Raw genomic sequence first — 72,089 nt, forward strand, 5'->3', positions numbered from 1 at the left:
AATAAGGACTCTTCATTGTGTTCTACCCCAAGCTGGGCCCGGCACGTACACCAGGCCATTTAATATCCTCAGCATCTCTACAAAGTAGGTGCCACTACTCACTCCATTTTACACGTGAGCTCCCTGAGGTGTGGACAGAAATGACTTGCCCACGGTCCCCTGGCCTACCAAGGAAATGCCAGTGCTGGGATTCAAAACTAGGTCCCGCGTCCACACCACTTCCTGCCCCTCTCTGGCTTTTTCTGCCTACGTAGGTAGCTAACCTGCCCTTGGAGAGCTCCACACAGGGTGTTTCTTCCAGGAACGCTGTTGCATCTTTTGTATCCAAAGCGACATCACCTCTGAGAACTTCACCTGCCAGAGGACGGGTTCTGCTGCACGTTTGTGAGGACTTTTTGTCTTTAGTGCTTGCCCTGGGCTCTGGGATGTTACATCTGTAGGGTGAGAGAAATACAGGATTTGGACTGCACTATCCTCACTCCACAGGTGAGGAATCTGAAGCTCGTGCAATGGCGGGAAATCCCCTTGACTAAGCATCAGGAGACTCACATTTAAGTGCTAGACGTTATTATCTGTGTGACTTCAGGCAGGTCACTCTACTTCTCTGGGTCTCTGGTTTCTCATACATAAAATGGGAACCAACTGGGAAACAAAGGTCACCATGCACTTGAGCTCTATGGACACCTACAATGTACTGCACACACATCCGATGACTCCTGTTTATCCACTCCACCAGGATTAAGGATTAAGCTCTGGATTCAGATCCAAGCTCCACCAGTTCACAGTTGTATCCTTGGGCACTTGATCTAGGTTTTGTCCCTTCTTTATTTCCTTTTAAAGGATTAATAGTAGCAGCCACCTCTCAGGAGCATGGTGAAGATTAAGTGAGATACCGGGGATGTCAACAATGACCATCAATCACTTCTCAGCCTTTTGAACAAAATCCCAGTGTAAAAACGTCCATCCCAGGGCCCATCCCAGAGTCCATCCCAGGGCACCAAGTGGCCACAGATAGCTGCCCTGTTTCTTTTTGTTGCAATTACTAGGATCATTTTTTCATTTGGTTTTGGAGGGATTTTTTGTTTGTGTTTTTTTTATTCTTGAAGGCCCTGCATTGGACCATATGAAAAAACACATTTCCTGGAGAGGTTTCCCATGCTGGGTAAGAGTGAGAAGTGGCTGAATTGGCAGCAGAGGGAAGGGAGCGAGTGTTTTTGGAGTATCTATTCTGGGACATTGCTGGGCTGGTTGCTTTGAACTCAGAATAACTGGGCAGGGAGATCTTACACGGCTTGCAGAGTTCTCAAAGTTAATGTTTCCTTTTGCCACAAAGGACATTTCTGAGCTATCTATGAAAGTCCTGTGTGGGGTGTTGAGCGTCTTGCTCAGCGGGCTCAGATCTGGGTGAGCCATGTTAGTTAAACTTTGAAGACGTGACTGGATTTGACCCACATCACACAACACCCAGGAGACAAGCCTGATAAAGTCCTCTAAGCCTGATAAAACCCGTGTCCCCAGCGTCCACCTCCCCTAAGGATAATGAGCACCTGTTTCCTTTTACCAAGTCCTCTACTTTTTTGTTTTGCTCTGTTTTTTCTTTCATGTGAAAACGAGGGACTTTACTCACCACTGAGGATATAAGAGGGAAGCAGTGAGGATCAGGATCTAGAGGAACAGATTTCCATGTGCTGTAAACGGCCATTTGTTTACTACATCACAGATGTGTCATCACTAAAGAAGAACCTTTCAGACAAATTTTAAAATACATTTAAGACGCTCCCCGTTTTTGAGATAAGAGGATGTGAAACAAATGAACTTCTTGAATTTGAAGAACTAAGAGTTTGTAAGTAAGAGTTTGACTTACTTTGGCATTTTTGATTTTCTAGAATGTTCTTATACCCAAACCCATCTACTGTTTTCACCCGCTCGGCAATGCACGTCCTCTCCTGTGCTGGGTTTTCACTCACTTGCTTTCACTTTAAAACATGATCAGTCTTCATTAAAGAAATGGCAGGAAATACAGGGCAGCAGGAAAACCGACCAATTGGCTTCCATGTCAGCTCCAATATCCGTCAGGATTTGCAGCAGACCCAGCGAGTGGCTCCCAGGTTATGCGCCTTTAATGACTGGTTTGAGCCCAGGTCAATGCCTATAATGACTCAGAAAATGGGAAAGCTTGGTTCCTTGATCAAGTTCAAACTTGGCCTTGCTTCTCCTGACTTTCTTGAAAATCAGGTGACACCCGTGTTATAACACAGAAACATGATTTTCTGCAAATGGGATTGACATCAATAGTCTATCTTATAAATATCCCCCATGTGACCATAAATACATTAAAAACCTCAAAAATGCATTACAGTCTTGCAACCAGCATAATCAAATGTCAGGCCTTGGATTGGGTAATATCTTGAACAACCATGGCCTAGAATTTTCTTTCATTAAACAGGGAAAAGGAATCCTTGGGTTACAAATATCTGAGGGTTAGAAGGTTCCATCTCACTGAATGGCAGACATTGCAGTCCCAGAAGTGAGCCCTGTCCTGATGCCAGAAAGCACTGATGAAAGTAAACCTAACCCTGAGCTCTCCAGCACTCTGAGTTCCAGGTACTCTTTTCATGTGGGATCTTTACAGCATTCCTGGGGGAGAGAAGTCACTTCTTCTTCTATTTTATACACAATGAAACAAACTCTGAGAAAAGAAGCGACTTGCTCAAATTCTCACAACCAGTTAATAACAACGTTATATCTCCTACTCCAAGTGGAGACAACCAATTGTTCCACTGGCCTAGGACTGAGAGGGATCCCAAATGTGGGACATTGTGCTAAGTTGGGACAATCCTGGGCAAACTGTGACAAATTGACCACACTGTGTTCAACCCAGTGCCCTTTCTATAAACAATGTTATTGAAGAGGTTGCATGGCCTGCTGTGAAATGGTCTGATCATTGGATCACTGTGTAGAACATGGGAATTTTAAGTGGCCACTTATAAACTAGCTAGTTCCATCACACTTTATGCCAATCTCATCATGGTGGCCTACAGTCCTGTGTCACAACTAGTGATGTTGAACTGGGCTTTGACCCAGATTTCTTTTTTATTTCCAGTCATTACAATAAAGGTTTAGAAAAGGTACTTATCCCTCATGAACTAATGGACAGGACCAATGACTTGCCACTGAAATTCTGTGAAAATAATGGGAGGCAATCACACCTCAGTTCTCTGCACACTCAGGTGTCTACATGTCCCCTACTGATTTGCTGGATTGGAGCAAAGCACTAACGCATTCATTCCATGACTGCAGATCGCATCAGACAAAAGAGCTACTGCGATGACCACTCAGTTGGGAACATAAATGTACTTCATAGAGATGATCTTACAACTTTAACTGGAAAGACTGTCTTGATTACAAAAGATGTAACTGACACTGGCAAAACAGTGAAAACCTGACTTCCTTTGGTCAAGCAGTATGATCCAAAATGGCGGACACTGCCAGTGGGAATAGACCTATTCTGCTGATTTAGACCATACTCGATGCAAAACTCCAGACCAATTTGTTGTAGAATATATCCTTGACTCTAATTAATACTTCAAGGATTTGAGTCATCACTTGTGTCATTAACAAAAATGGAAAAATTGTCCTAGAATGAGTCAAGTTGAGGAGTTTGGGAACACATGAAGTCCCATTGACATCAACAAAAAAATGGTCAGAATTATATTTCTGTGGTGGTCACCTGCATAATAGAGCTTTTTGCATGGGAATTCAGTGGTTTTTTTTTGTTTTTTTTTTTTTTCTGTTTCTTGTTTTAGAAATGATGCTTCGGCCATCCTGAACTCGCCATTTACATTATGAGTGGATAGACCACCAGTTCCTTTAGGATGGGTTGTTTTTACTTTTGAATAAAAGAAACATCTTTAAAAAATTAAACAATGAAAATTTTCTTAGATTCAAAGAGAAGATATACTAGTTTATTAATTGGATGTTAATATTTAAACAGTCATGAATTCATGAAAAGCAGTAATCGAAGATTGTTAAAAAACATAAGAAGCAGTCAATTTTCTTGTGGCAGCTAAAAGGTTTCATTGTATTATGTAAACCATGTTTTTTGGAAACATGTTAGTTATGTTTCCATTGTATTAACTAAATTTTCCTATTTGTTGAGATTATTTCTGGTGAGTCTCCTTTATAGATTTCTTTAAATATAAATCAACATATTCCAAAAGCTTTTACACATTTTTAATTCTTCAATACAAAAGTCTTTAAAGAGTGTCTCAAAAAATAACCTTTGATAAGCTATATGTTGACTGTCAAGAACTGGACTGTTTTTATCTCATGGACACTGGGAATTGTGTAACAGACATGGTCTCCTTTTCATTTTGGCTGTAGGAAAGCATAGAGACAAATCAGTGACCCACCCACAGGAGGTGATTAGGCCATTTCAGGGTGCATGTTGGTCTTATTCCCATTTCTACTCTATCTTCCCTCTTGCTCTTTCTTTTCTTAGCTTTCCTTCTTATTTTACTATACAAAATTGAGAGAAAAAAAAAAAAAAAAAAAAGAACTGGACTGAAATGCTCAACCATTCTGAATCTTGAGAGAGATGTCTCCTTAGATGATTTGCCCTAGGCCTCTCCCACTTACCCTTGTCCAAGCTTTGCTGTGTCGAATGGACTTGGGAATATTCTTTACCTGATTCTGAAGTTTCCTATTTGCTCTGAAGTTTCTGATTCATAGCACGCAAGCACACCCCCAGTGTGGTGACATAATGAACTTAATGTCTCAGTTGTCTTAAAGTAACTCGAGGGGCAAGCCCTGTGTTAACACCTACATCTTCAAACACTCTATCCTTCACACAACTTTTCACATAATTCTACCAACATAATTTATTCTGATACAACCTTTCTGTCAGGTGTCCTTTAGCCTGCGCATTGAACTACTTATTCCATTGGAAGATCAGACTCTTTTTAAACCATGAAGACCACAGACATTTTCATTCCAAAATATCATTCCAAAGAGTGCATGTTCCATGTAGCAATAATGCAATTTTATTGATCTCCTCCACATAAATTTACAACACCTGGTGAGGCGCTTGGGCGGGATGCCTTGATGAACGCACCATGACTCACGAGCCTGGGAACTGGGACCCAGAACAGTGAAAACCAGGAAGCTCAGCGCTGAGAGAACTTCTGGGAATCCACGCTGGTCTTTACCTGAGCGAAGTGTAGGCAGATGGAGGATGAAGGAGATGATGATGATGGGCCCTTGTCTCGCACTTACCACGCAGCCAGGATTCAATGGCAGACAGGGGCCCCAGCCAACCAGCTGTTACCTATTCTCACCTCCACCTTAAGGCATAGCATATTTAGTCAGTTCATGACTGGCCAGAATAAAACCTTAATTTTCTAGCCTCCTCTCTGGCTGGGTGCAGTTATGTGAGTAAGTTTTATCAATGGGTGTCAGCAGAAGAGTCATTCTTTCCTCCCTCTAGCCATTTGGAACGTGGGTACGAAGACTGGAGAGTCATCTTAGACCATGGAAACCAAAGGATGACCTTCTAGTGATGAGGAAGGAGGCTAGGTCTCTGCAGACCTTGAAGAACAGAGCAGTCCTGCCTGCACAGACCACTGACCTCAGAACGTCTCCAGGACAGAGAGAAATAAGCACCTCTCAGACTTAGCCCGCCGCGATAACGAATGTTCTGACACTTAAAGATCAACTTCGTCTTTACTAAACCTCACAGCCACCCAACAAGGTGAGTTATTGTTATTGTCTCATTTGGCAGAGGAGGAAAGTGAGGCACGAAAGAACTCAGACCAATGGGTGAGTTAGAATTCTCACAGTCTGACCCTTCCACCCCTAAGGCCTTCTGCTCTCACGCTCTTTCTCCCTCAAATTGGGCCTCGGCAAGGCCGAAGGAGGCCTAGAAAATAATAAGAACAGCAAAACTTCCCTTTGTTGATCGTCGCAGAAAGCTGGGCACTGGTAGCCAAGGACCAGGGAAGTTAAGTACTTGGCCAAGGTCACACAACTCACAGCAGGTGCGGCGGAACGGTGCCCAGGGAGCTGGCCCCAAGCCTGACTCAAGCACCAAGTTTTACTGCCAGACAAGAGGATGCCGGCCAGAAAACAGCCTGTACTGAGCAGCGATGGCACGAGCCAGCACCGAGGAAGCGGGAAGACAGGGTGGAGGGGGCCGGAGGAGGTGGCCTGAGAGTGGCCACAGGGGCACAGGGGCTACAGGTGTCTCCCAGTTGCCACCACAGGTCTTTGTCACCCTTCTTCTTTTTACTCAAGATAGAGGGTGGGGGTTTCTCATTCCATCAAGGGGAGCTGCTCCGCTGTTTTGCAGAACAGGGGGCCCTGGCTGGGACAGTAGGGGCCTGGACTGGCAAGGCCAGGAGAGACTGCTGAACTCTTGGTCTGCTTAACAGATGTTAAGTTCTTAGACAGGGACGGGGAAGGTTCTCTTGCCACATTTGTCACAGGTAGAGGGGATTCGATGGGAGCCAGCTCTTCATGAACGGTCCTAGGACACCATTCCTTCGGGTGGGAAACTGCTCACCTTCTAGGGTGATTCAAAGCTTGTGAGAGATTGTGGCTGATCCTGTGGGTTGGCAAGAGGACCATTCCCTGCCCTCTTCTCCACTGCCCCCGGGTCTCAGGGTCTCAGCTTCTAAATCAAGTTGGCTTGTCCAGGAATTTTCTCCAGAAAAAAAAAAAAAAAAAAAAATCAGGCTCAACAACTTCCCCAAAACTAACATTGATAGAACTCTTCAAACATGCTTAGCACTCTTGAAGAATTTTCCATGTATCATCTTGTTTAATGCCCAAAGCAATGCATACAGCTGGGTAATAGTAGGGCTTCCCTTTTACAAACAGAGAAACTGAGTTTGGTTCTGAGCACTTTACCTGTGTCAGGTCTTGCACATCAGCCAGATCTGTGCAAGTGTGAATTTGAGGCTGGCGCAGCAAGAAAACAGTCACCAGGATCCCTCCATCATCTGCCAACCATGTTGGTGACTTCTATGCCCAGCAAGAGCCATGGGTGTGTTCCAGCACTGCCAGAGTCACAGCCAAGGGTCCACAGGGCCAGCGGAGACTCCTCTACCTGACCAGTCAGTGTAGTCGCTGGGCATGTTGTTCTTGGCTAGTTTCTAAACAGTTTTCTTGCCCTCTTGGAGAGCCTGCAGGCTCCTGACAGTCTTCAGTAAATTTGCTTTCAATAAAAGTTGGATTCCACGGTTGCTGTGAGATCGCTGGGTGGTCTGACATTTTAAGGTACCTGATACCACAAACGTGAGTTTCCTCTTCTCTACAGGTCTGCATTTTGCATCAAGCTTCTAAATATCTTGACCTACTTGTATACTGAATTACTATGTCATTTACTAATAATCACACATTTTGCAAGGTCATTACATCACACCCACAGAAAGATGAGGTGAATTTTCTTAACAGAGAACACAGAGGGGTCATTGTGTAATTTTCAACCTGAGACTCTCACTAGAAAACCAAAACAATACTCTTCCTTCTTTGATGTCTCAAAGGAAAAAGGAGTGAATGTCCAACAGGGTGCAAGTCTGGACTTCTCTGGTAGCCACTCCTACCTCCTCCACCCATGAAGCCCACCCAGGAGGACAGTCCACCCTCTCTCAGCTTCCCAACTCACTCATCTTTGGGCAGGGGTGGGTAGGAGGTCCTCTTGTCTTTGGCACTATATTAACAGTTTAATATGTCCACTGGTTCTTCCTCCAAGCCCAGAAGCAACTGTTTTTAAAAGGATAATTGCATGAAATCGTATTATTCTTTTATTGTTGTATAATTCTTTTTGTGTGTTATCAATATATTCAAGGCTAGAGAGTCACAGGTGTTAATGACCTTGTCTAATGGGTCATCTGCCTCTTGACTGTGTGGTTTCCTCCCCTTGCACTACTTGCATTCTGAGCAGAAGATGAGAAGGAGTGTACCTATTAAATCAAGTTCAAGGGCGAAGGCCTTCTGTTTTGTGTGGGGGCTGAGAGTCAACCACTGTCTCTCAGGTCAGTCCCTGCTACTGAGTTCTTGATGGACTGTTAAAAAAATATATATTAAAATGATGAGTCAGTAGTAAATTAATTGCTTTGGTATACTTCTAAAAACTGTAGAAAATATTTCATTTAAAATCCCTTTTATAGAATGCCTTTTAAAGTTATATAGTCCTTTAGGTGTACTTCAACATTTTACTTTAAATGATTTTTATTTGTCCTACATAAAAATTATCCAGGGCATGTAACTACCTGCCATTTAAAAACCAACCAAAACAGAGTCCTGTGCCGTTCGGAGTCTTCCTGAGACACTCAAGCTACAGACTTAGGAATTGTTGTAAGGAGGAATGGGCCCCAAGAAGTCAGTCGACGCTGCAGTACTAGGTACTGTCCTTGGCAACAGAGAGTGTGTAGTCTGGGGTTGAGCTTGTTTCAAACAACACTAAGAGGCACAGGGAGCTGCCAAGACAAAGCCACGTTTGCCAACATGCTTTGCCAAAATATTTGATAGCTCTGTTAGTCAGCTATGTAAGAATGCTGAGTGCCATAATTACTGGGCACTGAGAGACCCTGTGCTTGTAACAGGCAGCACACATACTCTCCTGCACTTACTTATTCTTGTGTACACCCTTTCAAGTATTCAGCCTAAAAGTTCAGAATGGCATTTGAAAGTGTGCCTTAAACATGGTAAGGTCAGGAACCATCACAGCAGAAAAACGGTGAGCCCAAGGACATTGGAAGAGCAGGATTCTGGGATAGGTCATTTCTACAGCCTCAGGGTAATTAAGAGGTGGGTACAAGCAGGAATGGTAAGAAAATGTCCTAGGTCAAACAAGAATGGAGCGTGGAGACGGGGATAGCAGGTTCATGAGTGAAATGGGAGCTTATGAGCAATGGCGATCCAGTTGTCATTTAGAAGAGGAATGTGAGGCATCTATTTACAGCAGCAGGTCCTCAGATCTGGAGATGGCTGCTTGGTCAACCGCAAAGATACTCAAAGTCAGAATTACAGAGAGAGAGAGAAAGGCGGCAGGGATGGGGCACCTAGGTAATGAAAATACACAGACATAAAGATGGTGAGAGGAATGACACCCCAGGCCTTGAGCCACCTCAGTGGCTCCCTGGTGCCCCCGGCAACCCTGTGTGAAAACCTTGCTGGTCAGCTTCCGCTGAGGTCTCCATTGGCTCAGAACTTGACCACTCAAATGGACCTTTGTAAGGGACAGCTCATAAGTTGTTTTCTACTGCATTCGAGTCATCTTTGGAAAGGAATATGCAGAAGCAAAGCTTTCTGACACAGGTGGTCACTTCAAGGGTATGCCGGTGAACAATGACTCTGACATCAGTCACCAAACTTGACAATAGTATAGTAAGAGTCCTGAGAGCAAACATCCCAGATGTCTGGTGAATTGAAAAGGACCTGCTTCTGAAGACCTTCTGCAGGTGGGACTCATTGAAATTTGGAGCAAGTCTGAGTCTCAGTCAGAACTACTTCCAAGCACCCACATTCCTGTCTGGTCAAGACCACGTTCCTGCGAGGACATGCCTAAGTGGAGAAAGGGGCTCTTGGAGACCATCTGCAATGGCTGCAGCTGCAAGGGTTCATGAAGTAAACAGTATTGTCCACTAGGGGGAGGCAGAGAGGTGTCCACCTTGTGGAGTGCTCGCGTATATACAAGGCTCTGGGCTTGTGGATTTTGTGCTAAGCTACCAAGTTTTGTCATGGTCTTTAGTACTCACCATATTTTAATGGGGTAAGTTAATAATCTTTAGCAAGAAAGTTGAAGTTAAGAGAGGTTGGGTATCTTGCTCAAGATCACAACATTGTGTCAAAATATAAACCCAGAAATGCCTGACCCCAAAATGTATGCTATTTTCAACAAACCAAGCAAATTGACAGCCTCAATTTTTTTCAAGTTGTCTCAATTTAGTTTATTAATTCTGATTCATTATATAAATATATTTTTTAAAACTCGAAAATCTCCAGATGTTGAAAATTAAGCAACATATTTCTAAATAACTGTGAAGTTAGAAAGGAGACATCAAAATTTAAGAGCTACAGCTCAGAGGAAAATTTATAGTACTAAAATATATGTATAAGAAAGCAAGCTAAAAATCAGTGATCTAAGGTTTTGTTTGAAGAAAATGAATAGAGAAATTAGAAGGAATTTCTATATTTCTAAAAATAAAAAAGATCAATCCCCAGCACCGCAAAAAAAAAAAAAAAAAAAAAGAGCAAAAACATTTAAACAAAAACAAATCAACAAAGCTGAAGATTGGTACTTTGAAAAAGTAATAAAACTGATAAATCCTAAGCAAGACAGATCTAAGAAAACATATAAATTGCCATGATCAGAAACTAATATACTTTACCTTCTACATGTATAAGACACTGAGCATGAGCAAGAAGGAAAAAATGTTGACCTGTTCTGAAGCCATTCAGAGAAATCACATTCCAGATTCTATTACATTCAACTTAATCCAACACACATTTGTTGGAAAAGAACATAAATCACCGACAGTTTGATCTTTCTTTAAAATATTTTTTTAGTTGTAAATGGACACAATGCATTTATTTTATTCATTTATTTTTACATGATGCCGAGGATGAACCCAGTGCCTCACACATGCTGGGCAAGTGCTCAACCACTGAGCTACAACCCCAGCCTGCCAGTTTGATCTTAACAGGCCTAGAGCGAAGGAGAACATATACTTTGGAGTTAGACAGCCCTGAGTTCAAATCTAGCTCCTACATTGATATAAAACATTTGACTTTGAACAAATTGTACAACCTCTCTGAGCTCCTATCTTCTCATCTAAATAAGGGAAGATAATAAAATCAACTTATGGGTGTTAGGGCTGTGGGAGGGGTTAGAGATGAAGCACTAAGTGCACCAGTAGCTTAAATCCCACTGAGCACTTCCCTTGCTATGACCCAGGACCACCAGTCCTATAGCTGACCTATCAAAGGGAAGCATACAAAAATGAATCATAAGACAACCATCTGGAAATGTAGAGTCTCTGAGAAGCTTGTCCATTTACTTGTCTTTATTTGCCTTTTCCCAGAGGAGAGGTTTTGTGTGGCCACTATTCAGTAGCAAGGAGGGGCTGAGGTGTAGCTCAGGGCTAGAGCGCTAGTTCAGCATATGCTGAGGTCTTCGGTCCAACCCCTGCAACAACCACCCCAAGAAAAAAGAAAGGATGTTACAATATAAAAGGGTCACATAAAATTAAAAGGAAATAACTTAATATAAAATTTTCATTCTGATTTTATACAACAGTTTTTTCCTGATTATTAGTAGAACACAATAAAAACTATGCTGATGATATACATTATTTTAATAATGTATATTTGGGGGGAAAGGTACCCATCCCCCATGTCGATAGAATGATGGAGGATCCTCCCCAAATCTTCAGCTCTCCACCAGTGTGCCTTCTGAGTCGTGCACATGAATATCTACTGCAAGGGGTCAAAGATCTAAAGCAGCTGTGGCTCAGATCTGAGACCTGCAAGACAGGTGTTCAGGATTTTTCACACACTGGACGAACCTGGCGGGCCTAGGATAGGAAAGCAAAAAGGGAGATTAAGAAGAGGAATGGAGGAACTTTGGATTGGGCAGAGGGGAGTGAGGGGAGGGAAGGAGGTAGGGGGTGGGAAAGATGGTGGAATGAGATTGACATCATTAACCTAAGTACTTGATGATCACACCAATGGTAGGGACTCTACATCATGAACAACCAGAGAAATGAATAGATGTGCTTCATTCGTGTACAACGAATGGAAATGCATTCTGCTGTCATGTTGAACTAATTAGAACAAATAAAAATTAATACAAAGAAAAGAAGTGGAGAAGTATGGAACATTTATCCACATTTAAATGACAAGAACATTGGTTCCTCATTTACCACCACTCACACTGTGCTGATTAATAAACAAATACTTCAGATAACCCCCCAAAAAGAATTCAGTATGATGGAAAACATTTCAGTCTTCTTTTTTTCCCTCATCTCTCTGTTTTTGGTAGTTCTGAATGTTAGATATTCTCCTTGGGGTTAAAAGGCACCTGAGTATATGATCGTGAGTGGAAGAATAGGGTACAGAAATCAGGTTTTTGAAAAATTTTAATCTGTGTGAGTTTATACCAGGAATTTAAAGCACTAATGCAAGTCAAAATGTTTCAGTGAACAAATTTCAGCAGTTCAATTTATAACATTTATAAATAAATCTGTTAAATTTTTCTAGACAATGCCAGGACTTGGACTTTTCTTTTTTAAATAAGTAAATTTCTTATTGACAATGGCTACATGGTGTTTTTAGCATTTTTATCATAGAATACATCCATTCACTATACTCTTCTGAGTTGCTCTGTGAACAAGTACATATTTTTAATGTTCTGTATTCTGGGCTGTTCCTGTAAGTTTGCTATTTTAATGCATTAAACAATTAAAAAAAAAAAAAAAAAAAAAGAGGCAGTGGGACTCATCTGCAGTTTGATTCATCAGTGAAAGAAGCCCTGTTCCTAGCAGCGGAAGTAGACAAGGACCACCACCCATCCACACACCTCCTCTTCTGCATGACAACATGGAGAAAGCCCCGTCCAGGAGCGAATGACTGGAGAGTGTGTTCAATCTAGTTTTTTTTAACTTGTAAAGTCATAGACTAAATACCAAGAGGGGGTGTTTTATGGTTATATGTGGAAGCAAAATCAAACGCCTGGCTCTAGGGTGTCCTCAACTATTTAAAAATGAATGGGGAGGGGTGCAGATTTGAAAAAAGAATTTACAGGTAACCTTAAAAACACATACCTACCTGCCATTTTAAACTTTTCTCCAATAAACATGGATCACATAAACTTTCTTTTAAGACTTTTACATTTCTTAATTTTAAAAGGACACATCTTGGTAGACTGTCATGTGGAAACTAACCAAGGGCCAGACGGGCACACCCAGACCCAGCTAAGGAACTCTCACACGTAAGTGTGTGCCAGGTGACGGGGACTCTACGGCCTGGGAGAACGGTCTTGGCAAAAACATGCTTCTGCTCCCCAGCAGGTTGCCAGCCCTGGAAACCAGAAAATATGCCCTCAAAGGCTGGGTCAGCTTCCAGAGCAAGTCACTGCTGGGGGATGATAGTGAGGAAAGAGGAGGATGGGGGAAGTGGCCAGGTGAAGGCCACGACTAGGAAATCCTCTGAGCTAGGCTAGGAGGACGAGGAGAGGTGGCCACAGTCACTAGCTGAGAGCCCCATCAAGGCCTGGCACCGGCCTGCCTCCCAGGTCAGAAGAGACCAGGGAAAGGCGAAGTGGCTGCAGGTGAAAGCACACCTTTCTTCAGGAAGAAAGTCAGTTACCTGTAGTTATCCTGGCAGATAAACGCCATTTTCCTCTCTCTCACAATCAATTTCAGCTCATTCAGAGAGTACCCTGAGCATGAATCACTGAGGAAGAAAGAAGAAATAAATGTAACGAGAAAGAAGAAATAAAACGGCAGGATCTCTCAAACATTTCCTGAGTCTCTTAGTTTCTTTTTCAAAGCCCTGGATAAAGAGGGGAAGCAAAGTTCACCTCTCGGAGCCCCAGGTGACAGGGGAGTTGAAGGTGGGAAACTGTTGGATACCATTTATGGAGATAAAATTGAAAGGTCGGGATGACCTAAGAGTAGAGGAAGGCCCCATTTGTTTACCGAGCCGGTCTGTTCCTAGTATATTCTCACGACTGGATTCTTCTATTGGCTGACTTGTAAAATATCCCTTGGGTACAAAGTAATAAGATGTACCTGGAAACTTCTCCAATATTGTGCATCACCCAGGCCTGTACCGTATGAACCTTCTCTGGATTCAAATTAAAGACTTCCACACTTCCAAAAGTGCTAAAATGGAAGAAACAAAGAACATCGTCAACCCTAAACTAAAGTTCATACCTCCTGTCAGAAACCAACAAGCTGGACACAATTGGTGGGACACTACCCTTGGAATTGCCTTAGGAAGAGTCACCTTTTCTTATTCAACATGACTCTCAGTTAACAAAGATTTTCAAGATTAGACATTCAGCCTGTAGATTGATGTTAATTTTTTAAATTACTTGCTACTCAAGAGTGACTCTTGGGCAACATTGGGAGCATCACTTAGTTGCTGGTTAGAGCTGCAGTTTCAGCCCACCTCCTGACCGATTAGTCTGCAGTCCAACCAACGCCTGGTGATTCACATGAACAGGAAAATCTGAGAAGCCCTGCTTTGAAAGAGGCTGATCAACTGACAGATGCCACTCCTGTTCTAAGTAGCTGAATCCCTAAGATAGATTATAAAATCCTGGAATGTTAACAGTCTTACCCAAAACCCCACAGAAGAGGGAGTCAGAAGACAAAGGGGCCAACATTTTTTTTTTTGTAGAATTAAATATTTAAAAAAGAGAGAGGAAAAGTAACTTGGGTCACTTACAGTACCCAGGGCAAATTAAAACATGCTCTGTCTCTCAAACAACCATATCAGGGAAAGATTAGAGAATAATAGCCAGAAGGTAACTCATGGGATAGAAACTGTAAGCACAGAAGGAGGTCAGAGAAGGAAGGCAGGAGTGTGGCTGGATTCAGTGGTGGGATTCCATGGGAGAACAATGGCTGACTTCTTGAGTGGCTTCCCTGTTAGGCCCAGGGCTCGCCATTTGTCATGCTCTCTGTTAAGCTTCACATCACCATCATCTCTTTCAAAGAAACATATGGGGGTCTCATGGAGGGTAGATGCTCTGCCTAAGGCCACACGGGTTATATGTCATGACCCCTGGAGTCCTGGCTTCTAACCACCACAGTGCCATGCTGGCCATGCCTACACAGAGACAATGACGGTCAAGAGCCCCAGCCAGTCCCCCATGTGCCCAGTGGTAGTTTTACTGACGAATTGGGATTCAAAGTCTTCATGGAGTGGAGAGGAGTCGGACATTCATGGCTCATGAGGATTTGGACAGGGGAAGCAGGGAGGAGAGGCAGGTGTCCACGCATTGGAGAGCAGCGTGGACAAAGGTGGAAAGCAGGAGGCAAAGGATGACGTTAGAGGAAGCTGAGAAAATGGTGCCAGGCCTCGAAGTGCCACAGGCAGGGGCTCTTGACAAGGCAGTGGCCATCAGGACATTAGAAGACGTTAGACAAAAGAAATTCGACAAAAGCGGTGACCCGGAAAGACAAATCTGCTCAGAGAATACAAAATATTTGCCTTTTTTAGCCCAAATCTTCAGAACTGGTCTGAAATATAAAATGCGCAATCTTTCTAGGGATGGAATATCCCACAGGAGGCCGTGGCAGCCCATGCAAATACGATACAAAGAAATGATTACCTGTTTTTGTTGAAGGGTTCAGTGAGGGAGCCGTTGAGCATCACTTGGACCACACCACAGGCAGCTTCTGCAAACTTAAAAAAAAAAATAAGAATGCCCACCACTCCTCAGCATGAAAACTTAGTCACCAGTCCCCAGCAAGTCCATCCAAAACCACGCTTGGTAGTAGCTGGCTAGGGAGGGAACATCCTCCCGTCCTTGCTGCAGAATTTCCACTCCTCGCCACGGGAGGCACCATGCTCCACTCCCAGCTGGGTTCAACCAGTTGCTCCAAACCCCGCTGAACAGTAAAGTTTAAGCTCACAGGGTTGCTCAGTTCAGCAGAAATTGGAAGTCCAGGGGAGGAAGGAGAACGTCACGGGAGGGGAGAGATGAGGGCGTTCTAGCATCACGTTCTGTGGATGTTACGTTTTACTTAGTGGGAGCAATGTGGACGATTCAGGAGGAAGGGAAAGGGGAACATCATGGAAAAGGAAATCAAGAGAGAGATGACCCCACGGCCTGGACAGACACAAATAGAAAGGGGGGCTGAACAAACGGATATGACTGAGCAAGGAGTTGGGTCTCTTCACGCAGCAAATGCTCGTGCTGAGCATAGCAATCAATATGCTTTCCTGGGCGACATGGCGGCCCCTGGCGCGGCGCTAGCTCAGATGCCCTTCCCTGAGCCCTGACTCCATCCCAGCACCCTTCACATTACCTAACTATAATGCATTATAATAAGGAACTCAATGTCAATTTAGCCCCCGGTACTAAAAGCTCCATGAGAACCGAGAGCCAGCTGTCCTCTACGGCCCTGGGTGCTTTGTACCTGCTGCAAGACACAGAGAGGGCATTCAGTAGAAATCTGAAGAAGGAAGAGAGGGAGGAGAGGGGAGGGGAAGAAGCAGCAAGCCCCGGTTACTCTGTGGAGAGTAGGAAAGAGCAGAGGAAGAGGTTGGTAGAGTGTTGAACCGAGGACAAGGGGATAGCAGCAGGTGAAGGCCCAGGCAGCTGAGAAGGGAAAGGCCTAAGACTCGCTGAGCAGTTGTGATTGGGGAACCTCTAGGGGCCTCTGCCCTTGGGTAGGAATTAGTTTGTGAGGCACCATGAATGCTCTGCCAAGGAACTCAGACTTTACTCCACAGGTGGTATTGGCTCCACTGAAGGATCTGAGACTGAATTGTGAAATTCAGGGCTACTCTATCTTGCCACTATGGGTGACGAGCAGAGACAAAGGCCCAGTCATTGTGATTAATCACAAGTACCAACTCAAAAGAGTGCTCGCAAGTATCAAGCCTAGACCACACAAGATGGAATTCTCAAGACCTCCCTAGGTAAATGTTGAGTCCATCTGCCTCAAAATCACATTACTTGGAAACAAGGGGATAGGCAAAGATTTGAAGTACCAAGCATTGCTATTGCTATTATCAAAAAAAAAAAAAAAGGAAAGAAAAGAAAGGGACAAAGGGCCATCTACACACACCCCTGAGTATTTGGCAAAGATAAAGGCGCAGGTGACTATGTGGTTCACTAGATGACTCCAATCACTTTCACCTGTGTACTCCTGGCACCAAGGATTGAGTGGGAACATAGGCAAGCACTCAAAACATAAAATGTGACTTGGCTTTGGAAGTTTTTAACAATAGTACTGCCCTGAAACATACCATATAGTAACGGAATAAACAGAAACTATTCTAGGAAAAAGCAAGCAAACAAAAACTATGCAGTGCCTCTTATTTTTTTTTTTTTTTTTTTTTATAGCATGTAGTAGGTCTTTAACAAATATTTGTTGGCTGGGCTATAGCTCTGTGGAAGAGCACTTGCCTAGCACGTGTGAGGCATTGGGTTCAATCCTTAACACCACATAAAAAAATAAAATAAAATAAAGACATTCTGTCCATCTACAACTACAAAAAATTTTTTAAAAAATATTTGTTGTGAATGAATTCTAAGTTACTTAAAAGTACAGTGGTATTTAATTTAAACACGGCAGTAACCCAATGGAATAGGCATATTTTGACCTCCATTTGACAAAGGAGGAAGCTGAAGGTCAGAATGGTTAGGGATAATCCCAAGTTGAAATGTGTTTTCCTTCTTACATCGCCTCTTGAGAGAACTAAATGGGAATGACATCAAGAAGACACCTCATGGCTTTTCACAACTGCGTTGCTCTGCTCTGAATGTTTGTCCCCCACTAAAACCCCTCACCCACAAATTCATGTTGGAAACTAAGAACCAGTGTGATAGTATTAAGAGGTGGTCCTTTAAGAGGTGATTAGGCCATAGAGCTCTGCTCTCATGCATGGGAAGAGAGTCCTTCTAAAAGGGCTCAAGGGAACTAACTGGTTCTTTCACATGCTTTCTGCCACATGAAGACACAGAAACAAGGCACCATCTTGGAAACCAAGAACAGCTCTCACCAGACATCCAATCCACTGGACCTTGACCCTGGACCTCCCGTCCTCTAGAACTTTGACAAGATACATGTATGTTCCTTATCTATTACACACTCTTTGGTATTTTGTTATAGGAGCACATATGAACCACAACATGCACTTAACACATACAAGTTTCCATTTGCCCTAGCTCCTCGGATGTCTAGTTTTACTTTTGAAATATTATAATTAGTTTCACTCTTCTCTTTTTCTTTGTTTTATTTCTCATTTTTCCTTTTCTTTTTTCCCTTCATCTACTAGCAAAGAAGTTTTTCCTTAAGCAACTTGCAAAGAAACAGGTTATAGAAAATATAAATATGCCCAGACAGCTTCGGGTGAAGCCAGAAATAGGAGTGAGGGTACTGGGGAGTACTTCTTAAGCCAGGTTCTGGATCTAAAGTCAGAAAACTCGGGATAAATGCTCAATCTACCATTTGCTAACTGCACATTTACTGGAGTTCTTATCACCGGCACTTCTATTTCATCTTCTGTAAAATGGGCACAATACTCATAGTACTTACTCCACAGGATTTTGTTTTTTCTCCATAGGGTTCTTGTCAGAAGGAACATTTTTAATTCATGTAAAGAGTTGAGCATAATGCATGTGGTCCATAAAGTAGATTCATAAAACTGTCCTAGGAATCTAAGCTGTACTGAGAGGATTAAACCAAGCCCTAGCTTCCTGGTACACACAGCCAAAAATTGGGTAAGAGCAGGAATTAATCAAATGAAGACCACAGACCCTCTATGAATGCTCTAAAATTGTATGTGAAATTCTCCCGGCACATGCTTCTGAACCTTTTCCTCAGGAAAGAATCCTATACTTTCACTCCTAAAAGGATCTTTGATCCAAAGAGTGTTGAAACCTACCACAACTGGATGATATCTTCAAATTCTCTGGTCTCAAAATTCTGGAATTTCATGACTTGGTACTTACCTTCTGGGAAATCACTTTCCAGAACACTGAACCAGGGTTGTTACTACAGTCAGTCCTCCAGTGAGGGCAAGATTGATAGTTCAAGTCTAAAAGACAAAGTTTAGAGAAAATCACTAAAGTGGAAAAGGAAGCATTATCAATAAGCTCACTTCCTCCCTGGCCAATCACTGTGGGGCCATTTTCCAACAGCATCATTGCCAAAACAGAGGCCGGAGAATGGACACAACTCAACCTAATTTAACTAAGTGTCCCCTGACTCCCTTCCAAGTTCTTACCTTACTCTCCAAATTCCAGACAGGAACACAGTGACAGGTTTTGAGTCATCATTCTGGGAAATGGCAGGGAAAGTTCACCCAACAGTGCAAAGCCTCATCGCTATCCCCAGGTCCAGAGAGAATTAGGGGGAAAAGCAGGCCTTCAGGGGTCCCTCTCAGCAATCACTTCTCTGCTTCCTGACAACTCTCCTTTGTTAGCGCTTCCTTCCTGCCTCCATGAGTCTTTGCACTCTTGGGCTCAGATGGCCTCAGAGGCTCTCTGCATGTACCCCATCAAGACAGGCGGAGGCCCCAGTGAGGTAAGAGACACAGAGCGTGGAGGCACAGTGTCAGGGATGCTTCTCTCAAGACATCTGCCTTCATGCACCAACATGTAATGGGGGTGAGGTCCTGGGGACAGAGATGATTTAGATGGGAGTCCTGCCTTCAGAGAGCAGACGATGGAGTGACTTCCAAATCCCAGGCTTGGTTTGGGGGACTGTGCATCACCACCAGGAAGGTTGATGTTGAACTTTGTTTTGAAGGAAGAATAGGAATCTTCAGACAGACTCCATGCGCCCAGACAATGTGTGCAGAGGAACAGAGCTCTGAAACAGCCTAATGGGTTTAGATCCATTACGACTTGAATCTAGAATGTTCCCCAAAAGCTTTTGTGTTGAAGGCTTGGTCCCCAATGCAGCCCCGTACAGAGGTGGGGCTTTTGGGAAGTGATTGGGCCATGAGGGCTCTGAACTCATCAATGGATTAATCCTTGCCTGTCTGAATGGACTGCTGGGAGTTGGTGGAAACTGCAGGTGGTGGGGCATGGCTGGAGGAAGCAGGTCACTGTGGAAGGGCCAAGGAAGGGCTTCCTGTCCACAGGCCCCTCTTCTCTCTATCCCCCTCCCACTCCTGGCTGCTGTGGATAGAGAGCAGCTTTCCTCCTCCATTCCCTTCCACCATGCTCTTCTCAGCCACACAGCAATGGAGCCAGCTGACCACAGACTGAAACCCACGAAACTGAACCAAAATAAGTCTTTCTCTTCTAAGTTATCTATATCAAGCATTTTGGCCATAGTAATAAAGGGTGAGAAAGGGAATGATGAAGGATGAGACATAAAAGACAGAGGCCAGGTCATGTCAAAAAATTCAGACCTTCTCTGAAAAGCAAAAGAGAATATTTTAGTTTTCTGGTAGGAGACAGATACAATCACATTTTCATTTTAGGAAGAAACTTGTGGTTGCCAGGCTGACCTAAAGTTTTTTTTTCTTTATAAAGCACCCAGTCTCATGTACTTTGCTATAACAATACAAATTGGACAATGATAATCAGGTAGGGAAGTTGTATGAAGAAAGGCCCTAGATCCCTTTCCCGAATCCCTGAAATCAGAGATTGTGGTATTTGCCTGTTCCCAGTCTGGGTTGATGTAGGGTTGATCTTGAAGAAATACAATTCTACTCCCGCCTCCAAATGGGTGGACTTTTGTTCCCCACTAAAAGATGTGTTACTTCTACCTTCTTATGGTTGAATTATGTCCCCCCAAAATATACTGAGTCCTAACCCCTGGTACCTGTAAATGGACCTTATTTGGAAATAGGATCTTTACAGATGTAATGAAAATGATGTCATTTGGGTTGCTGGGAAATAATCCAGTATAACTGGTATCATTATATGAAGGGGAAATTTGGACAGAGAGAAAGAGAGAGAGAGAGAAAGGTGGGGGGGTAAGATGATATAAAGACACAAAGGGAGAAGACGGCCATGCAGAGCTTGGAAAATACATCTGTAAGTGAAATGCAAAAGGAAAAGGCAAAAAAGATTAGAAGGTAATAAAGTAAGAACATTATTGTAAAGCAAATAAATGGGGTAAAACTACATTAGGTTAAAAATTAGAGAAAAAACTTAAGTCAGAATAGGGAAAAATTAAAAACTTTCCCTTCTTCTTTCCACCATGTGGGAATACATCAAGGCACCATCTTGGATACAGAAGGAGAGCCCTTGCCGGATGTTGAGTCTGCCAGCGCCTGGATCTTGAACTACTCTGACCCCAGAACTACTGATAGCCCAGAGATAGCAGCAAGGTGGCAGAATAAGAAATCTCAGGCTCCACTCCCCCTACCCAGAAAGCTCAACCAGCAATTATCTAAAGACCACAACATCTTCTTGAAGGCTCCAGTATTTGGAAACAAGTGTGAAATGTCCACATAGTCCTCAGAGCCTAAGGAAAACTGAGTTGGAAGGGTTCTAAGAAGAATGGTCTCACTTCAACTATGCCACCCCCTCACCTCCCAAGTCAGCACGGCAACAGGTAGAGAGAGTTTCCCTGGGTTAATGGTTTCTACAGGGTGAACAAAAGAACTAGAAGCAGTCATCAGCTTCCCTAGCACAGACTCCAGTCTCACCTCATGGGTAACACTGGGGCAGAGGCAGGGGTGGATCACTTGGGGTCAGAGCCACAGGCCGACCCGTGAGTCTTGGTGGTACCTCTGTATTCCCAGCCAACTTCAAGCCCATCTGCAAAACTGAGCTGTCACTTTCTGAACTACACTGGAAATTCCAACCTAGCCTGAAGCATTCCTCTGCCTGGCTGGCGTTGTTGGTGGGCACTGTGAAGCTGGGTATGGGAACACTAGCTTGAGTCCTTAGACAACTCGTGTCCCCATACCCAGCTTCAGAGGGGACACCAACAATGCCAGTCAAGCAGGGGAATGCTTTCTCCAACCCATCTTGGAGAAGCAGAGTGAACCTGCTTGACCTGGAAGGTAAGCAGTGGTTCCGCTCCGTCAAGAAGCCAGTTGGTCAAAGGTCACTGAGAATAACCTCACCCAGATGGGCACGTTCCACCTCCACGCACTGTGGGGAAGCACTGAAGCTAGACCTGGCTGACAGGGGAGGTCAGTCTTTCTGAACGCAGTGATACGGAACTAGATATCAATAACAGGAGGAAATACATACGTATTCACAAATACCTAGAAATTAAACAACATGGAAATTAAACAGCATGGTCCCAAACAACAAATAAAATAATGAAAAAATTAAAACAGAAACTAAAAACTATCTCAAGATGAATGAAAACAGTCATACAACATGCCAAGACTTAAGAGATATATCAAACTTAGTTTTAAGAGGAAAGTTTACCCCAATAAATGCCTACATCCAAGAGAAGAAAGATTTCAAATAAATGATTTAGTTTATGCCTCAAGGAACTAGAAAAAGAATAACAAACTAAGCTCGAAGTTAGCAGAAAAAAAGCTATTACATAAAGAGCAGATCAGAAAAAAAATGAAATAAAGACTAGAATAACAGAAAAATCAATAAAACTGAGTTAGTTATTAAAAACGATAAGTGAAATCAACAAACATTTAGCTAGACTAAGGAAACAAGAGAAGACTCAAATAAATAAAATCAGAAACAAAAGAGGAGACAACTGATACCACAAATATAAATGTTCATAAGAGACTACTATTGACAATTTCATACTAACAAATTGGATCACCTAGAAGAAATCAATTCCTAGATAAATGTAACCTCTGAAGACTGAATCATGAAGTAATAAAAATTCTGAAGAGACCAATATTGAGCAAGCAGATTGAATCAGCAATAAAAAGTCTCCCATTAAGGAAAAGCCCAGGATCTGATGCTTCACTGTTGAATTCTACCAAATACTTAGAGATCTAATACCAATCCTTCTAAATAAAAAAAAAAAAAAAAAAAAAAAAATGGAGGTTGAAGAATACTTTCAAAGTCTTTTTTTCAAGGCCAGCATTACCCTGATTCCAAAGCCAGGCAAGGATCTTACAAGAAAAGAAATTTACATCTAATATCCTTGATGAGCACAGAATAAAAGTCTTCCATAAAATTCTGGCAAACTGAACCCAACAATACATTACAAGAATCAGCCCTCATGATCAAGTGGGATTGGTCCCTGAGATGCAAGAATGGTTTAACACCCACAAATCAATAAATGTGATACAGCACATGAACAGAATGGAGGGGGACATCTGCATGATCATCTTGTTGATGCAGAAAAATCTATTTGACAAGATAAAACATCCCTTCCTGATGAATATCTCACCAAATTAGTCTGTGGACAAAGACAGACTGACATCAATATTAAAAGAAAAGAAAAACTGAGAGAAGTAAATTTGCCACTTTGGGCCAGAAGACAGGGAGAACGATGTGACTGTTAAGAGCATGAGTTTTGCCCCACTGTGCACAACTGTAATCCCAGTACCTTGGGAGGCTGAGGCAGGAGGATCTCAAGTTCAAAGCCAGCCTCAGCAAAAGGGAGGCACTAAGCAGTGCAGTATTTTAAGTAAAATACAAAATAGGACTGGGGATGTGGCTCAGTGGTCGTGTGCCCTTGAGTTCAATTCCCTGTATTGAAAAAAAAAAAAAAAGAGCATTTTGAGTTTTTAAGCCAGTCTTCCTGGGTTTGCTACAGCCCTGACACTTATCAGCTGCAAGTCACTTAACCCTGCACCTTGGACTTCTCATCTATAAAATGTGATCACCAAGGGCCCTCGTGGCCTGAGAAGGGTTAAAATTTATACAGCATGCAGATCATGAGCACTTTGTAAGTGCTCAGTATTAGCCCTTGTTATTAACTTACAAAGGACTTCTATTAATAAGAAAATAACAGGCACTTCAATAAAGGGTTAAAATGTATGAACTGCCCTTTTACAGAAAAAAATGAAAATATTTACTATGTGTGTGGGTATGCTCAGCATCACAGAGAAATTCGAAATAAATTGGAGGGCCATTTCTTTATCAAATGAGTTAAAAAGTTTTGAAATATTAATAATTGGAGTTGATTGTATAGGTAAATAAACAACTTCATATATACTCTTGATGAGAGTATAAATCGTTGTCACCTTTGAAATGACATTTTATCAGTTTCTATCACAATTTATTCTTTAACACTGAAATTCAGTTTGTAGAAATTTACCTTTCAGTAACACTTCCAACATGCAGGTGTGTGTGTGTGTGTGTGTGTGTGTGTGTGTGTGTGTTTCTTGTAATAATTATAGTAATAGCAACAAATACGCGCACGCACACACACACACACACACACACACACACACAAAAAAAAAAAAAAAAAAACCTTAATGTCCGTCAATAAAACTGGTTAATGATGTAGGCTTTTATAAGAACGTGGAAAGTCTGGAGGTGTGGCTCAGTATGAGGCCCTGAGTTTCATCCCCAACACTGCAAAAAATCAAAAGAAGAAAGCGAAATCGCAGACCTGTATGTGCACATTTTAAATATTTGTGTTTATATGGTCATAGGGAAAATTCTAGAAGGATATGTACCAAATTGTTGACAATAGTTACCCCCTTGAGAAAAGATGTGAGGTTGGAGGTGGGGGAAGGATTCAGGGTGACCTTTACTTTTTATTTTTATGCATTTCTGTAATATGCAAGTATCCCTTTCAATAAACAGGTTTCCTTTTTTAAAATTAAAATAATGCAAACCTGGGATGAAGAAGCTGCAGTAAGAAAAGCTTTATAAAATAGCCAAAAGCAATTTGAAAAAGTATAAAGTAAAAAAAATCCACTATATAAATAAAAAAGAAAAAATTGAAAAGCGATCAATGGGCTTTAGTGAGCAGAGAACACCTATCCCCAGGAGGACATTCTGGGTCTTTCTGGGCATCTGAGAGATGACAACAAAGCCGGACGGCCCTGAGAAGGAAAGGAGCCCCTGCAGCCACCACGGGGTTCTGTGGCGCAGGCACAGCCGGTCCCTCTGAGGCTTCACCCTGCTCTAGAACTCTCTGGGGCTGAATGATGCCCTTATGGAAAGCGAGCACCAAGAATTTAGAAGCAGGCTGCTTTAGCACTCAGAGGAGATCAAGGAAGCAACCCCAAAACCTGCAGCCAACTCTTGAGGGAGCAGGGATTTGTCCTGGGATGCATTTCTATGAACTGGAGCTATTGTTAAAGGCATCAGCACGGCTGGCTGCCTGTGGTTCCTTCCTCCACACTGGCTTCTCGGGGCCCCTGCAGAGCACAAGGCTCCTCTCCCCAGTGCGTCCCCGTGCGGTCGCGTGGCTCCCGTCCTCACCGGAAGTGCTGGGGTCTCCACACCAGGTGAGGTCGTCAGCCATGTAGCCCAGCAGCGTGTCCTCCAGGGTGAAAAACTCCCGCTGCACCCATGTGTACTGATGAGCCAGGTCTTTTGATTTGCTCCAAAACAGAGTCTAAGAAAGAAAGAACACAACCCATTATCGAGATCAATTCAGAGGGCCCCAAAAATAGTCCACAATTCTGAAAGGAAAGAAAACAAACTGTCGGAGTGAATCACATACGGTTAGGGCAGGGATTGCTGTGCATCCTGGGTTCTGTGTGAAAGAGAGTGTGTGGCTGTGTGTGTGGCTGTGTGTGTGTGTGTGTGTGTGTGTGTGTGTTCTAGGTCACAATGTAAATGAAATTATTTTTCTGGATTGTAGTAAAAATAAAATCTGGAGACCACTGATCAAAATTTTATAATTAACATGGGATAAGATCACAGCTAGAGGAGACAGGGAATTTCAATATTTCTAAAGTTATTGACTGAGAATTCTTTTTTGCCTATGTGCTGCTTTCTGGAAGAAATTCTTGAAAAGCTCCCCAAGTCCTTCACTTTCCCCAGATCTCTCCTAATCCCACAAAAAAGAAGAGGCTTTATTTCAGGGTCTGCCTCAAAGCTGTGAGCAGTCAAATTTCAGGATAGTATTGTGTCCCATCAACCTATTCATCGCTAGCAGGACGCCGTGGAAGGTGGTGGGCAGCGGCAGAGGCCCTGAAGTGCAGCTCCTTGTTAGAGCCTGCATCACCTCCTATCAGCCTTTGACCTTGGGCAAGCAAAGCACGGCTCAGCCCCCTTTCTAGACCTGTAAAGCAGTAGCCATGCTGACTGTAATCAGCTCGTGTGATGCTGGGGAGATTAAATGAAGTAATGCAGATAGAATTCTGAGCATAGTGTCAACGCTTTTTGCCCATGTGACCAGGGCTATTTGCCAAGCACCTCCTCTGTGCAGAACTTTGTGATTGGTGCACCAAGAAGAGCCTAGTGACCCGGCTCACTCAGCCTGGGATGCAAGGCTGTCATTTGTAGATGGATTTAATGGCTTCTCAAAGACAGCTTCTGGCCCGTGGGATTGTTGCCTTAAACACCGACTTTAGAAACGATGTGGCCATGACAGACCTTTTCTGGTATAGTGAGTGTATTAAAACACAGGCTTCTCTGGGTGCCAGTCTTGTGTATTTACACTTCAACCAGCCTAACCAACCTGGGCAATCACTGGTCACCTAAACTCACCAAGCCCTGGGTTTCTCACGGGTGAAATGGGGATGCTGATGCCTGGCTTGCCCATGCCTGACGGCCGTGCAGGTCCAAAAAGATAAGGGTTAGGTGGGCCCTTTGTAAGCAGAAAGAAAAAAGTGAAAAACAGCACTCTTCAAATGGAAAGTGGCATTTCTACTGTTTATTTATTTGTCTATTAATTATCAGAGGTCAAGGGAAATTTTGTAATTATACAATGTTGGGTTATTTTTGTTTGCCTCTTTGTGTTGGGTTTGGTGTTAGATTTGTTTTGCCTGATTTTTGGCCACTTCTCCTTTCCTGTATCTGAGGCCCCATTTCTCTCCTACCTTCCTTCCCCAGATGTCCTAAACCCTGATGACATCCCAGATCCCCACTCACCCAACAAACTCCATCCCCATCAACAACACCCAGATTCTAATGCCTGGGTATTTTCCTCCTTCATTTTTATCAAAACCTGGTCCTGTGACCTCTTCCTGCTGGCTCCAGTCCTCAGTTTTTAAAAATCAATCGCTTAGCCAGGCATGGTGGCACATGTCCTATAATCCCAGTGGCTCGGGAGGCCGTGGTAGGAGGATCTTGACTTCAAAACCAGTCTCAGCAACTTAGTGAAGCCCTAAGCAATTCAGCAAGACCCTGTCTCTAAATAAAATATTTAAAAGGGCTGGGGATATGGCTCAGTGGTTAAGCACCCCTGGGTTTAATTCCAGGTACAAAAAAAAAAATCAATCTCTTGTCCCAGTTACCTTGTTGCAGGGTATAGTTTGAGTGACCAAATTAATCAGTGGTTGATAGTCTTCTTTTGTGATGTTGCAAGGATTCTTGGAAAGAAATGCACTTTTAAATGCATCCACTATCTTTCGGCAGTCTTCATCTCTGTGAGATAAGACATGAGAAATAAAAGAAAACATAGATTTTAAAAATATTTTTGAAATATAATTACCAAAAAAAAAAAAATCTCATTTAGGAAGTACCTACTAGGTGCCAGGTAGTTTGTTCACATCATCTCACCTAACGTGTGCAACATCTTCTTAAGGTGAAACTAGCCTCCCTGCTGGGGCTCAGTGAGGTCAAAATGACCTTCCCTCATTGACAGAGTCTACAAAGCGGCGGAGCCAAGATTCAGATCTGTGTGCCAGGGCTGGGGTCAGTCATTAGTGCTCAGTGGACTGACTGTCAGAGGAGGCTGAGAAGATCAAATGAAGACAACCAGTTTCCTCTTCCCCACCCTTCACACAGTATAAAAATGTTTCAGGATTCCTACTGCCTTCAGGAAAGTCCCAATTCCTCATTGAACTCTCCTTGAGTTCTCCCATCTCTTTGTGGGCACTATGCCCATTGTCTGCAATGCTGTCTTCGCCATATCTGCCTGCTGAAGTCTAGCCACACTTCATGCCCAGGTCCTGCCCTGAGCAGGTCCTGAGGGTGTCACTCTGCTGTTCCCATAATTTGGGAGGCCTCCTGACCCATGTGTGCTGTGAGCTTCTCCCGCGATGAGGAATACATGAGGGTCAGGCCGTCATTTACCCATGGTTTAAGGACTTCTTAAATCATAACTCATCTCAAAGATCATGATTTCTAGAGAACCCTCTATTCTCCTAAGGACATTAAATCTGCTTCCCCATGGTTAGCCTCAAATTCCTGTTCTAAAGGAAAACTGGCTACAAACAGGCTTGTCTGCCCAGAATATGTTCTCAGATTGAGTGGAAGATTGAATATGATTCCTGTGATCCAAATATATGTATGCTTTAAAGATCTCACTTTCTGAATGGAGAAGTAAGAAACTCCAAAATTCTGCTCCTCCGTAAAAGCAATAGGAACACAGGCAAGAACCATTAATACCAACTTTTCAGAACTCTGAAAATTAAAGAAGTGAGTGTTTTTTGTTTTTTTTTTTTTAAGTGAAAGCGAACTCTTGGTTAGAGTAGTGATCCTTGTAGCTTTTTAGCTTGCCTGACTGCCATTCATTCTCCCCAGCTCCGTGTCAACCTTGAAATCCAACAGCTCCTCTACCTGTGAAAAACGAGCTGCCAGCCATTGGAGTGTGGAGCAAGACTGATCTCCCCAAATGTCCCCATACCCAGAGAACTGTCCTCATTCAATCTGTCTAAATGCTTACTGAAACGCCCACATGTCAGGACTTGGCTTTCTTTGACAAGACTGAGTTCAGTCTGGGTGAATAACACTACCTACTGGGCATTCATGAAAACAATTGATGCAGTTATATAACAGCAGGTGCATGAGGTGGCCTTACCCATTGGGGCTTTCAAGACAAAAAACTTAAAAGGAAAAACTGGGGAATCAAATATCCACAGGAATGAAAAGAAAGTCTCCCCAAATAAGAAATATCCAAAAATCTATAAGAATTATTATTATTATTATTAATTATAAGAAATATAGAGAAAATCTGGAGTTGAAAGCAAACAGCTGAAATGAACATTTCACTGGAGGGGCCAATGTCAGATTTGAACCGGGTGGAATCAGTGAACTTGAGGTCAACAACACAAGCATAATGGGATCTGCAGGAGAAGAGGAGACAAAGGGGCAGGAAAAATGTTTTTGAAGAAGTAATGCTCGCAAACTTCATAAATTTGATAACTAAAATTATTAAAAGAAAACACAGACTATAAATCTTTATAACGTTGGATTAAGCAATGTTTGCTTAGCTTTGACACCCAAAGCAGAGTGACAAGAGAAAAAAAATAGATGTCATACTTCATGAAAGTTGAAAACTGATGTTCCTCAAAGGACACCACCCAAGTGAACAGAAAGCTCACAGAATGGGATTAAATGTTTTTAAATATATTATTCTTGATTGGGGACTAGCATCCAAAACAACTGAAAACTCTTACACATCAGTGATAACAAGGTAACCCAATTAGCAAACTGGCAATGAATTTTAATTCACATCTTTCCTCAAGAGATATAAAAATCACCAAGAAGCACGTGTAAAGCACTAGACCTTGTTAGTCACTAGACAACTAGAAATGAAACCCACAAGATGACACCTCATACCTACAAGGACAGTGTGATGGGTTCCACTGTGCCCCTCCCCCACTTGCGGGTTACATTTAACCCCCAGGACCTGGAACATGACCTTATTTAGACACAGGATGGTTGCAGGATGCAGTCAGATAGGAGGAAATGTCTACCGTTCTATAACACAGTGGAGCAACTGTGGCGGACAACAATTAATCTGTGTATGTTAAAATAGTTACAGAAAGGGTTTTGAATGTTCCCAACACAAACAAATAATAAGTTTCCGAGGTGGCAGCTGTACTAGTTACTTTGATCTGAGCATTACCTGTTGTATACATGTATTGCAGTGTCACACTGCACCCCATAAATATATATAATTACTAGGTGTCAATCAAAATGAAAGAAATAGTGTCATTGCAGATATACTCAGTTATGTAAAATAATCCCCAGGCAATTCTGATGCACCGTTAGTTTGAGAACCACTGTATTTTGTATGAAAATGTAAAATTCAACAGAACTTTCTTTCCAACGTTTGGGCAGAACATCTCAGCTTTGTCTGCTCTTGTCTCTGAAAGTTTATATCAGGAATCTATTGTCGACCTGTCTTTCTCCATAAGTTTTATATATCCAAGGGGAAAAAAAGCAATAACATTTTGCACCTCAGTGTCATTCAGAATTTATGGGCACCGTGGGTAGTTCAGAGAAATGGTGCTTTGGCTGCTACTTTGCTTTAAGGGATTATGTTTTATTCCATTAATTAATGCAGTGGCCATCTCAGGAACTTCGTGTTCTGGATTCCAGCTCTCTCATAAAACTCTCCTACCTCTTTCCTCAGCAGCATGTGCATGACATAGGGCAGACAAAGATTAAGGCATAAGAATTTTCCACTACAAAACACCTGGCGGGAAAGAGAACTTATCATGTGCTGAGTACCTGCCACGTACCAGATGCTTCCAGGCGTGTACGGTTATTTTATCACCAAAAACACACACAGCTCCAAAACTGCTTTTGTGATTTTTAGGTGTAAAGAGACCACCAGTTCACGAAACTACATCATAAGGGTTCAAAAAATCCCAGGTTAAAAATTTAGCAGTTCCTTGTTTAGAAGGTGCAGAGCTATGGAGCATTGGAGTTGAAGGTGACCCTGGAAAAGTATTAACCCACTCTCTCCCCCTCTCCTTCTAATGGACCAGTGCCTCCTGTGTGTCCTACAGAATGGGGGAAGCAATGAGAAGTTTGGAGACAGGCCTTAGAGGCTATTTTTCACCTGGGGTGTAGAAGTCAGACTTAAATATATGTTAAAATTGAAAGGAGCCAGGACGGCAGAGGGAGATGGCAGCTGATCTTTCTGACCAAAGAATCAGCGTAGAAGGATTAGGAATCATTTCTTTAAGTTCAATATATACATTTTTTTTTTTTTTTTTTTTTTCTGTTCCTACCTAGGAAGCCCTGGTCAAGAGAGCTCCAAAAATGCCTGCTACCTGGGAGAGGGAGGCTGGGAGCCGGCAGCTGTTGGCCTAGTAGCTGTTCCCAAGGGCTCAGTCTGTGCCTGAGGCTCAGTCCCACCTGGGCCAGCAGCGCTGTTGGAAGTCATGAGTCCAGAGGACCTCAGCTCTGGCCATACTCGAGGATCAGCTGGAGAGTTTGGAAAAGCCAAAGATCCTGGGTCAGACCAACTAAGTCAGAATGGGAAAGTGGAAGAGAGGACCCTGGGATTTTATAAGAAGTTCTCCTAAATGATTCTAAGAAGCAATGAGGGATGAAGACAAGGGATCTCATTGACCCCTTTCATTTCACAGGTGAAAAACAGGAAGTTCAGAGAGAGAGAGAGAGTAATGGGCCCAACTTCACATAGCTCTTCAAGGTTAGCCATTAGTTACTGGACAGCTTTACTGAGCACTGACCCTGGTTCCCTAGCCCCTCCACTGCCACCCACCAACCCCTCAACTCTATTTCCACTTGCTTACAGCTCTCAGCCTTTGTCATCAACACCACATTGCTGCAGTGACCACAAAACCACACGATTAACATTTACCAGGGCTTTCTTCAGGTGGGTGTCTGGCCAAGCCTTTCAGAGGCAATTCATAGGTTTCTTATTCACACAGACCTATCATTATTTTCTGCCTTTAACTTTTAAACTCAGAAAACCAAATGACTTGCCCAAGACTCCCTAAGTATCCCAGTCAGAATTTGCTCCTTGGATCACCCATGTCCTGAACCCATACTTTCAACCAGTGAGGCTATCCCAGGAGTAGGCTATCCCAAGCGTGGCTCCCAGTGACGGGGGCGAGATCTGAGTTATTTCTAAAGGGAAAGAGTAATGCGTAATATCATTTTGAACTGCTCAGATACATGTCCTTCTTCATAAGGTCATCAAACCTGGGCATCCTCAATAGTTGTCTGTTAAAAACAAACCATTCCCTGCTGGTGTTCACACTCCATGATGCAGCCCCTCCCTGGGCTGTTACCACCAGTAAGTGTGCCCAGACTGGCTGCAGTCACAGGATGCCTTGAAGAAAGTCTGGGCTCTTCTAACGTGGGGTCTCCTGTCTTATGTATGCCCACTATTTCTGCTCTCAAGACTTGGTCATTTGGTAAGAAACAATGAAACTACCCAAGTCTAAGCACAACAGAAATACTGGAATTATTTTTTCATGCCTCTCCCATTTCTTTTACATTTTCAACTGGAGTAAAATATAAATAACCTACAGTTTATGAGTTGCTAGAAGTGTAAACGTACTGCCAAGCCTGGATGGCTCTTACTTATTTGTTTCTGTGGTGCTGGGGATGGAACCCAGCACACTAGGCTGGTGCTCTACAATGAGCTCCATCCTAGCCCTATCTTGACTGTTCCGAAGTGTCAAGTTCATTGCCATTAAATACATCACACTGTTAGGCAACCAGTCTCCCAACTTCTGTTCAATCTACAAAACTGAAACCCTAACTCACTAACCCTAACTCTCCACGCTTCCTTGTCCCCAGCTACTGGCAACCCACCTTGTAATTTCTGTTCCTATCAACTTCACAACTTAAGCAGATTCCTATTAGTGGAATCAAGTAGTATTTGCCTTTTTGCAATTGGCCGATTTCATTCAGCATGACATTCTCAAGGAGCATCCATGTTGTGGCGGGCATCAGAACTTCCTCCCTTTCCAAGGCTGAGCAATATCCTCTGGTGTATGAGCACCACACTTTACTTATTCATTCAGCAGTCAGTAGGCACTTGGGTTGTTTCCTGCACCCATTCTTTCATTTCACATTTGCTAAGGACCCACTGTGAGCCTCATGCCAGGGGCTATAAAGATACCTGCATATCATTGTTGTCCTCAAAGCACTCATGCTGAGACATAGAGCAATAGGAAAGAAGAAAACTCATTACATTTGGGGCCCTGGCTATTTGCCCATGGCATTAAAACTTGAAAACATGATAAAGAGTAATGGGGCATTTTCTGCTATAGAGGAATAGAAACAGACCCATCTACATTTATAACCACCGTGGGTTTGATTTCAGCTACTTTCTGGCATGTGGTGGTTCCAGGGTGATTCAAAATACAGCCAGCAAAGAGGATGGTTTGGTCAAGTGACAGCCCAGCAGAAAATACAGTAATAACTTTATAACCATGCACTTACACAGAGCTTGGAAAAACTGACAAGTGTTACTTTACATTTCAGTGAAAAATGCAAACTTATAGAAAATAGAAAAAAGACGTGTGAGTTGGGAGTTGCCTCTGGGAAGAAGAATGAAGGGAACCATCTACTTTTACCCCATATCTTCATATGTTGTTTGCTTATGGCAAAAATAGATTTGTATATTATGCAAATGATCTAAAAAGTGGGCTTTAAATTTTTTAAAGATTTAAGATCCAATGTGATCACAACCCATTTAAATAACTGGAAAAAAAATATCCACAGTAATCAAAGTGTGTTTGAAGGATAGTCATCACTGCATACTGAGAGTACCAGGACTGTTTTGTGACCTTCTCTTTTCGTCCTTATATTTTCAATTTTTCTATAGTAAGCATACACAACAATGAGGTCATAGCAAAATTTTCATTTTGTTGTTAAGTTACGTGTGCAATTAGATCAAATGTTTGAGATTCCTGGAAGGTCTTAGAAAATGGGAACATTTCAGAAGATGTCAAACTAGGCACAGTTGCTCATGCCTGTAATCCCAGTGACTTGGGAGGCTGAGGCAGGAGGATTGCTAACTGGAGGCCAGCCTGGAAAATTTTGTGAAACCTTGTCTCAAAATAAGAAAATAAATAAATAGGGCTGAGCTTGTAGCTCAGAGGTTCAATCCCCAGTAAGAAGGAAAGAAAGGGTGTTGGCGATGAAGGAGGAAGGGGAAGATAAAGGGGAGACACCCCTGCTATTCTGTGTCCTCTCCCTTGTGTTTTGGTTGCACTGTGCTCTTCTCACCCCTTACCCAGTTAACCACACCATGTAACCAGGAAAGGCATAACGTGGGTGTCCCTAAACCGTATGCTGAGTTCTGACGATGTGACCGGCATGGCAAGGGACTGAGGCTGCAGACCACTTCCTTGCATCTCTAAGCAAGACTAGATTGCCAGATCGCACGCTGTACCCAGAATCAAGTTTTACAAATGCAGTCGGGTGATAGGTAATGAAGAGGCTCAGGTAAAACAAGGAGAGGATGGCCCATCTCACAAAGCCCCCTGGTCCCACCTTCCTTCCTTCATGGGCCACGTGCTTTCTGGCCCAGAACCCTGGGTCAGGTCACTAAGGGTTTTGCAGGGTTCCTCACAGAGCCAGAAGGAGTTCAGTGATGAAGCATCCCCTTTCCCTCCATAGAGAGCTCTACAGTTTACACCATTCCCCAGGGAGTCATGCCGCACAGATGCTGAATTTCTTTCCCAGAAGTAAGCCTTTAGTGAAGGACATCTTTGAATGCTCATGGCATTCAAGAACTGAGTCTCTGTTTAGCCACTGTGGCCAGCCTGTCTACCCAGAGGTCCAGGCGACAGGGACAGTGGGCCAGTCCGTGGCCTCCCTCCTCTCCCTGGGGAACAGCCCTTCCTGATCGCAGGCCAGCCGCTTTACCTCCTTCCCACCCCAGGCTAAAGCACACGGGTTCCATGTGCAGATGTTGGAGACGAAAAAGCAGCACAGCCCCTGGCCCTCAGGAGCTGGCCTGGCCTCACTGCTAGGTCTCAGTGTCCTCCAACTTGACAGGACACTGTGGGCTGTGGCATGATCACATAAGGGCCAATGTCATTGCTAATGGAGCAAATGTGATTTCTTTGGCTATTCTAGCTTGGGCCTTCTTTCTTCCCGGCTGGTGGACAGGATTTATTAAGATAGTATATGACAGAATGATCCCCACACCTTTAATTCCTGGTAACAAGCAAGCAAAGCCAGCCTCCTTGAACCTTCCCTGGTCTCTCCAGACTAGCCAGACTAGCCGGAATCCTCTAAGTCCCCCCAGGACCCCCTCCTGTCCCTGTGAGGTGTTCTCCCCCCTTACAGAGAGCAGCAAGCCCCTCTGTCCCATTACAGTGTGACTCCAGTGGTCTTGGGTGGGGGCATGGACAGTAATGAATGCTCTTGAATGGGATCTTAAAGAATCAAAAACATCTATGAAAATAGGCATGACTTATTGTGTTTATGCTTGCCAGAAGCTTTACGAGCGACTTCTGGAAGGCTGGAGAAATCTTAATCCGACAGCAGTTTTCTGCTTGTCCCCCCCAGATGGGGACCTGGGACTCAGCACTGTGCAGGCTACACAGACATCAGGACTTAAGGTCTGTGGCACATCCTCCCTTTCCTCCCACTCTGCTCCTGTCAACGGGTCCCAGACCTCTCGCTCACCCTGTCCCCCACCAGTCATTCCCTCCAGCTCACCTCTCACCCCTCCTGGTCCTCTGACGTAACCCGAGGTAGGCTGACGCCAGGTGCCCAGAGCTGGAGGAAGGAAGGGGGCCGTGACTGCCGCACAGTGCTCCCCTGGTGACAGACACCCCACTAAGCACCAACACACACCTACCCTGACACCTCCCACTCGCCCCTGGGAGGGCACTGCCCTTGGCCCTGTTCCAGAAGACTCAAGCTCAGTGCAGCTTCTACCTTGCCCGAGGTGGCGGAGCTGCCTTACAGGCCAAGCTTTGTTCTTTTTCCAGGACGATGCTGCCTCCCACAGGAAATCTTAGATCATGGCCCTTCTCCCAAAGAGAGTCGGTTCTAACATAAATAAAAATCAAGGCCTGGGGGAGTTATCATATCCCTAGGCCACATGGAAGGTTCAAGATCAGAAGCAGGCACACTATTCCCAGGCACCAGGGTAAAATGAGTGGAGCAGAAGAAAGAGTTAGTCTTATGCCAGCGTGAAGAAACAGATTTGGTGGTTAAACCCGGTTCGTACGTGGACCACCAACTATAGATGTTCTAACTCTGTGCAGTCTCTAAACCTGCATCGTTCCCTAAATAGCAGCCATGTTTCAAAGTCCCCATCAGTCAAGGCATATCACCTTCTTGTGTTGCTCCCATGTAAAGCTCTCACACCCTAATCTGCTTCTCTAAAAGCACTTAGATCTTGGGTAGAAATATGCAATACTGTAATTTTCCAGTCGTCCGGTCCTGCAGGGCGGGCTGTCTGTTCAAGGGAAACAAGCATGTTCATCAGCTCTTGAATCCTCAAATGGGAGGCCACTGGAGCCTGTTCCTCAGGCCAAGGCTGCCATCTTGTGGGAGAAGGAGTGATGAGACTTGGGAAGCATTAAGACTTTCTAAGTATGGTGTTGAGGTGAGAACCTACACCATTACCCTGTGTGTTTATATGATTACCCGAACGGTGTGACCCACATAGTGTACAACCAGAGACGTGAAAAGTCGTACCCCATTTGTGTACGATGAATCAAAAAAAAAAGATCTGAAAACTCTTCAGGCTGAAAGGAAGGACTGAAGAGAAGTTCAATCCCCAGTAAGAAAGAGAGAGGTGGGGGGAGGAAGGGAAAAAAGAAATAATTCATTAATTCAGCAAATACTTATTGAACATACATTATGTTCTAGGTGCATTTATGAGCCCATAGGATATACCAGAGAACAAAAGGAGACAAAAGTTCCTGTTCTTGGGAGAGTGTACATTCTACTAGAGCAGGATTAACAATAAACAATAAATGTAATGAATAGTAAATTACACAACATTTGTTTTAGTCAATTTTTTTTTTTTTTTTTTTTTTTTTTTTTTTGGTCACTGTGACCAAAAGACCTGACATAGAGGAGGAGAAGTTCATTTTGACAGACAGAGTCCATTGCTGTGGGCCCAAGCTAAGGCAGAACATCATGGTGGAAGGACGTGGTAGAGGGGCGCTTTCCCACTCATGGCAGCCAGGAAGTGGAGAGGGAGAGAAGGTACCACGGGGCAGGTGCTCCCTTCTAGAGCATGTCCCCAAGTGACCCACCTCCTGAAGCCATGCCCACCTGCCCGCCTGACTAGGTTACACCTCTCATAATCTACTCACATTGCCTAACACAGGAGTTGTGGGGGAGACCTCATGTCAAACCATAGCAATATGCTACAAATATGTGAAAAGGAGAAAATAAGTAGGATAAGAGTCAGGAGTGTGGGGAAGGAGATGGCAGTATTCAGCAGTAAGTGAGGCGGGGACAATAGGTAGCACTGAGCAAAGAACTGAAGGAAGCCAGGGGCTTAGCCATGCAAACATCCAAGGGAAAGCAACATGCTGGGCAGGACAAACCTCGCCAGGGCTGTAATACCTGATCTGTTCAAGAAACATCAAGAAGACAGTGTGGCTGGAGCAGAGGAAGCAAGGAGCAGGGCTTTGTTAGTCATTGTAAGGAACCAGACTTCTACCTGTGGTGAAGTGGAGCCACAGAGAACTGTGAGCACAGAAGGACGTGATGTTGCTTAAATTACAAGGAATCCCTCTGCCTGGTTTGTTGAGTGCACTCTGAAAAGGGGAAAGGCAAAGGTAGGTAGACCAGTAGTCTGGCAAGTGAACTGGGTTCACTGTGAATTTCCTAATGAATTGGGTGCCAGGTATTAGACAAAATGATATGGGATCAATGATAATTTCACAGGTTGAGGCCTGAGACACTGGAAGGATGGAGTTGCCATCAGTTGGAATGAAGAAGGGTCATTGCAATAAAATTATAAGAATGCACAAGTAGAAAATACTGAGCCATAAATTTAACAACTGTTTGCAAGACTTTTACTCTGAAATCAAAACAGTGCTGAGAGAAATTTTAAAATATCTCAAATATACAGAGAGGTATACCATATTCATGGTTTGGAAGACTCAAAACTAAGATGGTAACTAGAAAAGGTATTTATAGATTTAACAGATTTCAAGTCACAATTTCCACATATCTGCTAAAAATATGAACACTAGTTCTACATTTATGTGAAAATACAAATAACCTAGCCAAAGCAATGAAAGAAAGAAAGAGCACTATAAGGCTATTGGACTGTGAGATGTAACAAAAGGATAGTGTGATCTAGATAATATATTAATGGTGAAGGAATAGACACCAATCTAGGGAATAGAAAAGAGTTCAGAAAGCAATCTGTATTTGCATGTAATATTCAGCAAAGGTGTCAAAACAATTCAATGGGGAAAAGAGAATCCTTTCAATAAATGATAGATTTTCATATGTGATCAAAGTGAAAAGGAAATTAACCCTTGCTTTAATCCCATAAACAAGAAATTAACTAAAAGTAGATTAAAAACTTAAAGCATAAGCAATATACCAAAGAAAAAATAAGTTGAATCCTACCTAGATTTAAAAACAAAAATCTTTGTTCCAAAAGTCTCCATTAAGGAAAAGTGAAAGTCACGTCGCAAAATGAAAGAATGTATTTTCAGTACACATCTGACTAAGGACTTGTCTTCAGGATACATTAAAAACCTTTTGCAAGTCAATAGTAAAAACAGAAAACTTATTTTTGAAGATGGGCAAAATATTTGAATACTTTCTTCAGTAAATCTACAAGACAATGCTCAACATTGTTAGTCATGAGGGGAAGGCACAATAAATAAATATCAGATCATAGAAGAGATCACAGAGACCCCTGACATACAGCCAAGACAGCAGCACAAAGCCCCTGTGAAGGATCACTACTTCACAAGTGGTACTGGCACAAATGCCTGTCAATCTGGGGTGGGGATGAAATTAGGACACTAGTTTCATTCCCACCAAAAGATAAAATCCAAGCGAATAAAAGGTCTAACTATGAAAAGTCAAAATTTGACATTTTTTTAAAATGGATAACTTTCTGTAAACTTAGGTAAAAATATATCAGTTCTTGAATAAGATAAAAAGGCACAATCATGAAAGAAAATATAAGTATGATTATAAGTATGTAATCATACACTGAGTTTTCAGTCAGACAAGGGGCATCATTAATAAAGACTCAAACGACAGGTTGGGAAACTTTATTTGCCATCTATTTAACTGACAAAATATTTGAATGCTGAATGTTTAAAGGTGGGAGACACTTCTATATAAAAATAAACAAGGGATAAAATAAGCACTTCACAGAAGAAGCTGAACTAAAAACACATGAAAAGATGATCAACTGTGTTAGTGATCCGGAAAATTAAAATTAAAATCACAAAGAGATGGGCAACATATTTTGTTTGATAATTCCAAATGATGGTAAAGATGTCTAGCAATGAGGACTTCCACACTGCTTTTTCAGAGGAAATTGATTCAACAAATCTAGCGACCATCTGAGTCATATGTAATGTGGCAGATACCTTTGGTTCTCCATCCAAACAGAGTTCCTTCACCCTTCTTCCCTCCTGGCAGAGCATACCTGCTATTATGATCCAAAATATTCAATACCCATTTCTCAAGCTTCCTTTACAGTGTGGGGTAGCCATCTGTCCCAGTTCCGGCCAGTGAAATCTGAGGGGAATCCTGGGAACAGTCACGGGAGGGATTCGGGGAAAGGTAACATTCCCTGATGACCAGAGGCTGGAAAGAAAGGCACTATCACCCACCTCCTGCTCTGTCCTAGGTATAATCACAGGAGGACATAGTCCTGGAACGGCAGCTGCCCCCTTGGAACAAGAAGCTCAAGGACAAAAGCCACCCCAGGGAGATGGAAGAATGGAAAGAAAGCGCCGGGGCTCTCACTGGGCTGCTGCACAGACCCTGGGGCTCCCTGGGAGGCTTGTGTGTTAAAAATCTCTCCTGTATGGGGCTGGGGCTGGGGCTGGGGCTCAGTGGTAGAGCACTAGCCTGGCATGTGTGAGGCACTGGGTTCAATTCTCAGCACCGCATATAAATAAATAAAATACAGGTCCATTGACAATTTAAAAAAGTATTTGAAGAAAAATATCTCTCCTGTAAAGCCTCTTTCCACTGAGCATTCTGTTGCTTGCAGCCCAAAGCCTCTTAATTGGTAGACTAGGTGTCATGGGTTGAACTGTGTTCCTCAAAAGGCACTGAAATCATCGCCCCCAGTACCTCAGAATGTGGCCTTATTAGGAAATAAGATCTTTGTGTATGATGAAGTTAAAATGAGGTCACTAGGTGGGTCCTAATCCAATATGACTGGGGTGCTTTAAAAAAGGAAAATGTGGGCCTTTGGAGATGGACCATGTTCTCCCTAGAATGTGTATCTCTTGCTTTCCTAAATCTGTGCCCTTTGAAAAAAAAAGGAAGGTACATTTGGACCTGGAGCCAGACAGGTACAGAGGGAAGACAATCTGAAGGCAGGGTGAGCACCATCCACAGGTAAGAGTGGGGCGGGGAATATCTAGAGCCTCCCTAGTGGCCCTCGAGAGGCACCAGCCCTGTTGGTGCCTTGAGTTTGGACTTCCAGCCTCTGGACCGTGACACAGTGCCTTTCTGCTGTTCAAACCACTCTGTTACGGAAGTCCTGGCAAACTAACACACCCAGGGAAGATAAAGATGACCTGTTCTGTGACCTAGGAATTCTACCTCTAATTAAAGGCCCTAGGGGACCAATCATATGCCCAAGTAGACAGGCAAGTTCTAGCGTTATTTATGCCATGGAAAACTTGAGAATAAGGGGCTAGATTAATGGCTGTGTGGTGCGGCCTCTCAGGATGCTATGAAGAAGGTAGAATCCACCAGCTACGGCTCCTATACCAGTAGGGATAAATTTCAAAAATAATGTTTTAAAATTACCATAATGTATTGGTAACTGGAAAAAAATTATTTCTATAAGGCAAATATACAGGATAAAAGCAAACTAAAATGAAACTGAAGCAATATCTTCTCTTATCGTACTGGCAATCAGATTGAGGGCACCTAGTGTAGGGAGGGTGTGGAGAAATAGAGACTCATTGCCTCAAGAAGAGAATTTGCCACATGAGGAGAAATCTGATGATATTTTAAGATTTAGAAGTATTGCCCATTTTAATTCAGCAATAGGATTCTAGTTTCCACACATACACATGCACACATACACACAGAAGACTTCTATCACAGGGTTTTTATAATATATTGCAAAAGATTTAAAACAATCTGAATAGCCATAGATAGAAAGCTCGAGTGCTATAAATTTATAAAACAGAACACTAGGTATTCCTGAGAGAATGAGGCAGAGGTCTGCTATCAACCAAGCTACACTGTCAAGTTGGGAAAGTGAAACCCAGAGGAGAGAATAAGTGTAAGAAAAGAACAAATGCATGTGTGCAGAGAATCTTTCTAGAAAGATATCTGGGAAACAAGTAGCAGTATTTGCCTCCAAGAAAAAAGAAAAAAGAAACTGGAGGAAGGGACATTTTTTTTGGGATGTCATTTCTTTAAAAACTAGAAAAAGATGTGAAGAAAATACAGCAAAATTTCATTGCCTATGAACTCTGCATGGTGGGTAGATAGGTATTTGTAATAGGACACCATGAACATTTCAGAGTGTTTAAATGGCTCATAATTTAACATTTTTAATATTCAAAATTTGAGAAGCGATATTGACTGAGTGATATGAAAGGAAGATAAGTGAATACCAAAGGAGGAAAAGGAGGCCCCTGAAGGGGGAAGAATGAAGAAAAGTAGACTTGGTAAATATAAAGTACACAGTTCTCCTCCATAGTTGACATGCCATATCCTGGGATTCCAGAGTACTTTTGAAAAGTAATTTATACGAAAGTATTAAAGCAGGTCTCCAAAATGCCATCAATTGTCCTTGATCTAAGTCTCAATCATTCCTTCATGGATCTCAGTCTCTCCCAGTTTCAACTCTGTTTTCAGTCCTTCTTGGCCCTTGAAGACTTACCAAGGAGATTTAATGACTGCTACAAATAAATTCATAAATAAACCCTTACTCCTAGGAAACAAGATCATTAGGAAGCAATTTCACTACAAATTCCACAAAATTTAACTCATGCTGAAGATAGTTATAATAAAAGGAGTATCAGGGTAAATTTAGATCATGGTCCAGTAAAAACATATCTTCGAGGAATTTCTAAGGTTCTTTCCAAACATCCAAAGACCACTATGTAGAATAACCTTCTATGCTGTGTGGATGCACCTGTGTAGCAAATTCTAACAGGAAGTAGAAAGTGAAACTTAGTCAGTTTTTAAACTACCACAGCATAAAAGAAATTCAAGTTGTCTAGAAAACTATGTATGCTGAGACTAGTATTTAAACAGGTATATACCTTCCTTTGTGGATCTCCTTAACAGATATATATATATATATGTGTGTGTGTGTGTGTGTTTGTATGTATAATTTTATATATATAATGTATAATTAATATAATATATGATTTTATATATTATATATATACATATAATTAAATTATATACTCATATAGTTAAATTATGGTATTCTTCACTATCTAGAATTCTACTTTGGGGATTAAGTGACTTTATATTTTTCTCTAGTTTTTCATTTTCTGCAAATGTTCTACAGTGAGTACATTTCACTTCTATCATAAGAAAAACATCAGTCACCGACGGGAATAACCATGTTAGTCTCCTGTTCCAGTATTGTTCTAATTCCTGATCTCGGTTTTCACCTACTTGTTTGTCTAAAGAAATGAGATTTTCATCATCCTCTCCATCAGAGTGGATATCTACTGGTGACATTTTGCTAAAAAAAAAAAAGAAAAATCATCTTCTAATCCCTATGCAGATCAACCACAGACATCTGTGAGTACGACCGTTCCTCCCCTTTTCACCCCTTGGTCTTTGAAAAACATAAACACACACACACAGGAAGTTAATTCTTGGTTTCATCTGTCATTCAGTTTCCTGTTTTTTTTCTCAACATCTCATGTCTATTCTTACTAACACTCTTTGTTTAAGAAAACTCTTCTTTTTGTGGTTTCCTGATCTGATCTATTCCTAAGAGGTTCTTTTAAGGGCAATAATGCCTGGCTAATCATAAATTCATTTATTGAAAAAAATCTTCGCTGACCCTTATTCAATGGGCTCACAGTATTAACCAGCACTATGGGCTCCCTCTGTGAAGCCTGAGTGCCTTCAACACAGCTCCTGGTCACTCTCTCCTGTACCTCCAGCTATTGGTCACTTGGTTGTCAGACTTTTCGTAAATATGTTTATGCTTGGTATTTTTGTTTCAATTATATGACTTCATTCAATTGTACATAAATAAATTATATAAGTGGAAAAAGAAACAAAATTTCTTCCTATGAGAATTAAGTGAAGGTTTTGGTTAAAACGACCACAAGTGAGTCACTTAAAATGCTACCAAATTTGATATTGGCAAGCCAATTGCAAAAGACCATAGGAAATCATAGAAATCAGAAAGCCTTCTTTGCTTAGATGACTTCTCAGCCTACTTAAAAGAAGATGCCTCTCAAACAGGCCACCATTTCTTCCATCTTGAACCCCTTCTTATCCAGCCAACCACTACCTTATTTCTGTTCTTTCCAGCAAAATCCTTTGCAAGAATTTGTGTGCACAGTCTCCAATTTCTCTCTCTCGCCATCATTTTCTTGAATCTATTAAAGACAGACTTTCATGACAACCACTGCTTCTAACTGATCTTGTCAATAATCAATGCGTTGGTCCATTTCCAGTCTTCATCATGGTTGACCCCTGAGAATCACTTGAATGAGCAGATCACTCTTCCTATTTCCTTCTCCACAGAGCATTGGCCTTCAAATGTCAATCTCCAGCCCGACCTCTCTCCAGTACCCCAGACACACACAGTCCAACCCCTGTTCAACACCTTCACTTGGATGGCAACAGATAACTCAACACTAATGCACAAAACCGAACCTCTGCTTCCTTTCTCACCTTGCTTCACCCCAGGATTTCCCTTTTTGAAATGGTAGTTTATTTTTGTAGCTCAGTTCAAAACACTTGGGAGTCATTGTTCTTTCTTCTTTTTCCTTTCACATCCCATATGCACATCATATGGGATCTACTATCAAAATGTATCCAGACCCCATCCACTTCTCTTCCCCACCCAAGTCACAATCACCTCTCATCCAAATTACTACAAGAGCTTCTGTATGGTTTGTGGGCACCACCTGTTCTCAGCAGAGAATCCAGAGCAATCCTTTAACTGAGGAGTCAGACACCAGTGTACAGTACTGTAACTACATGTCACTAGTGCCATGTATCTTGTATTCAAAGGGACAGAAGAACTAAAAAGGAAATTTACATCACTTTTTGTTAGTAATAACAGTTATACGGACATACAAATGTGTAACAATTATATATAACACATACATGGAAAGCAAACATAAAACTATTTTAATGTCATCCAGAACCAAGGTTGCCAGTGTCAGAAAAAGGAAATACAAAATGAAATGTTAAATAAAATCTTGTCTTTGCTTTGAATTGAAATCACGCATACGAACTCATAACTTATTTGTCACTTCTTAAAAAGAATGTTTTCTAGCAATGTCCTCCAAATAGGCCAGAAAGTTTTGACAACCCAGTAGCAATCAGTACTCTAATATAGTCTATAAGTTTTGTTCTCAATAAAAAAGATAAAGATTCTTTAAAGAAATGGGCAATCCCAGACTGGAAATGGGCAATCCCAGTTCCAGGCTCATTTACCAGATGAGTCTGGACAATTTATTGTGACAAAACAAACAAATAAATAAATACCACACACACCCCCAACACACACACACACACACACACACATACACACACACATGCACACACACGCACACACAAAACCAAAAGGAAAGAAACTCAACAACAGATAGGGCCATATTAAAATATCATGGGACATCTTGAAGGAGCCCTACTGACCAAAGATGGAAAAGTTTAAAGAATAAATAGAAGAGTGCCAACAATGATTGATACTTAAACACATAAAAGTCTGTGTGTTTATAATAATACTCAAAATAGAAATTCATTGGTCACCTCTAGAGTTTGATGGAGGCTGGACTCATGATTCTGTTGCGACGGTAAACCTTAGGTGTCAACTGATGATCGAATGGATTGAGGACTACCTAGAAAGCAGGCAAGGCATTATTTTGGGGACATCTGTGAGGGTGATTTCACAGGAGGTTAGCCTGTGAGACCGAGTGGACTAGTGGGGAGACCCACTCTTTATGTGACAGGCACCTCCTAATCAGCTGGAGGCCTGGGAGAACGAGGACAGATGTCACCCTGAGAACTGGGGTACACGCCCACCTGAGACTTCAGAAGTCCAGGCTCTCCAGCCTTTTGACTCCAGGACTTACATCAGCAGCCCTGTGGGTTCTCAGACTTTCAGCCTCTGAAAAAGAGTGACTGGCTTCTGTTGTTCCGAGGTCTCCAGACTTGGGCTGCTCCACGTCCCTGGCACCCCAGGGTCTCCAGCCTGCAGACAGCCTGCTGTGGAACTTCTCAGTCACCAAAGTCGCATGAGCCATCCCCCTAACAAACCCCCTCTTGTCTGTCTATGTAGATAGTCTGTTGCTTCTGCTTCTCAGGAGAACCCAGGCTGTAATACTGTAATACTCTGTAATCAATACATGATCAATAAACTATAAATAATCAATAATCTACAATACTCTGCAATCAATAAAGGGAAAGAATCCAGCTTCTATCCTTTCTTTCTTATGAATTATCTTTTAGTGAATGAAAGAAAATCCTTCGTTTAGAAGCACTGGAATAAATAGTACAGGAGGAAGCTTCCAGTCAGAAAATACCAACTTGGTAATCCCTACAAAAAGAATGGATCCTGGCACAATCACCAAGTGCTGCTAAACTAATTAATGGAAAGCTCTTGTGGAACTTTATAATGGATGGGTTGGGCACAAAACACCCAACCCTGTTCATCTCCCAAAATGGGAGGTAATGTAACACCCCGGGCCTCCTGAGGGGATCTGAACCCGGACAGCTCCCTCTGGGGAGTATCTGCCTTCACACCCAGTCTGAACTGTGAGAACCCAGCTCCCACTTTATAGGTAAAAAGCGAACAAAGTAACATGTTAAATAGCACCAGGAGGATGCATCCAGCCAAATCCAGAAGGCAGGAAATTCTATGAGGTGCCTTTCCCAGTCTTTTCAACAAATAAGCGTTTTAAATGGAATGAAAATGGTTGCAAAATAAAGGAAATTAAGATGCTATCTGCATCATGCAACATGTGACTTGATTAAAACAAATCAGTTATCAAACTACATTTTAAAGAAGAGTTTGGAAAATTGAACACGGTGGATGTTTGGTGATATTAAGGAGATATTCGTAATTTTGTTGGTAAGATAATTGTATTATGTTTATGTTTTAGCATTTGTTTGATTTTTGATAGTGAAAGAGATGGAAGGATTTTCAGATAAGGTGATATAAAACCTGAAATTTGCTTTAGGGGACAAAAAGCAAGGAGACAAGGTGAGAGAAAAACAGCAGAACGTTGATAATTGTTGAAGTTGGTGACAGGTGAATGGGTGTGGGTTATATTATTTTCTCTAGTTTACATCTGTTTGAAGTTTTCCATAACAGAAAGTTCCACATGCTGGTTTCTTGCCTGTTTCCTGGGCCTTTGCACATGCTACTATCTTTACCTGAGATACACTCTATAGAATTTTTCGGTTCTTCTTTCTTTAAGTCTTTGAAATGTCACCTCCCAGAGAAGCCTTTCTTATTTTACTACCATACTTAAAATTTCAAACTCCCCTAGTGACTCTTCATCACCTGCTCTACCACATATTTTCTTGTTTTGTTCAATGTCTCTCTCTCCTTCTGAGAAGATAAGTTTCCATAAATTCCAAGAATTCACTATGTTTTGTTCACTGCTATGTTTCCAAGATCCAGAAGAATCTGTGGGACAATAGAGCTCAACAAGTACAGAGGGCTCTCAGTATCTGTGGGTTCAACCACCTTCACGGTGAAAATATTTTAAATTGTGTCTGTACTGGACATACCCACTTTTATGTTATCATCCTCTTGACTGTACAGTATAACAACTATTATGTGGTATTTACAGTGTATAGGTAATATAAGCAATCTAGAGATGATCTAAAGTCCAAGGGGAAACGAGAATCGGTCATATGCAAATACGACACCATTTTATACAAAGGATTTCAGCATCTGTGAATTTTGGTATCCTTAAGGGACCCTGGAAACAATTCCCCATGGATTTGAGGGATGACTGTATTTACTGACTAACTAGTTACAAACATATTTCAAACTTAGAAGGCAAAAAAGATGGGCAGTGTGTCCTTGCAGAGTGATACCGGCATACGGTCACAGTTCCAGTGTGCACCCCAGAGGTCCGTGGGGCAGTGTTGAAGCAGTCGGACCCTCAAGAGGTGAGGCCAAGCAGAAGGGCACCCCCCAGGCAGGATTAATGCTGGTCCCATGGAGTGAGTCAGTTTCCGTGAGAGCAGGTTATTGCAAAAAGATGAAGCCTGGGTTGTCCCTGTCTCTGGCTTCCTGTTTCACCATGAGATCTCTTCCACACGATCCCACCATTAGGATGCCACCCGCCATCCTGTGATGTGGCCAGAAGGTCCTCCCAGAACCCACAGCAGCTGGCAGCGTGCTCTTAAACCTCCCAAACTGTGAGCCAAATAAACCTCTTTTCATTATACACTACCCCACATCAGAGATTTCATTATAGTAACAGAAATGAACTAGAATATTATTTGACAGATTTACTTGATAATTCATTTTATGGTAGAATATGTGTTGTCAATTACTATTTACTATTAATTAAAAGCCCAAACCTTATGAAGTTGGATGGTAACCTATAGATATTGTCTGTTAGAGATGCAAATAATCTCTGTGAGATTAAAAAAAAAAAGATATTGCCAAAGTTTCTGGCTTATTATCCTGTAGAACAGTATCTACCTAACCTACCAACCTAGGTTAATATTATTTTTAAATACTTATGAATATTCAGTGCTTTGGAATGTTTTTTGGAATTGAATTTATGATTTTACTAATCCCCTGACAAATTAATAAATCTTTAGTGCGTATTGATTCTATATGTTATAAAAGCCATGATCTTAATTTTTTGAAATTTATGCTTTATAAAATGATTTCAAATTATGATGAACTGGGCAAAATTTGACTGTCATTCTTAACTTTTTACTAGTTAGGTTGTATTAATCAACTTTCTGTCACTCTAATAACTAACAATTAATTTATAAGGATAACAGATTTATTTGGGCTCTGGAATTTTGGTTCCGGAATTTCCTATTGTTTGTATGAATTTTTCATTTGGTACTAATAATTTTACTGAGGAGACCTTAATAAAATACCAAAGTCATTAAAATGAGAGGAACAGGGAAGTAAAATTGAAGATCAGCTCTGAGAAATTCTGGAGATTTTGAAGAGGAAGGAGAAGTAAAACGGAAAGAGAATTTTTAAAAAGGGTCACATGAAAATAAAGGAATCCGAAAAGAGAGCCAACACTGGCACAGAAGGGATCATTGGAAGGCAGGGAAAGAGGATGACGTTTTCTCTAAATCTCTTTAAGTTCAAGTGTTCGAGCATCCTGACACGGTGGGAAGAAATCCACGGAACTGAAGTTACACCATCCAGGTACCTCCCTGGAGGCCTGTCTTCCTCTGGAGGCTGGCTCTCCATTCCTTCCTGCAGAATCCCCCTCCGCTGCAGGCTCCTCCCTATCGCTGCAGGCTCCTCCCCACCGCTGCAGGCTCCTCCCACATCCCCTTTAGTTCTGATTCTCACGCAGACGCTGATTCATCTAGAAGCAGCCTAGTTTCATAATTAAGGACCTGCCTCGGTGCCCATCTACCACACCAAAGGACCACCAGGGGCTGGGAGCCTGGCTCAGTGGGAGAGTGTGTGGTCACCATGCACAAGGCCTGGGTTCAATCCCCGGCAGAAAATAAAAATTAATAAATGAATTGACTGGTAGAATATGAGTTTTGTGAATAATAGGAAGATCTTAAAAAAAAAAAAAAAAAAAAGAATAGCCAAGGAAAATGAAGAGAAAATGAGTTAAATTCCTACAACCTGTAAAGAACCCCAAGAAGCTACTCCTAGAAAGCCAAATTAAGCCTTTATGCCCAAAACAGAAACTGATGAATTTGAGGGTAATATTGAAAAGTTCCTTGGGGAGGCATGTTTATTATGGCTTTGTTTGTATTATTTATAATATACTGGTTTCTTTGCCATTCACATGATTCAACTAAATAGCGCTTATTATATTCTAGGCACTATTCTGAGTCCTCCAAATATATCACTGACCAAAAATTCCGAAACTCAGCAAGGTTGTATTCAGGAGGCATGTATTGGATTTTTATCATTTTAAATCTAGCTAATAGAAGATTGCAAAATAGAGCAACAGACATATCAGAGGAACAAAAAAGATCAGAAGGAAATGAAAATAAAGACTCACATAAAAAATGTGGAGGGTTAAAACCAGCAGGGTTCGTGTTACTTCCTCCACTGAGGGTAGAATATGTTCTTCTTCCCCTTGAATCTGGGCTGACCTGGTGACTATTGGGACCAATACATAAAATACTACCTGAAAGTAAAATACAAAAAATAAAAACATGGACATGATGATTAAATTTAAGTGTTGACGAGGCCATGGTACCCAGGATTTGATCAAACAGATCTGGTTGCTGCTGTGAGGTATTTTAAAGAGGAAATTAACATTTAAATTACTAAACCTGTTCTAGAGCACTTAATCCTCCATAATATGGGTGGGCCTCATTTAATCAGTGGAAGGTCTTAGGAAAAAGACTGAGGTCCCAAGAGAAAAAGGAAATATTGCAAGAGAGTTCCTTCACACTCAAGTTGCAATATTAGTTCTTCCTGGAGTTCCAGCCTGCTGTCCTAACACAGAGATTTTTGGATTGCCAGCTTCCACAATTGCAACAAGTCGATTTCTTAAAACCTTTCTCTTACTTTATCCTGGATTATTTCTGTTCATCTGGAGACCCTGACTAGCTCAGCATGGCATTAGCATAGATGCTGTGTGCCAGGCGAAAGAAGAAAGGTGTCCGAGGAACCGTGAGTGCAGACCAGATGGACGTGGAAGAAGCAAGCAGAACAGAGCAGAAGGGCCTCTGCGCTGGGACGTCACAAATTGGTGACATGGTCCACATTTTTCAGACACCGCTTTGCCAACATTGGCTCCATATCTGATTGGCACTTCAAGGTATAGTTTAAGAAGAAAAATAAAACATTTCAAATGAAAACAAACAACAAAGAGAGGAAAGCATTCTTGACTTTTAAAGCAGAATCAAGAGGAAATGTTTCCAAGTTAGGATTTGTTAGGTTTGAAAATGAAACTGTGGATCCCAGTCTTTCCTGGTAAACAAATACAAACATTGGAAATGGCTTCAAGGTCGTAATGCGATCCCGGGTGCTGCCACTGAAACACACTCCTGGGGTGGCTGTGAGACAATGAGTGGTGTGTGTGTGTGTGTGTGTGTAGGTAATATAAATACAACCTATAATATATAAGGCATTCCCACAAAATCAGATAAATAACCATCTCAATAGAAATGACCAAAGAGTGAAGAGGAATGTCACAAGAAAAGTATAAAAGGATAAATGCGTACAAAATGCTTAGACTCACACTAATCAATGAATAATCAGATGCTATTTTTCTCATAATTAAAAAGTTGAAAATACTCAGCCATGAAGAGATTTTTGGAAAAGCACGCCCTCTGACAGATGGATGTGGGATTGTAAAATGGAATACCTGTTCAGGAACGAATTTGGAAATACCTGACATTTGAATAAAAGACGTAAAATCTGCATGAATTTCCCCATAACTCAATCACTAGGAATTTATCTCACAGGCACTCCAAAATGTACACAAAGGTGACTCACGAAGATGCTCACCAGAGCATGTTTCTCCTAAGCAGAACAAAGGCTTCCTGTATCAGCCATGGCTAGATCATGCCTGGAACACAGTAGGTGCTCAACAAACATTTGTTAAGTGAATTAATGAATAAATGGGATTTAAAAATGGAACCCCAGCCCAGAGCAGTGGCGCAGGCCTATAATCCCTGCGGCTCAGGAGGCTGAGACTTCAAAGCCAGCCTCAGCAACTTAGCAAGACCCTAAACAACTCAGCAAGACCCCCTCTCTAAATAAAATACAAAAAAGGACTGGGGATGTGGCTTGGTGGTTAAGTGCCCATGAGTTCAATCCCAGTACCAAAAAAAAAAAAAATTTGGAACCAAACTAATTTTCCATTGACTAGAAATGATTACATCTACCATACTAATATGATGGGATGTTAAAACGAATGAGGTTGATCTATATTTACTGACATGAAAGATCTCAGAGACCAAGTGTTAAGAAGAATATAAAAAATTAGAAACAAAATACATCCTATCATGGGAGGATTGATTTACTGGCTTGTAACACAAACACATAACACAAAGCATCCATTTAAAACAGGCTTGATCTATATTTATTGCTGTGGAAAGGTGCTTGAGATGTTGCATTTCCAAAATGATAACATCCTAAGCGCTCATTATAGGACAAGATTATGCCTCTTAATGTCACTCACGTTTTGTCCATGTGTAGACAAACACATCTGGTTGCTGCTGTGAAGTATTCTCATTCATGTTTCCATTTGTGCTTGAGAACACCGTGGCTCAGACTAATGGGTAACTTTTACAAGGTCACAGTGTGACAGAGCCAAGGTTTCAACCCAAGCAATGTGACTCCAGAGCTTTTGCTCTTAAACTAACCCAGCATCAGCTGACCCTCTGTTCTGGCTAAAGTCCATGAATTCACATGCTTATTAGTTGACATTCTTTTGTCAAGTCTCTAGACAATAAACCATATAGGCACTCTACCTATGGAACAGACGTGGACAGACAGTACAGTTCAATGACCAAGTGTTCAGTCTCTAGAGTCTAATTTGGGGCAACCTATTCTCTAAAATGGGCATAAAATAGTAACTACTCCACATGGACTAAATGATTAGATATTTTTCAGTGCCTAGCACACAGTAAGTACCTTATTGTTGCTCATCCATTTATACAAAATAGTGTTTGTGTGTACATGAGTTTGTACAGAGGAGATGTTTGGGAGGATGCTCTACAAAATAGTAGCAGGTGAGAATTAAAATTAGAATTCTGAATTAAAAGTGTATTCTGATACTTTCAAACTGGATTGTGATCTAAATAAGTACTAATTTATTAATAATTTCCTGAATATATATACATTCTTAACAAATGTACATTTACATATGTGTACATATGTGTTTAATACTGAGCATGCATCCTGACAAACATTACAGGCCATGCAGTTTCCATGTGAATCATTTTGCTGCACAGACGGGCCCATCTAAGCAGTAGCCTGGATTTGTGGAAGATAATTGAACAACCAAAATTTTTTAACTCTTAAAGTAAGATGTAAATAAAAATAATGTAAATTTTTGTCAGTACCATTTCAGGTTGGATCTACTTGATTTAAGTAATGCTGTAAAAGTGCAGCCTGAAGGAAAGCCTCAACTTCTAGTTTCTCTTTCAATAAAGCATTGAATTATCTGTAAACAAAACACCTAAAGGGATCCTGGGAATCTTCGGACATGAAGGATTTGCAGGTCAAACTTCTGATATCTGGAGCAAAGCTGCAGCGCGCACTGTTGCCCTCCTGCACTGACTTGGGGAGCTGAGAATGAGGAATTTTGCACTCCCAGACATTCAGCCCAGAGTCGCTAGGCCCTTGCACGTCTTTTGGGCTCGTTCCGCATTCTGCACGACTTTAAAAACTTGGTTCTACGGTGAAAACCAAGCCTTGGGAATGGAAATTTGAAAGAGGTTCCCTTTAAGGGAGGTCAGCGGGTGGGCACAGGGAAGCTTCGGGAAAAGCGCCTCTGCCGTGGTGGTACCTCCGAGGGTCTGTGCAGACTCCCGAGCTGATGCGCCTTACCTTACACGTCTCCTTTTAAAAAGTTGACAGTCTTAGTTTTGTTAAATGGCCACGTGCATTTCGGGGCGCGAAAGAACTGAATGTCGTTTTATATAAAGGAATAAAACTGCTTTCGGCGGTCTGACCCTGCTGACGCCTCCTCCCTCGCCGCAGCTCCACCAACCACTTATCCAGGTGTCGCCTGTAACGGTCCCGGGCACTTTCCGGCAGAGGGACCAGAGGGGAACTCCGAGCCCAGACGAAAATGTCAGCAGCTCCCTGCGCCGGCCAGTTAACTTTCCGTCCCTGCCGGGGACTGGGGCCGAGGGAGGGCGGCCACCCCGCAAGGGCTGCGACGCCGGGAGCCTGGCCCCGGCTGCGGGCACCTCCGCCAGCGCTTCAGGCGCGCGGGTCGGGCCAGGGAGCCGCGCGCGCCGCGGGCGCTGGGGACCCGGGAGCGGCCCGCGCGGAATCCTCTGGGCTCTGCCCGCGGCTCTCAGCTGATCCGCCACAGAGCACGCTTTGTCTCGGGCATGCGGACAGCTCCCCCGCGCGCGGTGCCCCGCGGTGCCCGCCGCGCTCCCCGCCGCGCTCCCCCGAGGCCCACTCACCTCAGCTCCGGCCGGATGATTTGCGTGTAGGTGAAGCATCGTCCCAGGACGATCTCGGAAAAGTGGCTGGTGGTGCCATGCCCGTGCCACTCCAAGAGCTCAGGTGGCGAGCGCACCTTCAGGAGGACCACCGCGACCACCACCGAGAGGCTCACCACCAGGAGCCCGAGGCCGAGGCAAATCTGGGCTCTCTTAGAGATCTGGCAGCAGGGTTTGTCCCCGGACATCACCGGGCTGAATTCGTAGTTGGACATAGGGCTGAGCGCGGGCGGCTGAGCTGAGTTGAAGGAGAGGCCAGCGGGAGGCTGGGCAGGAAGAGCGGCGAGTGTGGCGGGTCGGAGCCTGCGCCTCCCCCTGCGCTTTCACTGGTCTCTCCTCGGCTTCCCTTCCCACCCCCAGCCCCCTGCTTCGAAGTTCCGTGGGTGGCTGGACCAATAAGGGTTTAAAGGACCTAAAAGACCAGACTCCTGAGCAGTTGAACGCGAAGTGTCAATCTCCAGAGAGGAGATTGCTGACACCGCTACTCTCTGCAGATGCCCAAATCACAGTGTGGCCTTCCACCCCTTGACCCGCAGCTTTTATCAACCTTTCTCTCCACACTTTAGCTGTGTGCACTTCCTGAAGCATGAAGGCTGTCCCTTACTTATCTGTGTTCCCACAATGCCTTCCTTCGACCTGGGAGTGATTGCCTTCCCTCTACTTCTTAGCTCCAACAAGTGCCTGCTCAGACACCTTTAAAGGCCCTACTTGAGTCTGTGTCTTTTCTCAAACAGCCTCAGTAGCTAAGCTCTAGGCTCTAACCCAGCCTTGGCTGAGTAACTGGGGCAAGTTACTTAACCTCTCTGTGCTTCAGAGGTAAAGCAGGGATAGTAGTAGTACTTACCTCACTGAGTTGTTATGAGCTGATTTCCAAGGTGTTTAGCACCATGCCTGGCACATGGTAAGTCGTCAGTAATTGCAGTCGATGATCCCCTGCCCCATGAGATTGCTGTGGAGATTTGATTTCATAGTCCATGGCGTGTGTTTGAATGGTGTATGACAGCATCCCAAGTGAGGGCCCAAAAATAATCAAAGTATTTTATCTGCTGCTTCTTTCTCAAGAGTACATCTGTGCTTTTTAAGCACAGAGTCATGTGAAGGATGGTGCCCCAGAACTTCCAGGGAGCAAATGCTTTCTAGGCAGAAAGAATAGCAGATGCAAAGGCTCTGGGGCCTGTTCCAGGAGTAGCAAGGTCATTGTAGCTAGACCAGAGGGGCGAGGGAGAGAGAACAGGAGAGAAGTTAGAAGGTAGCAGGGGCCCGGATCACCTGTGGCTCTGTAGGACAGGGTTAGGGCTTTTATAGACTGGGCATTTTATTTTTGATTCATTCAAAGTCACTGAGTGACTTTATCTGATATGATATTTTAAAGGTGACAGCTAGCTTTAGTATTGAGAATATATCGTAGAGGGAAAGGGTGGAAATATAGAGACCAGTTATGATGACTTTGACCATGAGAGAAGGAACAAAGGGGGTAAAGGGGGGGAAAAAGTTTAGAGGATAACTATAGTTTGAAGGTAGAGGCAACAGGATTTGCTGGTGGACTGACTACGGCATCTTTCAGAAAGGGAGGAGTCAAAGGTGCCTCCAGGCCTGAGTAACCACCAAAGGAGGGACAGCGTTGCTCTGTATAGTGACAGGAACTGGGGTGAGGTGGATCTGGCTTTGGGAAGAAGGCACGGGTGGAGAATTTTGTTTAGATGTATTAGGTGGGAGATGCCTTGTCGGCCCCCAAGAGGAGACGTCAAGCAACCAATTGGGTATGATCACCTGGAGTTCAGGTGAGTGATCTGCGCTGCAGTCATTAATGCATGCGGGAGATTTGCATACAGCTGGGAGGATAGACACGATCCCGCAGAACACCTGTGCAGAAACGACAGAGCTTCAGGCACTCCCATAACTGAGTAAGAGAGACAAGGGAGTCCCAGCCACCTGGCTGGGAAGGTGGCCCCTGAGACAGGGCAGGGTGACTTGGAAGTTCTTGGTGGTATGGACAAGCTCACAGGTAGCGAGAGGAATCCCAGCACAGGGGAGGGCGTGGTAGGAAGACCAACCCCACAGGAGAAAGTGGAGAACATGGCACGGGGGTGGGTAGATCAGTGGATTTGGTGGTGGTGCTGTGAAGACATTCTCTTCTGGTTGCTTCTCCGTGAAATGGAAAGGTCCCCAGTGTGAGTGAGGGGCAGGTGGAGCTAGAAGGCGACAGAGAGCATGTGGGCTGGAGAAACGGGGTGAAGTTGTCAGGAAGGAAAGGAAAGGCAGCCAGCAGGCTGGGGTTCTTCAGCCTCACCACAGCCCGCGCTCAGACAGAAAGGTAAGAGTAGGCAGGGCCTCGGGTTTGACGGGTGGGTTTTGTTGGGTAAAGAGTTTTCCAGGGCTGTCACACTGGGTGGTTTAACCGATTCATGGCCTCACAGGTCTGCAGTCTGGATATCCAGGATCAGGGTATGGGCAGGGTTGGTTCCTGCTGAGGCCTCTCTCCTTGGCTTGTAGATGGCCTTCCTCTCCCTGTGTCTTCACATGGTCTAACGTCTACAGTAGTCTGTGTCCACATTTCCTCTTCTGAGAAGGACACCAGTCCTTGGATTTGGGCCCACCTTGATGATCTCATTTTAACTTAGTTATCTCTTTAAAGGTAATTGCTGTCTCCAAAAACAGTCACTTTCTGAGGCCCTGACAGTTAGGACTTCAACATATGAATTTTGGGAGGACCCCATTCAGCCCAGTGAAGCAAAGACAAGGACGATGAAAGTTTGAGCAAGGATAGGATTTTAAAAATGGCCCATGGCATCCAAGGGAGGCCAACAGGAGGGTGGGAACAGAGAGTGACAAGATGAGAGAGCTCATGACCAGGAAGTCCCAGGAGGGTCAAACAGTTAACAGAAAAGAAGGTCATTTGCCCTCAAGTGGTTTCATAGGTACTGTCCCTACCTGGGTGTGAATCCTCCTCCAAACCAACTCCTTTTCTGATCTGTGGCATTTCAGTAAGAAGAGTCAACAAGAAACTTGCAGGTCTCCTGGATTCATTCCTCTCCCTTATTCCACAGACACCCAGGAGTCTGGTTCCTACTGCCTGCAAATGATCCCCAGATGTCCATTTTCCTCCTCTCACTGGCACTTCGTCCCCCCTCTTTCTTACCTAGGAGGGCCTTCCTGGCCATTCGCCCAGTCCACTCTCACGTACTCCATCTGTTCCCTGCACCCCAGCCAGGGTGGTGGTCTTCTTTCTAGCTGCCCCTTTTTTAAGATGTGACTTTTCCAGCCTGACTCTGATTCTCTCACTTCTCTACCTACTCTGGACGCAGCAAGCAGCATGTGAACCCCTGTCGGCTTCTCTTACCTCCGCAGGCGCCTCCCTGCGCCTCTTCTCCCCGTCCTCGGCCCGCCCACGGCCATCACAGAGGTCACGTCCTCACCCTGCTATTCCCATTGATCCTTCAGCCTGGACTGCAATGCGATTTGCTCCGGAGGCCTTTCCCAACTGGGCGAGCTCTCCAAGTTGTGCCCGTTCCTAGATGACGGTCACAAACGCCCGTCGATCTCCAGGGACAATGCGTCTCTCAGTGGCTCTGGTCTGGATGGCCCGAGAGAGGCCCTCTGTTCAATTTCTTCCAGAAGCTTCCCTCTGCACAACACCAGGGGTTTGCTCAGGGCTGACTCTGCAACATCTGAAGTTTTTTCTCTTAGTATCCTGGAACTGAAGTTGAAGTCCATAAATACTGGTTGAACAAGTGAGTGAATGATTGACCAGCTTTACACCCGGCACCCACTCCTCCACCCTTTTTAAAACGTGGAGAACTGTACTCAGTGAGCTGTTCTCAGCGCCAGCTGAACTACAAATGTAGATGGAATGGGAAACCCTGGTTTGTCCCAGCTTCATCTCCCTGGTCCCCGGCCTTGCTGGGCTGCCTTCTTCCTTTCACCCCTGGTCTCTGTGCTTTCTTTCATGGAGACTGTAGTGAAAGGTTCAAATCAACTACCACACAAGCCCTGTCAGAGGCCGGTCACCCACAGCACCCCTTTGAAAAGGGTATTTGTTTTGACAATAAATATGACAAGTACACACAGAGTAAAAGTCAAATAGACCAAAGTGGTAGATGCATAAAATGATTCTCACTCCTTCCCTGGAGTCCTCTGGGGCTCTGTTAATGACTGAGCAGCCTATGGAGAGATGCCTCTGCTCCATTTCATAAAGTCATGGCGTCGGGCACCTCTTATTGGGCACCTGACTGTTCACATAAAGATAAATAGTGAAGGTATTCCAAATCAGCAAACATTGCTATACCGACTTTTTAAAAGTGACATCTAGTATTCCAATGCCCAGTGTAGCTGACTTAGCCAGGCCCATATTGCTGGACACTACAACTGGTGTTACTACATTAAATACAACAATAATATATGAAAGCACGTCCAGTGAAACTTCACATCATGTACAACCACAAGAACTGGATCCTGATTAGAATAAGTTATACTCCATGTGGGTATAATATGTCAAAATACGTTCAACTGTCATGTATGTCTAAAAAAAAGCAAATAAAAAAGTGAAAAAAAAAGAAATGCTGTAGTAAATATTCTTGGGTCAGCTTATTTTTCTGTATCTCCAATCCATACAGTCCCCTAAAAGTAGACTTCCTGGGTCAAAGGGCACAGACACTTGCAGTTTTGAAAGATATTGCCAGCCAAAGAGGCAAACACCAATTGGCATGCAGACTAGGAGTGCCTGGGGACGCGGGCTTCCCAACAGTCACGCAGTTAGGATTTCGGATTTGTTTTGTCTTCATTTCTGATTATTAAACAGCAGTGACTCAAGGGAACTTCAGCTTTTAGTTTCTCTTTCTCCTAAATGCAAGAAACACTTGAGAAAATGAATTCTAAAAGGATCCTGTAACCCCTTCCTTCTGCTGGGGCATTTGGTTTGAAAGATTTGTCTTTTTCTTCCTGCACATAAGCTGTTAGTTACAAGTGCCCAGCATTCTGATACAAGTTTGGAGAAGATTGAAGTTGCACAAAAAAGTACCCCCTCTTCCTACCACATCAGACTTGGGGGCAAGTAAGCCACATTTTTAAATTTCCATTTTCTCATGTGTATAATGGGTCCAACACAGTGCCTGCTCAATCCCAAGTGGGAACCAATGGGGTTCTCTACACACCTGGAATAGGCTGACACTCACGCATGGTGCTACAGTTATTATGAACTCATTTGTGCCTAGTTACAGTGCACTGAGGCTCAAAAGTGGCATAGTCTAGTATTTATTCACTCAAAATCTATGAAGGCGCCCACACATGCCAGGTACTTTGTGAGGTACCCAGGACACACTAATTGATTGGCCTTGAGGAATTGCTGTGTCTCATCGTAGGCAGGAGCATGGGTTCTGTGTCACATGGAGCTGGGTGGACTCTGCCTTTTAGACAAATAATGAAAACACAAGTTCCCCTTCTGTAGAATGAGTTTAAGAATATCTGTGGTCATCATCAAGTTCCTTAGCTGGGAGGTCCCCAACAAATACTCAGCCAGTCAGCACCAATCTTGGGGAGGTCACCAGACCCTCAGGACATCACAGGGAAACAGCAGCATTGAGGGAGGCTTTGAAAAGACAGAGATGCTCCTCTCTCCAGGCTGGGGGAGGGCAAGCCAGGTGTATAAAGAGGGGATGGCATCTACCCAGGACCACAGGGAGGACAGCAGGGTGGACTTGGGAATGTCTGGGGACCAGAAGAGTGACTGTCTCCAGGTCACACAAGTACTTGGTGGAAATGCTGGTCCTCAAATGAGGGTTTCAGGCTCTCTTCTGTCTTTGGCCAACGTCATTTGTCATTTTAAAAATTATTCAAGTAATGCAGTCAAATTTTAAAATCTGGAAATAGAGAAAAGAAGAAACATCCCCCATTCCCAAACCCTAGCTCACCTCCCATTAATATTTTGGTATCTTTCTGTCCAGTTTCCCCACCCCCATCTTTGATGGTTTTCATTTTATATGTCTGGACTGCTCTTTCCACTGTGTTGTGTGTGCATGGCCACATCCTCCCTCCCAGAATGCCAGAGCCCAGGCTCAAATGCCAACTCCTCACTCTGTGAGCCTGAGCATCTTACATAACCTGCCCGTGTCTCTGGCTTGCTCTGGGACATACCTGCATAGGGCAGCTACAGCTTCTAGGTGAAGTCCCCAGAAATAGGTGGCCTCCTCCCCTCAGGAAGGTGAGGACAGGGCCATCGCCTCCTCTGCTTGCCAGCAACACCAAGCTGATTTTGTCCCCAGCACCAGGACAATGACACCACGTGGTTGGCACTTAGGCAATGGAAGCGGCACCTAGCGAGGTACCCTCCTGTAACTCACTCCAAGGTCTTTATCAGATTCTCCAAGCAAAATCTATCAGCAAGCATCTCTTGCTCATCTGCTGAGAATAACATGCAAAGGGAACAGATGCTACAATTAATTGCACAATTCTTCTTTTCCTCCTTCAATCATAATTGCTAACATCTTTGCGTGTCCAGTTTTGCAAACAATCCCCCACCACACTGCCAGGTCATAAACACTTTATGAATCCCACATTACAGATGAGGAATCAGAGGTCTAAGAATTGACAGGCTCAATGTGTTTGAAGAAGATCTGTGGTCCAGAGGGGGGATTTCTGGAAACACGTTTTCTGGGTGGGCTGGTTGCAGCCCTGGGGAGACTTCACATATCCTCAGGAGGCTCATGTTGACCTTGTTTTCTGGGGAGGTGCGCCTTCTCTACGTGCATTGTGCATCCTCAAATGAGAAGAAGGAGCAGATGCTGGGTATGCAAACAGTGGAAAAACTCGCTCTCTGATGTCATCAGATCACAGCCTGGGACCTGTTTTTTTCTAGCAGATTCATGAAAAGAAGAGCTATATGGTTTCCCTTCCCACATCCTGACATTGAGCAAAACCTAATGTTGCAGTCACTATTTGTTTTTTACATGTTCAATGAAACAAGAACAGGACTTGGCAGAATGCCTCCAGATATTTAATTCACACAGGCCGCCAGCTCTTCCTCATAGGCCCGTTGACTTAATCTGGATGGAGATCTGAGTGCACGAGAGGTCAACCTCTCATCCGCTTCCTGCGCTAATTGCAGCCTAACAGACTCAGTGACTTCTCAGTTTTCCCATCTCTCCCCCACTCCTCTACCTAGTTCCTTACGCTTCCTGGACCTTCAGTGATAACTTGGACACCCTACCTCTAGGACACCTCTTAACAGGCTTCACCCCCGCATTGCAATTTCCTATCACGTGTTCCTATGTGCATCTGTACTTTATGATTCTTTTTGGACAGTTTCTCCACCTCCACCTCTGTTCCCCCATTAGACTGAAGGGTACCAAAATGGTCTTCGCCTCAGGCATGTCCCTAGTGACTAGCAAGTCCTCGGTACCTAGAGACACTGCAAAACTGTTGATGAATATCACAGGCCAATACAGACCTTTTTTTGTTTCATTTATTTATTCGTCCAAACATGCATTAATTTACTGAGCACCTATGCTATTCCATGAACTGTTCAGGTGCTGGCTGAATAGTACTTTAAAAAGTACAGTCTCATCGAGCTTAGACTCTAGTGGGGACAGACATATAATATCTGTATATGCTTACTGTATATGCTATACTTACTGTAAAGTAAGTATAGAAACTAGAGGTGGTGGGGGCTAGGAGACAAAGTAAGTGGGGGATGGGAAGACAATGTGGAGGGTCACAACTGAGGATGAAGGATCCAGGAAGGTCTCACCCAGAAGGTGGTAAAAGTCTGAAGAAGGTTAAGTAGTCATATGACATGGAGCAGGGGACAGGATTCCAGGTCCAGAGGGAAAAAGGAGCAGGTGGAAAGGCCCCTAGTCAGAAGCGAGCCTGGGATGTTTAAAGAACATCAAAGGTCAACTAAGAGGTGCCTGGTGCAGGAAGAGCCAGGAGAAAAGAAGTGGGAGCTGAGGGTAGAGGTGGACCTGCTCGTGTGTTGGAGCAGACTGATCTCCTGAAGAAGAGCGACACTGCGTGACCCCTTTATCAGGATGACTCTGGCTCTTCCTGAGAATGAACAGAAATGGTGCAAAGGCAGAAGGAGCGAGACCACTTGGGAGGCAGTAGTCATGACCCAGACAAGAGATGAGGGTGCTTGAGCACAGAGTTCTAGATGTAATGCCAAGGGAGGACTGACAGGTTTGCTGGTGGAGTAGAGAGGTGAACAGCATCAAGATGGCTCCAAGGAGTTGGGCGTGAACAGCTGGGATGATGGATGGAGTGGTCGTTCTTGGACTTGAGAAAGACTATAAAAGGAAAATTCATTGGATCACAAATTTGAGATGCACATTACATATGCAAGTGAAAAGCTGGGCAGCCAGACATGGTGCCAGGCCTCATAAATATTAACCCGCTCAGTCGCTTAACAACTCAACAAGGCAGGTACCATTCGTGACCCATCTTACAAGGAGAGACGGAAGCTCAGAGAGATTTGTTGAAGATCGCGCTCTAGTTGGCGGCAGAACTGGGGAAACAAGACTCAAACTTAGGCAAGGGGCAGCGGATGCACACTTGTCTCCACGATGCTACCTCTTGAGCGAGCAAAGGCACACACACCACCACCAGCTCACTCTAGTCTCTTAAATCCTTGCATTTGTTCTGACTGGGTGGGTTTCTGAGTTCATTGCTTGGCCAGGGACTGGGGTGTTCTAAGCAGAGTAGGATGAGCCATGTGCTGCAGCCTGATGTTGTGGGTGGAGGACCACGTGGGCCCAGAGTGGAGCTAGGAGAAGCTCCCCAGGGAAAATCAGGGTATCAACACCAGGAAAAGGGTGAAGATGTTGAATATTCAAAACAACAGAAAATCACTCGCAATGTCCAAGTTAGCCCATTCATGCCACATGGGCAAAGTTTCCACGTTAGTCAGTCTGTGTATGCATTTCTAACCCACCCAGAGCACAGATGCATGCCAAATCTTCTCAACGGATTTTCTTATAAGATGTTTACTTCATTCCCTGGGACATTTATGCTTTCCATTCTTATATTCTAACACAAAGAGTCTGAAGGTCAAATATCTCAGCCGGGGAAGGAACACATTCTTGAATATTTAAGAGGCAACTGGACAATGATCTCTCAGCCCAGCGTCATTATGAGCAACTTAAAAGATGCAACAAAATAAAACAAATTCAAAAGACATCTCCAAATAGAATTTATTTAAGTTCTCATACTGAATATCATTCACTGATTTAAAAAAAATTTTTTTTTGCTTCATTCTTTTTAATAAACTTTGTTATGTTCAGCACTTGCAGGTTCACAGCAAAATCAAGCAGAAAATAGAATTCCCATGGGCTCCCCTTCCCTGACACTCACACCTGCTCCAGGGTGGCCTGTTTAGTAAAATCAGTGAACCTACTTTAACACGTCGTTATTACCCAAAGCCCATGGTTTGCATTTGGGTTAGCTCCTGGTGCCGTACATTCTGTGGGTTTGGACAAAGGTATAATGTGGTGCAGGTGTATTTATCCACCATTGTAGAATCATCCAGAATAGTTCCACTGCCCCCCAAATCTCCTGGGCTTCCCTGTTCATCTTTCCTCTAAGCTCAGGCAACCGTCTGTCTTCTTACGGTAGTTTTGTCTGCTGCAGAACACCATGTAGTTGGCGTCGTGATGCCAATCCTTCTCAGATTAGCTTCTTGTGTACAGCTATTTGCACTGACATTTCCTTGTTATCTCTTTTAGGGCTGAATGATATTCCATTGTCTGTGTGATACTGCCGGTTATCGGTGACGAGTCCTGCTTCCTCAAATGTTGAAGTTTGAACATCAGAGAAGCATGCCAAGGCAAGCATATGAAGCAGGTTTGATTTAAAGGTTAGTAACACAGACTTCTGGGAAGGAGAAGGGGGTCATGGCTGCTGTTCTGGTATCCCAAGAAGTGAGAGCACCCCAACCTTTTCACAGATGAAAGTTTCCTCTGTTCTCCTGCTCTCTCCTCCCTTGTCTCTCTCCTTCCTGCCTACCTGACTAGGCCCAGGAGATGCCGGTGAGACGGCAAAAAGGTAAGAAGCAGATGGGCAGGGGGAAGGACCCAGTGGAGTGATCCAGGCAGGTAGGAGCCCAGGGGGCATCAATTAGCAATTCCCTGCCTGCAGTTTTTTGGGAGGGGTACTCTAAGCAGATGGTCAAATGGCTCTGGAGACACTGACATTCCAATCTCCTAGGGGTGATCTCCAACTTCCCAGACTCAGATCGCTTCCACTGCCTCCGTTCAACCCCATCACCCATGATTCAGGGTTCCTATGTACTACAGTTTATTTTTCATTCGCTTACTGAAGGACCTCTGACTTATTTCATTTTGTCTTCTAAGACTAAATTCTTCCAACTTAATGAGTTGCAAAGTTCTGCTTACTTTACTTAGTAAGTAGTAACCAAAGCAAAGTTCAAATTTATACTTCCCAAAAGATGATCCTTTCTTGAAAAGGAATCTGTAAGAATTCTTTTTGAGGTTGCAATGGCAATTTTGTGCCCATATGCAATTCTGAAAAATAAGAAAATAAAGAGAAAGCAAAACTACTCATAATTTCATCACTCAAAGATAAATAATACTAACATCAATATTTTTGTGTTGACATAAAGGATTTTTCCTGAATCGATACCTTAGAATTTTATTATCAAACTTTAACATATGTCAGATATTTTGCTTTGGCTTTAAGTAGTATTCATAAATAGCACTTTAATAATGCGTAATCTTTCATAGTATTGTCATACCATAGTTTATTTGATAATTATCTAGTTTTTAAATACCCTCAGTCCTTGCTGTGCAGTGATTACATCCCAAAGATAATTCTCCGGGAACATCTCTTTTAATTTTCTTACAATAAACTTCTGGAATTTGAATAAAAATGTATTTTTTTAAATTTTGGTGTGGTACTAAGGATTAAACCCAGGCATGTTTTACCACTGAGCTAGGTGGTAAAACCTTTTTTTTTTTTTTTTTTTTAATTTTGAAACAGGGTCTCACTACGTTGTGAGGTTGACCTTTAACTTGTGATCTTCCTGCCTCAGCCTCGCACGTAGCTGGGATTACAAGCATGTGCCACTACATTTGACCTTTAAATATTCTTGATGTTAAAAGAAAAAGGATAAAAATTAAAAGGAACTCAGAATTAAAATATATTATAAAACTACAATTATTAAAACTCATGCAAAAAAAGAAGTAGTTTGGGGAGGACGATGCATCTCATTGATAGAGCATTTACCTAGCAGGCAGAAAATCTGGGTTCAATTCCCAGCACCACACACATACAAAAAAGGTAATTATCAAGCACACCATTAAGAATCTAGAAACCAGTTAATCATTTTTTTAATTGCATTTATTGCTTCTTTTTTCATATGATAATGTAATACATGTCTTTTGGAAAATAGTGGGCAAATAACTCCATGCAGTGTTATTTGCAACAGCCAAGATCCAAAACCTAATTGCACATCAAGACCTGAATGGATAGAGGAATGTGGTACACATATGTAGTCAAATATTATTCAGCCTTAGAAAGAAGGAAATTCTGCTATTTGTAACAGCAAGGATATCATGGTTGGGATGTGAGGTGTCCCCCAAAAGCTCACATGTGAGACAACGCAAGAAGGTTCAGAGGAGAAACTTATCGGGTTGTGAGAGTTTTAACCCAGTCAGTGAATTAATCCCCGATGGGATTAACTGAGTGGTACCTGAAGAGGTAGGATGTAGCTGGAGGAGGTGGGATTTTAGGGGCATCACTTTGTGGTATATATTTTGTTTCTGGCGAATGGAGTCTCCCTCTCTCTGCTTCTGATCACCACGTGAGCTGCTTCCCTCTGCCACATTCTTCCGCCATGATGTTCTGCCTCACTCGAGTCCTGAGGAATGGAGCCAGCCTTCTATGAACTAAGACCTCTGAAACCGTAAGCCCTCAAATAAAGTTTATCTCCTCTACAATTGTTCTGGTTGGGCTGTTAAGTCACAGCAGTGACAAAGCTGACTAAAACAACAGATGGACATGGAGGACGCTATGCTCAAGTGAAATAAGCCAGAGACAGACAAATACTTCATGATCTCACTTATATGTGGAATAAAAAAAAAAAAATTGAACTCACAGAAGCAGAGAATAAAACAATGGTTGTTGGGAACTGGGGGATACATTCAAAGGATACAGATGGATGTGTAAGTTCTGAGCATCTGTGCCCAGCCTGGCGGGGATGGAGGTGCTAAGGGACTTGATCGTGTCGGCGTGACACAATGTGTATGTGTATCACCTCATCACATGCACGCCTTGAGCACATCCAGTCTCTATTTGTCAATTAAACACGTTTAAATAAAATAGAGTCTAAAATAATGGGAAAATACACAAAGGTATTTTAAAAGCAAATAAAAACCACCTATGATCACAGTGCCTAGAGAAAACCACGTTATATTTGTCCTTCTAATTATAATAATGTAATTGTATATATTTATGTGGTATGGAAGGATCTGAATGAAGAAAACAGAGAGGGAGAGGTGGCTCAAGAGTAACACGGGTTTATTGGAGACAGACCTGCGGAGGGGGCCCAGTAGAGACTGGAACTTGTCTTCCACTCATAGCCTGGGGTAATCATAGTGGCCTGAGGGAGTGGGGAAGTTTTTGCAGTTAGGCTGCTGCCAGGGAAGGTTCCTGTGGACGTCACCTTTGTTCTTTGTAGGGATCACGGTTCTAAGTCGAGCCAGTCATTCCTCAAGATTCCAGTCCCAGATAACTTCCTTTCTTGTGCGATGACAGATTTGTCTGGGGTTTAGTTCTGGCTGGGTCAGAGTGACCGTGGGATGACGGTTATTCTAAGAGGGAATGTTTCAAATGGAGTAGCTTAGGTCATGTTCTCCCATATATATGTACACACACACATACACATTGTGCGTGTGTGTGTGTGTGCATGTAGAGAGAGACACAGACACACACACACACACACACACACACACATATCTGCATAGTTTAAGTTCTTAAAGCTATCAACAAAAAAAAAGAAAAAGGTCTATTAAGCACCATAATCACGTAACAAAAGCTCTCTTATTTATTCATTCATGCGAACACTGTGTGTTGAGCGTCTGTGTTTTCCTGACTGTGGAGTACATTCCATAGGAATGCAAAGGCCTTCAGGACTAGGTGTCTGCCCTGTGCATATCCAGCTTTGATTCAGGAGAAGGAATTCCTGTTCTACCTGGATAATTGATAGCTACGCCCACCAGAGAGGCACTGGTGGGAGTGAGGGAGGGGTGAATGAGTTAAAAGGATAACTCCGCCCAAGTCCTCATTTATAAATTATTTTCTTATATTTTATGTACAGCCCTAAAATTTGATTTTCCAACTACCAAGCTAATTTTACTGGACCTAAGTCTGTGTACTCCCTGCTCAAAAGCCGATACTCAGGAAATGAGAGTTTGTAGGAAGGAAATCAGGTTTGTGTAAGGGCCAGCACCCTCAGAAGATGGTGGGGAGCTATCATCCTAAAAAAAAAAAAGTCATCTCAGGGAACTCAGGGGCGGGAAAGGGCTTTCCAAAGGAGGGTGAGGAGGCGCCGGGGCGGTGCCACAGCAGGAGGGCTGCATGCTGGGTGGGGTCTCGGAATCCAGGACTGCCGTCTGTCTGTTTGCTTCCTCCAGTGGAAGGACTTTAATGGACCTTGACCCTGACCTCCCCGGGTAGTTGCTGAAGTTCTTTAGACAGACATAGTACTTTCAAGTGAAGCTCACAGCCGTGTACAGGCTGCGTGTTAGATGATGTACAGGGCAAAAGCATCAGGAGGGCTGTCTGTGTTCCGGTGGTCACCAGAGGATCTGGGTTTTGTAAATCTAAACCAAGATTCGTTAACAGTTCACCTCTGAATCATTTAGGTTTGGCTTTTCTTAATTTAAAATGCCAGGCGGAGGAGCGGACGTCAAAGGACAACTCACAAAGAGGCAGCCACTGTACACCAGCAAGAGACTAGAAGACAAAAATCAGGAATCTTCTCCTTCCTTCCTTCCTTCCTTCCTTCTTGGTCATTTTAATGTGTGCTTGTACTAATCACCTTATTACTCTGCAAATATATTATCAGATGTAATTTAATTTTATTTAAATTTCTTGCTCAGCTATTTTTTTCTGGTTGGAGTGAGAGGGTGGGTCACCAACACAACACAAAAACACCTCCTTGCACAAGCCAAAGTGGAATCTCAAAATCTTACTTTTAATAAGCACCAAATACCAGCTTTTTAAAAAGCTATATGCCACGTGCAATGTTCACACAAAAACATTTTATGTAAGGAAAAATTTTATCTTCACTAGATGACCATTCATTTATTCGTTCATTCAATTTATTTAATACTTTGAAGTTTGCTATGTGGCAACCCTATACCAGCAATGAACAAGTCAGATGGAAATCCTTCCTCGGCCTTAAACAACAGTCAATGTGACCCAGACATTCCATTTCTAGGGTCTACCTAAGAGAAATCAAAACATATATCCACACAAAAATGTATCTGAATGTTCACAGCAGCATTATCATAGTAACCAAAAAAGTAGAAACAGCCCAAATAAATGCCCATCAATTGATGAATGAATCAATAGTATACTCAAGTAATAGAATATTACTCAGTCAGAAAAATGATGGAGTACAATGAGCCCATGTTACAAACGGATGAGCCTTGAAACTGTCATGCTAAGTGTAAGAAGCCAGCTACATAAACACCGTGTTGGGTCAGGTAGCATTCATAATGAGCAGTGGATAGCAAACCAATAGCATGGGAGGCTCACGAGTTTTCTTTAAATGACTTTTAAGGCTAATGCATAATTGAGAAACTAACAGAAAAATAACAAGGGTGCCAACCTGGAGAATAAACACATGAAAACAAAGGAAGCCAATGAAGAAACATGTCAAGAAAGAAAGATCGAAGGGGCTAAATCTTGACAGGGTCCAGCAAGATCATTGTAAAGTTAGGATTTATGGCCATAGGTTTCTCGATGTATTTCAGAGGGGAAAGTTCACCAATAGCACAGGAGATCTCTCAATCATGGACCCCAGCACCCATGTTAACATAGAATTGACTCGCAGGATGGAGCCCCTCTGAATGGGATGGTCGCCACGACGGTTCCAGGAAGGACATTGACGTGGAGGCTGCGGAAGGAGGCCCCACCTCAAGGCTCACACAGAACCGCAATGAACTTGGAAGCAGCACTGCTTCCTTTGTCCTCCTCTGCTCAGAGAGGACCCCTCTCGACAGAGAGAGTGTTCTTTGCTTGATCCTTACTTTACTTTCACTCGCGATAAAATTCTCTTGCATAGCTTGACCCCAAATTATCTTTCATGGGGACCCAAGAACTGGGGTTTGATGCTTCAGCTCCTCCCTCTCCTGTGACAGACTGTATGATTCATTTACATGGAAAATCCAGAATAAGCAACTCCACAGAGACAGAAAGCAGACGAGTGCCTGCTCGGGCGGGTGGTGGGGGATGGAGAGTGAGGTTGCTGAGTGCCCCTGAGGGTGGAGTTTCTCTCTGAGCTGATGGAAATGACCTAAACGGTGACCGCATGATGCTTGCAAACGGAATATACTAGAAACCACTGAGCCGCACACACACTGTCACGGGGAATTGTGTGTGAATCACCCTTCCTAGAGGGTGATAAACAAAGCCCTTTCCCAGTGGAGTTTCTACCGTCTAGTGTAAACTCCCTTGCCTTTTCATGGGATGAAGACAGCCCAGGTCAGGTCTGAGGCCAAGGGGAAATACCAGGCAGAAGAGCAAACAGGAAGCAGGGGGTGTGTTTACGTCTAGCACTTATTACTCTATGGCATTGTCCCTTTCTGACCCCAGAAACAGGGGAAATTGCTTCCATCGGTAGAACTGTTCACAGGATGTCTCGAATCAACTCTCAGGAGGAAGATCAAGAATGGAGAGCAGGAGGAGGAGAAGTGAAGGAGGAAGAAAGATAGTGGAGACACGAAGACAGGAGAAAGAGAAGGCAGAGGAAATGAAGAGGAAGCCCTGAGCCCTGAGCAGGCGCCAAGCTCACCCCCGGACCGCTCGTGTGCATCGTATCCCTGAAGCCTCGCTGTGGCCCAGCTCCGCCCCCTCTGCAGGTTCGGAAGCATGGCATCTGCTGGGGGTGCTGACGGGCTTCCACCTGTCCGACTTTGGGTGGCATGTCATGGTACAGCTGTCAGCTCCTTCACCCAGAAGTCTGGGCAGTGGGCTTTTACTGGACCACAGTATAATCTGGATATTATTCCTGACTCTTTCCTAATTCCTCCACCTGCACAGAGATCCTGGGGCCTCCTGATATCCTGTGATACACTACCTGGAGATGGTCTGTTGTACTTAACTAAGAACTTTGCATGTGGCAGAGAGCCAAGTAATTTAACTGAAGACACACAGGCAATTTACAGCCAAAATGGGATTTGATCCCTGTCCACCTGATTGCAGACCTTCACTCTTAGCCACAGACCCTGCAAAAGGCACTGAGTGACAGGCCACAGCCTCACCCTCAGCAAGAGCACGTGGCTCGGGGGGAGGTATTCCATTCTGCTTCATTTTATAGGACAATGTAGGCCTCGGCTTCAAATACATAGGTCATCTGAAAACTTCATCAGTTGGTATTAAATATTATTAGTCAAAAGGCTGATGCTATTAGGTTTTTAAAAAATTAAACACTTAATATCTAAGAAGATCCCTGTGAATCCTCTATAAGCATTTCTCTGTAATGAGTGGAAAGGGATCGTGGGAAGAGGCGGAGCTGAGGAGAAGCTGCTTTCTCTGCAGAAGGCCTGGGTTGGAGCTGCCCTGGGGGGCACTCTCGTCCCCTCCCAGACGTGAAGATCATCCTGCCCTGCAAGTGTAACAGTGGCCGCTCCTCTGCGACCCACCCTCTGCAAGGTTGCATCCTCTCTCTTTGCCCTCTGCGAGGTTGGGTCCCTTCCCGTGCCCGGTATTCTAATTCTGGAGGGAAGCTGCACCTAAGCCATGAAGATGGTGATGCTGAAGACTCTTCAGATGTGCAGAGAACACCTGGCGACCTTCAGATTGCATCAGAATGTGTAGCACCCTCCTGATTCCTGAATTGTGCTCATCAACTCACACAAGGGCATTGCTGTAATGTTTAACTGATAGAAAAGTGCCATGTCTGCTGAAGAACTCCATCCAGGAAGGAGTAGCGCAGGGAGCGGAAGTTAACAGTGGTATTCCTGCCGGCCGGAGGAGAAGAGAAAAGGAGACACACACCCTGCAGGTCCAAGACCCTGCCCAGCAGGGAGTCTTCCTGGCCCTTGTCCCCTGCACCTCCCTATCGGGTTGTGCCTGAGCTCCCCGAGATGGAGCTTTGGTGATGGGGGCTCTGTCTTCTCGGGATGCTGGTCCTTGAAGAAAACTGATGTTCTCCTCACTCACCCTCGTCTTCCTGGTATTGGTTTTCAAGCAGCTAGTGACTGGACCTGGGGTGGCAGCACAGGTCATGCTTAGAGAGGACACTCCTGAGACACCTAGATTTACTCATACGGGCAAGAGGATAGGGGAGAGGGGAGAGGGGGAGGCCACCCTGTTAGTGAGCAGCAGGCTGAGAGCAAAAGATCAGTGCTTGACCTTGAGTGTCTGTTAAAACCCTAACTCAGATCCTATCAGGAGCGCCCACATCCTGCATAGTCCCGACCCGCCTAGAAGCAGCAACCACTTCTGATGGGCTCTCCTCTTATCCCAAGCCCTTCCCACCCATGCTTCCTGTCATCCCACCAACCTCATGTACAGCCGCTGCAGGCGCGGTGTAAGCAGCGTGTGCTGAACGGCCCCAAATCCTCACTACAGAATGCTCTGAGCCCTGGTCCAGTGGACATTTCCAACTGCTACCCAGCCTTGCACTGGAAGTTGCAGGAACTGGTTCCAAGACTTGCTTTTCTGTTTGTTTGGTTTTGTTTTTGTTTAGCATCTATAATAAATAAGCCCTTTATCCCGCAATCTCAAGAGTTTCACAATAAATGTTGGCGAGGATGTAAGAAAAAATGTGCCCTCGTACCTTACTTGTGGGACTGCAAATTGGTGCAACTACTATGGAAAGAAGTATGGAGATTCCTCAGAAGATTTGGAATGAAACCACAATTTGACCCAGCTATTCTACTCTTCAGTTTGTACCCAAAGGACTTAAAAGCAGCATACTACAATGACACAGCCACATCAATGTTTATAGTAGCTCAATTCACATTAGCTAAGCTATGGAACCAGCCTATATGCTCTACGACAGATGAATGGATAAAGAAAATGTGGTATATATACACAATGGAGTATTACTCAGCCTTAAAAAATGAAATTATGGCATTTGCAGGTAAATGGATAGAGCTGGATAATATCATGCTAAGTGAAATAAACTGAACCCAAAAAGTCAAGGACTGAATGTTTTCTCTGATATGTGGATGCTAATTCACAACAAGGGAGTGAGTGCTAGGGATGAATAGAGGTACTTTGGATTAGACAGAGAGGAGTCAAGGAAGGGGGCGGGTATGGGGGTAAAAAGAATAGTAGAATGAATCAGATTTCATTACCCTATGTGCATATATGATTACACGACCGGTGTGATTCTACTTCATGTACAACTAGAAGAATAAGAAGTTATACTCCATTTATGTATATTGTGTCAAAATGCAGTCTACTGTCTTGTATAACTAATTAGAACAAAATTTTAAAAAGAAAGTTCCGGTTCAACAGTCCAAAGACCAAGACAGTGGAAATAGTGTTTGACCTTGGACCAGAAAGATACACTGAAGACTTCAGGGGGAAAGTGGCTTCCCTTCACCCTTCTGGTATCTTTGATGCTGGGTTCTAAATCAAATTGACCCAAGACAGACAGATAAGAGAAGAGACACACTTAATGACATCATGGGTACGGGAGTCCCAGGACAAGATGAGACTTGAAGAAGGGCCAGGTGATTGCAGTTTATCCAGCATCCTGAACTACAGAAAGGAATAGAGGCTTGGAGATCTG

The 72,089-nt window shown here is 43.4% G+C and overlaps 1 protein-coding gene across 1 annotated transcript; it reads right to left on the reverse strand.

The window, feature by feature from the left end:
• Window positions 1-9,967: 9,967 nt before the first annotated feature.
• Window positions 9,968-53,824, reverse strand: Cd38 (CD38 molecule). The gene is made up of 8 exons (XM_047566534.1): window positions 53,075-53,824; window positions 27,004-27,133; window positions 25,019-25,154; window positions 18,698-18,783; window positions 15,344-15,417; window positions 13,794-13,886; window positions 13,369-13,455; window positions 9,968-11,576 (listed from the first exon to the last, which is right to left on the reverse strand). The coding sequence occupies exons 1-8, from the start codon at window positions 53,326-53,328 to the stop codon at window positions 11,513-11,515; spliced, it is 924 nt and encodes a 307-aa protein (XP_047422490.1). The 5' UTR covers window positions 53,329-53,824; the 3' UTR covers window positions 9,968-11,512.
• Between the last annotated feature and the right edge of the window lie 18,265 nt (window positions 53,825-72,089).

This window comes from Sciurus carolinensis, chromosome 10 (assembly GCF_902686445.1).
Source record: "Sciurus carolinensis chromosome 10, mSciCar1.2, whole genome shotgun sequence".
NCBI lineage: Eukaryota > Metazoa > Chordata > Mammalia > Rodentia > Sciuridae > Sciurus > Sciurus carolinensis.

What these genes read in the sequence shown, in the direction of transcription:
- Cd38 (XM_047566534.1), bottom strand. Translation starts at nt 53,328, where the DNA reads ATGTCCAACTACGAATTCAGCCCGGTGATGTCCGGGGACAAACCCTGC. An exon ending in AAACTATACCCTGCAACAAG is followed by an intron (nt 25,155 to 27,003) that starts GTAACTGGGACA and finishes TTTCTTTCTTAG; the next exon opens with ACTCTGTTTTGGAGCAAATC. An exon ending in AATATTGGAGAAGTTTCCAG is followed by an intron (nt 13,456 to 13,793) that starts GTACATCTTATT and finishes TTTCTTCCTCAG; the next exon opens with TGATTCATGCTCAGGGTACT.